The 57419-nt window shown below is 41.3% G+C and overlaps 6 protein-coding genes across 28 annotated transcripts; 3 read left to right on the forward strand and 3 right to left on the reverse strand.

Moving 5' to 3' along the window:
* Positions 1-7188: 7188 nt before the first annotated feature.
* Positions 7189-12386, reverse strand: unga (uracil DNA glycosylase a). Of its 14 annotated transcripts, XM_061768348.1 has the most exons (10): positions 12192-12386; positions 11651-11851; positions 11260-11355; positions 10976-11073; positions 10773-10861; positions 10522-10700; positions 10316-10447; positions 8607-8726; positions 7723-7861; positions 7189-7564 (listed from the first exon to the last, which is right to left on the reverse strand). In XM_061768348.1, the coding sequence occupies exons 1-10, from the start codon at positions 12282-12284 to the stop codon at positions 7479-7481; spliced, it is 1233 nt and encodes a 410-aa protein (XP_061624332.1). In that variant the 5' UTR covers positions 12285-12386; the 3' UTR covers positions 7189-7478. The 14 variants fall into 14 exon arrangements, with proteins under 14 accessions (XP_061624332.1, XP_061624331.1, XP_061624333.1 ...); XM_061768347.1 differs by lacking the exon at positions 12192-12386 and having other exon boundaries at positions 11651-12014; XM_061768349.1 differs by lacking the exon at positions 12192-12386 and having other exon boundaries at positions 7189-7532; positions 11651-12009.
* LOC133475471 (DNA oxidative demethylase ALKBH2-like) lies at positions 7756-13997 on the forward strand. Of its 3 annotated transcripts, XM_061768366.1 has the most exons (5): positions 7756-7879; positions 7974-8055; positions 13059-13332; positions 13411-13609; positions 13670-13997. In XM_061768366.1, exons 3-5 carry the CDS (start codon positions 13083-13085, stop codon positions 13977-13979), a joined length of 759 nt encoding a protein of 252 aa, XP_061624350.1. In that variant the 5' UTR covers positions 7756-7879; positions 7974-8055; positions 13059-13082; the 3' UTR covers positions 13980-13997. The 3 variants fall into 3 exon arrangements, with proteins under 3 accessions (XP_061624350.1, XP_061624348.1, XP_061624349.1); XM_061768364.1 differs by lacking the exons at positions 7756-7879; positions 7974-8055 and adding an exon at positions 11749-11889; XM_061768365.1 differs by lacking the exons at positions 7756-7879; positions 7974-8055 and adding an exon at positions 12458-12595.
* Positions 13998-14612: 615 nt separating this feature from the next.
* usp30 (ubiquitin specific peptidase 30) lies at positions 14613-23242 on the reverse strand. Of its 3 annotated transcripts, none has more exons than XM_061768344.1 (13): positions 23126-23242; positions 20980-21089; positions 20735-20908; positions 20528-20631; positions 20339-20437; positions 19479-19524; positions 19303-19397; positions 18871-18930; positions 18708-18794; positions 18559-18639; positions 18232-18454; positions 18051-18159; positions 14613-15776 (listed from the first exon to the last, which is right to left on the reverse strand). In XM_061768344.1, exons 1-13 carry the CDS (start codon positions 23197-23199, stop codon positions 15524-15526), a joined length of 1515 nt encoding a protein of 504 aa, XP_061624328.1. In that variant the 5' UTR covers positions 23200-23242; the 3' UTR covers positions 14613-15523. The 3 variants fall into 3 exon arrangements, with proteins under 3 accessions (XP_061624328.1, XP_061624329.1, XP_061624330.1); XM_061768345.1 differs by lacking the exon at positions 23126-23242 and adding an exon at positions 22384-22591; XM_061768346.1 differs by lacking the exon at positions 23126-23242 and having other exon boundaries at positions 20735-20849; positions 20928-21009.
* On the forward strand, positions 22790-31221 carry svopa (SV2 related protein a). 3 transcript variants are annotated; one of them, XM_061768338.1, is made up of 16 exons: positions 22790-22968; positions 24562-24725; positions 24847-24932; positions 25059-25157; positions 25964-26035; positions 26637-26761; positions 26845-26908; positions 27027-27152; positions 27417-27545; positions 27651-27724; positions 27839-27915; positions 28939-29043; positions 29216-29327; positions 29422-29503; positions 29630-29719; positions 29792-31221. In XM_061768338.1, the coding sequence occupies exons 1-16, from the start codon at positions 22934-22936 to the stop codon at positions 30008-30010; spliced, it is 1659 nt and encodes a 552-aa protein (XP_061624322.1). In that variant the 5' UTR covers positions 22790-22933; the 3' UTR covers positions 30011-31221. The 3 variants fall into 3 exon arrangements, with proteins under 3 accessions (XP_061624322.1, XP_061624323.1, XP_061624324.1); XM_061768339.1 differs by having other exon boundaries at positions 22878-22968; positions 23071-24725; XM_061768340.1 differs by lacking the exons at positions 22790-22968; positions 24562-24725 and having other exon boundaries at positions 25035-25157.
* LOC133475470 (D-amino-acid oxidase-like) lies at positions 29871-37380 on the reverse strand. Of its 2 annotated transcripts, XM_061768363.1 has the most exons (12): positions 37246-37380; positions 36569-36764; positions 36377-36491; positions 35972-36048; positions 35701-35766; positions 35014-35068; positions 33780-33884; positions 33626-33705; positions 32996-33113; positions 31603-31701; positions 31444-31522; positions 29871-30006 (listed from the first exon to the last, which is right to left on the reverse strand). In XM_061768363.1, exons 2-12 carry the CDS (start codon positions 36760-36762, stop codon positions 29969-29971), a joined length of 1026 nt encoding a protein of 341 aa, XP_061624347.1. In that variant the 5' UTR covers positions 36763-36764; positions 37246-37380; the 3' UTR covers positions 29871-29968. The 2 variants fall into 2 exon arrangements, with proteins under 2 accessions (XP_061624347.1, XP_061624346.1); XM_061768362.1 differs by lacking the exon at positions 29871-30006 and having other exon boundaries at positions 30810-31522.
* A 553-nt stretch (positions 37381-37933) lies between these two features.
* On the forward strand, positions 37934-55825 carry ssh1a (slingshot protein phosphatase 1a). Of its 3 annotated transcripts, none has more exons than XM_061768336.1 (15): positions 37934-38154; positions 39927-39964; positions 45847-45947; positions 47946-48010; positions 49240-49361; positions 49565-49633; positions 49734-49799; positions 50062-50256; positions 50399-50492; positions 50934-51062; positions 51162-51208; positions 51316-51462; positions 52352-52552; positions 52633-53338; positions 53422-55825. In XM_061768336.1, exons 1-15 carry the CDS (start codon positions 38074-38076, stop codon positions 54496-54498), a joined length of 3138 nt encoding a protein of 1045 aa, XP_061624320.1. In that variant the 5' UTR covers positions 37934-38073; the 3' UTR covers positions 54499-55825. The 3 variants fall into 3 exon arrangements, with proteins under 3 accessions (XP_061624320.1, XP_061624319.1, XP_061624321.1); XM_061768335.1 differs by lacking the exons at positions 37934-38154; positions 39927-39964 and adding exons at positions 42073-42425; positions 42543-42886; XM_061768337.1 differs by lacking the exons at positions 37934-38154; positions 39927-39964 and adding exons at positions 42075-42679; positions 42756-42886.
* The last annotated feature ends 1594 nt before the right edge of the window (positions 55826-57419 follow it).

Raw genomic sequence — 57419 nt, forward strand, 5'->3', positions numbered from 1 at the left:
GAGGGAATGAGACACGAGGTTAAATACAATAGGTAATTAGGGTGAACGAGGCACAGGCGGTGAAGATGCTCACAGGAGCAGGTGTGTGTGAAACAGGGAGGGGGCGACAAAACCCGGAACACACACACACATGACACAAGGACTCTCCGGGAAAAAGGAGAAAGATTGGTTACACCACGGGACAATTCAGACAAACATGAAACAAGTATAGTATTTACACATCAAACTGAAGAATAAAGTAGTAGGACTATATTTTAGTTCACCTCCTTTCCCGTGGATAATTGAGACCTCAAACTGTAGCCCCGTATTTGCACCGTATTTATGTATGGCAAGACTATGATTGAGTTACTGTTTCAGATTCTCAATTCATCCACTGGGGGGAGTCATAGCACTGTCAACATTCTTACCGTACTTACCCTCGGCGGGGTAGTCTATGACCCCCATCCTCTCCTTCACTTCCGCCAGCGGTCGTGAAAATCAACAACATTACTCAACACACAAGTACCAACACACAGAGGCCATTCTCACTTCCCGCAACAAATAACCTGCCTCCATGATCATTATCAACCCACTTCGTCCTTATTCTCGGCCTGAAGTTTATACTCCACGGCGAGGTGAGTCAGCGCCCCCGCCCGCACACCCCCGCTCGAACGCACGCTAACGCTGAGCAATGACCCCCTCGAGCCACTGTTTTCCCCATGGCCGGGCGGACACCATAATGCATCGAAAGTTGGCCCCCCTTAGATGCACAACTGTCTCCTGCCCGTTTCTCCCTATTGGGTAACAGTTACGGCCACCTCAAGGGGTCAACTGCCCGCCTGCAAACCGCGCGCCTGCGGCTGGGGTGGGCAACGGTCAAACTAGACTCAGCCTCCCCCCGCCTGACACAGCTTACAGCCAGCTTCCCCGGTCCGTAATGCCGTGGCATCACCGGGCACCACGGGAGCACACAAACGGAACACGTCAATCTCTCCTGCGCATTTTTCACTCCTCACATAAGCCGCCTTCACATGACTACCCAAGCATCACCCACCATTTCACTCACTCGCTGCCGTCTTCAGCTCCTGGTATCACGTTAGGGTCCGACGACACATTTCACCTCATGTTTATCCCGTACCATCCAAACCAGCACTTTGTCCGCCATTCATTCAAGCTTTTGGCGGCCTCTCATGGCCCGCCGACGTCACTTCTCTCAGACTACGCTTGCACACTCATTCTGCTAAATAGTAACCTGGCCAGGTTGTATTCAATCGGTACTTAACGACTATGGGCTATGGTACTCATCTGGTGATGTGCCTTGCTAACTTAACGGCCTGACTGACATCATGCCACCATGCGAGCTCAGACATCCGCATGAACACGTCCGTTGTGAAGCTAAGCGCACGTCCCAAATAGAGCATTCTACTGTTAACACTTTAAAACTTCTTTTGACATCACTGCGTGTCTAAATCACTCATTCTAGAAGGGCCTTCCCCTTCATGGGTCCAAATACCAGTAAAAACAACAAAGATTTCGACGAAACTTCAAAACACCCCCGCCGACACGGAAGCACAGGGACGTGCCCACTTGTCGATTTCAATACAGCACAAAAGCCACTCGCGTCAGCGGCGCACGGCCGTCAGATTCAAACAGTGAGAAAAGACTCACCTTTTTAATCATGAAATCTGAAGCGGCCCAGCGTCGCTGACTCTTGGCCGCGCCGCAAAGGATCCTGTTCGTGACGCCACTATGTGGTTAAATTCGTTCGCCTGTGCTTCCGAGTCGGAGATCTCCCGGGAAAACTCCGACTTCCGTCTGGCATGGGATGCATGAAGACTTCGAGACACTTGGCGTTTGGGCTAATTCGATTTATTGAACAAGCCTTAGTGTCATAGCAGCTGCTTACATTTCCCGAACGACGAAAAAGCCCCCAAAAACCCCGGGATCTCAGTTTATCAAGGTTCTAATTCTCTGGGCGTGGAATTAGCCCCCTCCCTGGTTGCATCCGGAAGGATGCTGCTCCTCATGAACATATTTGGAATCTCACTCGCCAGCTGGTGTCTCTCCGTCTGGTCCATCTGTCTCCCCTGGGCCCTTTTTTTGCGATAATGAAAAACAGTTCTCTTTGAAGATCTGGCCCGGTTGTAACCCCCCGACAGGTCTCTGTCAGGGGGGGGGGGCAGGACAACCCCAATATACATATAACTGGCTAAAGGATGTCCTTTGATGTAGAAGTACAAAGAAAAGATAGTTGGTGTGAATACAGGTCTCCAACCATTTGTCCTTCCCAAAGGAACTCTGATTGTGTTACTATTAAAATATACTACACTTGTCGCCAGTGGCCTCGTGAAAGCGCACACAGTTGCCTTCCAATCAAACATTAGATAAAACAGAGTCTTCACCACTCCTTTTACAGCTGCTACTGTATTTGTTGCTGTATAGTTGGTATGACGACATTCACAAGACTGTATACTGTAGAGTAGGGGTCAAAACACCTGCTGTGCAATACTGAAAAAGCACATACTGTATGTACAATCACAACATTTTGGTGTTTTGCCTCTGTCGTTAACTTAAATTTTTTTTTTAAAAATCACCATGACATAATGTCACAGGAAAAATGTTATTCCTTAATAGACAAGAGACAGATAACAGAAGATAACAGATAGTTATCTTCTGCCTGGACGCAACTGGCACCACCAAACATATCATGTTTTGTCATCACATAGACCAAGATGGAGACAGGACCAAGATGACCTTTTCTTTTTCTTTTCACTAGAGCAGCGTTATAATTAACGGAATAGAAAACATACAAAGAAATATGTCTGGCATATAATATTTATTATATGTTACACAAAAACTGGTATGACTGACATTAGATAGAAACTGGCACACCCTGGACTGGTCACCACATATAGAAACACAACCATTCACAATCACATTCACTCCTATGGGCAATTTAGAGTCTTCAAAGAAGCTAAGAAACGTGTTCTAGGGACATGGAAGCATCTCCCATGCTAATCTGCAGCATGTAGAATTGAATGTTGTGCGCTTTCATTACAGTGGTAGGACATCATTGGTGCTCTAACTGGTCATTATCAGCAGGTGGTTGGAGAAAATTGTGCAAGTTTTCCACAGATGGAAAGTGCAGTTTGTGGTGTTTTTAGCCTGCAGAGCTCTCTAATACACCTTCTTTGGGTATTATGCATTTGTTCACAGTCTTATACTGTATTTTCTTTCTTTTTGTTTTGTTTTGTCAGTGAACTCTTGATTATTGTGTTCAGATGGCAGACGCAATGGAGATGATGATTCTTAGCATCTTAGCACCACAGCTTCACTGCGAATGGAGACTACCAAGTCTAGAGGTGGCACTTCTTACATCGGTAATTATGCTGTCATATTAGGAATATGCTTATCTGTTAGCTACTGCATCTAGCTCGCCGTTATGCATGTACATCTTGATATTTATCAATTACAAAATGAATTAGAATATCATAAGTTCCTTTATTTCAGTTAGAGATGGAAATATGTTGACTGGTGCCAGCAGTGTGCTTGCTAGATGGAAAGAATACTTCGAGGAGTTGAATGAATGAGGAAAATGGAGAAGGGAGAGTAGAAGAGGCAACTGTGGTGGACCAGGAAGTGGCAATGATTAGTAAGGGGGAAGTTAGAAAGGCATTAAAGAGAATGAAAAATGAAAATGATGACGTTCCTGTGGAGGTATGGAAGCATCTAGGAGAGGTGGCTGTGGAGTTTTTGACCAGCTTGTTCAATAGAATTCTAGTGCGTGAGAAGATGCCTGAGGAATGGAGGAAAAGTGTACTGGTGCCCATTTTTAAGAACAAAGGTGATGTGCAGAGCTGTGGCAACTATAGAGGAATAAAGTTGATGAGCCACACAATGAAGTTATGGGAAAGAGTAGTGGAGGCTAGACTCAGGACAGAAGTGAGTATTTGCGAGCAACAGTATGGTTTCATGCCTTGAAAGAGTACCACAGATGCATTATTTGCTTTGAGGATGTTGATGGAAAAGTACAGAGAAGGTCAGAAGGAGCTACATTGTGTCTTTGTAGATCTAGAGAAAGCCTATGACAGAGTACCCAGAGAGGAACTGTGGTACTGCATGCGGAAGTCTGGAGTGGCAGAGAAGTATGTTAAAATAATACAGGACATGTACGAGGGCAGCAGAACAGCGGTGAGGTGTGCTGTAGGTGTGACAGACAAATTTAAAGTGGACGTGGGACTGCATCAGGGATCAGCCCTGAGCCCCTTCCTTTTTGCAATGGTGATGGATAGGCTGACAGGTGAGGTTAGACTGGAATCCCCCGTGGACCATGATGTTTGCAGATGACATTGTGATCTGCAGTGAAAGCAGGGAGCAGCTGGAGGAACAGTTAGAAAGATGGAGGCATGCACTGGAAAGAAGAGGAATGAAGATTAGCCGTGGGTTTGACCCCTTATTCATCAGCTTACCAAGACATTTTGGACAATTCTATGCTTCCAACTTTAGGGCTGTGACTATCATGACTGTCCCACAAAGCAAAGCAAGGTCCATGGAGGCATGCTTGGAGAAGTTCCTCAACTCGAAATACAACAGATATTGTGAGCAAAGTCCTCTCTATGGTTTGTCAGTGACCTCTGATGGTCACCAATATATGTCAGCAGTTGCTTCCGGAAGTTCATGTTGTATCATGTTCCAGCCGGAGGACAACTTCTGTCCACAGTTCATCATGGTCCCATCGGGGAACCGTATCGTCAGTCCATCCGGGCTACAAAGGATGGTAACCCTGGTTTTGATAAGCAGATCTCTGCCCATCAGGTTCACTGGAGCCCCTCTTTTCATGAGGACAAACTGATGTTCATGTGTCTGTCCAGCAATTTCAGTCTTTAATGGTGTCGTAATCGGCAGACTCATGGGCACCCCTGCACAGCTCATTCAGGTGGTTGTCTTCCCTTAGCGGGGTTCAGAGGCTCTGTCTTTCCTCCGTCCCCTGGCTCCGGGCTCATTGGGCATTCAGACCAGTCCTCATCGCAGTAGTACTGGCGAGATGGCTCGTTGCTGTGGAGCCTGCTGCGGATGCTGTTGCCGGGCCGCGCCCAACTCTCCCTCGTGAAGCTTTGTAGTCTCCTCTTTGAGGTGTGGCCTCTCCGGGTTCCACTGGAGGTCGCTGTTGAGTCATTGGGTAAACAGTACATTGGCGATCGTCAGTGTCCATACTGACCACCATTGAAGCACGCTTGGTCCGTTGGAGGTCGGCAAGGGCTTCCCCTGCCTCCGTTGGTGTACTCTGTCACGACTCCCGCCTCGTCTCCTCGTCGACCCTTGCACCATCCACATCTGTTTTTCTGCTTCCATTTTTTTTTTTTTTTTTTTTTTTTTTTTTAATGGCCACTTTATTGGCCTGGGCAAATTGTAGCTTCAAAAGTTGTTCCTGCATGTCCTTTACCTCATCTGATGATTTGTGTTTTCTGTCGACAAAAAGTTTCAAATGGTGTGACACATGACAATTAAAGAAGCTATCTCCCCCTTTCATGAGGTCAGGGTCTTTAAAAGTTCAGTCCTAACTTCAACCGGCAAGGTGTCAAGTAAAGCTATTCTATAAATAACATTTGCCTCCCTTAAATGTCTTATCTGTCCAAATACTTATGCAATTTTCGAAGTGAGAACTGGGATCCATGAGAGGTTTGAAGTCCGGAAGCTTCGGCACCGTTGGGGAAGAGGACGGGAACATGCCACACAGCAAACACTATAGGAGCAAAAAGGGGCAAATAAAATTTCAGGTTCGACATTATTCAGACCCGACCGTGTCGAAATATCATCCGATTGGTGTCTCACTATGTCACCACACGCCAGGCTCATGTTGTCCGTCAACTTTTTCAGCCCCTGGATCCAAATTACACCAACAGCAGCCAGTCCGGGGCAGCCGTTTCTGTAAAAACTAAAAAAATTTTAAAGACAATTTTTGTATATTTACCCACCTTTTTGAATGCGGGCTCGTGCGGAATTGATAGGAGTTTTAATTCCCCTCTACAATTGGTCTGCCATTTGAGCCGCTCCCTTGACCGGCCGGCAATGCCGGTTATAGTGACGTCACTGGGGCCGTTTTCGGAAAGGTCCGTAAATTGTATTTAGCGGGGCAATTTGTCGCTCTTTTTTTTCTTCGCTGAACAGCTGCCATGGCAGGGCACACCAGACAAATATCATAAATTTTTCTCCTCAATTTTTCATTCTCTTCTATTTTCTTATTCAAATCTCTTTTCTCTCTCCACCCTGCAGAATCCAACTTTCCTTCCTCTTTTTTTCCCTTTCAGAATAACCTCTCTGCCCACACACTTCTTAATCCTGTTTGCTTCTTTTTCTGCCTTTCTATTTCAATCCACAAATCCGACACATATCACATTCATTACCTCGACACACAGATTTGCAGTCCAACTGAATTCCTGTCCGCTCCTCTGTCTTTTTATCTAATGTTCTTCCAGGATCACGTCGGGCTCACCATTTGAAGGAACCTGTGTTTAAAATCTCCTATAACTCCCGTGGTTCCAAGCGTGCTCGTTTTCGTGAACGAACTTCGTTCACAACAATGTATAAAAACCAACCAATTTATTCCTGACAGAGGAGTCTATACATTTGCAGAGCTCTGGGTTCGTAACTACCCTATCTTATCCTTAGCAGATAAAGTAGTCGAACTAAAACTATCTGATTCTACACCAGACTTATACAATGTTTCAAAACGGGCCAGTATGGAATCGCTGTCGTCTGATTGGTCCGTAATCTGACGTCATCGTTGTTCGGTAGAATGATGACTATCTGATCTGGCTCCAGACGCCGCCTCCAGGTGTCGCCTGCATTCAATGTTTATAGTGGCTCCCCGCAGTTCCTTTCTTCCTTGACGTGTCTCCAAATACCCCCCGATGGGGGGGGCCTTCCTGCAATATACTCCTATCCCCTATCTCTACTCAATACACATCCTTGCTTACCTTCCAAACTAGTTATCCCATGAAACTCTATATTACATATAGAATTACATATTAGAATATAAAGTATTCTATATTCCCTTCAGTGCCAAAAAAATTATTTAAAAAAAAAAAAAAAAGAGCTGTCACCTGTGTGATGAGAGTGGACAACACTAGAAATGAATCATCCACTCATAAAATCACTGTCAGATCTAGGTTTGTTCATTTTAGTATAATAAAACACAAGACACTAAAATGAGCTGATCCAATAGATTTGTTGTTCTTTATTTCCCTCTAGTGTCCAAAGGAAGAAGAATCATCTTTTATTGTCATGAACATGCACACAAAATTTGTTCTCTGCATTTAAACCATCACAGTGAACACATACACATGTTAGTGGAACACACTGGAGCAGGGGGGCAGCTGAAGCGCCCGGGGTATCAGTGTCTTGCTCAAGGACACCACAGCCGTGAGTCCGGGGGATGTTGGCGGATGATCCAGTCGGGGTTTTTGAACCTAGGTCCCCCACGGTGGCAGGCGATGATCTTAACCATTGGGCCACGGCTGCCCAAAGGTAATAAGATGGACCTCAGATGCAGCCTGGAGTGTAAATATTTGGTGACTACAAAGACCTGTTGTGGACAACTTTATCAGAATTCCCAGGTAAAAAAATAAAATGAATAGAATATTTAAAATATTCATTTTTCGAGATTATTCTTTTACCAGATCACAGTTTGAAATATAATGGTATTAAAAGTTGACTATATTTTCTATAGTTATTGTAACTTGCCTATGTTGCATAAACTTATGGAGGTTATGGGTTCATGTTCCACAGGACTGTTGGTGACTTTGTGGGCGATCGATCGCTTAGGAAGGAGGAAGACCATGGCCTTGTGTTTCCTTGTCTTCTCTCTGTGCATCATTCCGCTCTATGGTTGTGTGGGGAGGTAAAAGGAGAAACCTGCCATGTCTGCAATATCTAGTTTAAATCAGATTGTGTTATTGTCATACAGGCAAGCACGGCTTCCCATTTTGTTACAGAGCGCCCATGACAGTGCTGATATTCATTGCCAGAGCTTTCATCGCTGGGGGATTCCAGGCTGCCTATGTGTATACTCCAGAGGTTAGTTAAAGTGTTCACATTGACTATGCAATGAATAGGATTCATCCAATTTGAACCACATCAATACTACAGTCCGTGGTAGAGAGAAGTGGCATGACCTTCACAGCATTTTCTGATACTCTCCAGGTTTATTTTTGTTTTAAATGTATTTTTGACAAATACATTATGATCCACAGTAGTCATACATCTCACGCTTTCATTCCCATTTGGCAGATCTCTGTTACATTTTAAACCTGTGCAAAACCAGTCAAGTATCCAAAATTAAATCACAGTGTTAAAAGTGTGAAGTATTTTTCCACATCAGTCCACCGCTGGACAGCTGGCAGTAGAACTCAACGTTTGCTGGCACTCGCAATCATATCAATTTACTCCAGATTATTTTCCTCGCTTGAAATCTTGGGACGTTTCATTTTCTCACCGTTGCAAGGTAAGCATACCAAAATAAGGCGATCATGTTGGCAAATAGCACTCGGAACTGAAAAACACATCAAAGATTTGGCACAAAGCGGAGAGGGTGTGACTGTTGGCAAAATGCTAGTTGAATTACGTACCTCAACAGGCACAAAGTTGACGTTTACGAACTGGAAAGGTGTCCAAACTTTCCAGTTGATCTTCAAAGCAGTCCAGTAGCTTCCTCTAATCTTCTTGATAAAGTCATCCAACCCGTTTGCCTGAAAAACAGATTCAAAAGACTATCCGTATCTGTAGAATTAAATGTTGCACTGGTTGTTGCTATACCAACTTATACCCCAAACTAATAAACAATAACCTAATTTTAGAGACCGTAACTACTCATTAAAAGGCCTTTGTGAAGTTTCAAGTTTAGAATTTCTGGATTTGATTTCATGGCCTCCATCACCTGCCTCACCGTAGGACCATGCGAGCCAAGGTTAGCATGTTAGAATTATATTTTTTTTCCCAAGCTGCTGTGCCTCCTTCAAAGTCTTCTGGTGGCCCGCAGTGGACACGAACTCTAAAGTAAGAATAAAAGAGTGTGTAAAAAGTCCTTGTTACAGATTTAGTCAGAATTGGATATTTCTTCAGAAGAAATAGATACTGAGAAAGTAAACGATATTGAATCGACGCATCCCGAAGCGGCACACTTTGCACGGGCATTGTCCCGTCTTCTGTCACGCGAATTTTAAGTTAATTAAACAATAGATACGGCGCGAACTTCGCTGGGGTGGAACTTCTGCAAACTCTTCCGGTCGACGTCGTGCGTCACCAGTGGCGTCCTTACGTCATCATATGCGACCAGAAGAGTTCACCCACGGCGCGTTGGTTTTCGTTTTTCATGTAGAAATTATTTAGAACAATTTGTAATTACGACTTTTTTTCCTTTTTTTTCCTCGGACCTGTATTACATAAAGCAATACTTTAATCGACCGGTTGGGAAACAAATAAAAACAAATTACTACATACAACTCGTAGCTGTGGGAGCCCTGGTTTGTTTCTCCTCAACACGCTGGTCCCATTTTGGGGTAATGGGAGACTGTGACACCCGAAATATTAATCCGTAATTTTATTTTGGCCGCCATCATTACTCAAAACCTGCTTCACAAAGATAGAATGTTAGAAATTGAAGCAAGATATTCAGTACTTTTATTGGCCATCTTGAGGGCCTCATTAGCAAGCGTGTGACCGCATATTCGAGTGGGTTTCGTGCGAGACGATCACTTCTAGCGATAAATCTGGATTTTAAGTAGGACTGCGATGTTGTCTTTGAAATTGTAGGCTCTTCTGCCTCATTTGGCCTTTTCCGTTTCCATAGAGGCTCTAAAGAAAAACCTGTAGATTCAGTAGTACAACGTTCATCCTTACACGACCTGTGTGCACCTCAAATGTTTTAACATCATTGGCTGTTCGTTTGCCCGAAACATATGCCTCAGTGACAAACCACACGTGCTTGTCATGAGTCTTTATTCCATAAAAAAAAAAAAAAATATCTTCAACTTTTTAGTATAACGATTGAGCCAGACAGGTGAATAAATGTGAGAGGTAGTAACATTTTTGTATTATAAAAAAAAAAAAAGGCCACATTGTACAAACATGCAACACTAAAACTCCAAGTACAACAGAAATGTATAAAAAAAAAAGAAAGGCGATACATGAACTTCCCACAAACGTTGAGAGAGTTCCTAGTGTAAAGATGTTATCGAAAGATAACTTTGAAACTGTAGACATGCTTATAGGAGTCTGTGTGTGTAGTTACTCAACATGGTGCGAAAAAAAAGCAGACAAGTGTAACAATTTAAAGTGCCTTCCAGTCAACAGGTGACTTCCCGGTTTTCTTCAGAAGCTCGTTGGCCTTTGAGAAATGTTTGCAGCCAAAGAATCCACGGTGAGCCGACAGGGGAGACGGATGCACCGCCTGCAGGACGTGGTGTCGTTTCTAGCAATCCCAGGAATATCATTAGAATTTCTTTCCCGAGCGGTGGAGTATTCACAGCAGCGGTGTGCACTCACCCTGTTAATGGTGGCCCCCTTCTTCTGAGCGTACGCCCCCCACAGAACGAACACCAGGCCCTCCAGATTGTCGCTGAGCCACTGCACAACGGCGTCGGTGAACGTTTCCCAGCCCTTGTCTTTGTGCGAGTTGGCCTGGTGCGCACGCACCGTCAACACGGCATTGAGCAACAACACACCTGTGGGTAGTAGCTAACACGTCAGTTATGTCGTGAGACACGTTCAGCCCAACTACAATTCGACAAGCAAACCTTGTTTGGCCCAGCCGCTTAGATCTCCATGCCTAGGGTGCTGGAAGCCTTCAATGTCAGTCGCCAGCTCTTTGTACATGTTCTCCAAACTGGAAATGGATGGAAAACTCGTGTCTCATAGTGGTGCCAGGTTTAATACACACGCGCGCACACGAAAAACAACGGACAAAAAGGTTCACAGAATACTTTCAAATTGAGATGACCTGGGAGGGGGAGGCACAGGACTTTTGACGCTGAAACACAATCCGTGGGCTTGGTTTGGACCATGATACGGGTCCTGACCGAGGATCACCACTTTAACCTGGAGGTAGAGAACAGAGGAAAGTTTACAGTGACATCATGATGAGATCTGAACAAAACAAAACAAAAAAGTGTTTGCAATGGTTAACTTCGTGGCAAATGTGAATGTCGTCATTATTATTATCGTGATCATGACCATGTGTGATTAGCAGAAGAGGTACTGGGCAGGTGGCTCAATAGGACGCACATGGCGGACTTCACACATCTGCGTCCAGGTGAAGACATGGTCGGCGGGCGGGTACACAGTGTGATGTTTCCGCTCTTTGTTGACAAACTGCATCAACTGGGGAGGGTGAAAGGGCTTTGCGTCGTTAAACTGCGAGAGTGATGCATTAACTACTTTTAAGATTTTTGTGTCCGGAGAGATTTTTTTCCCAAGCACCCCCTCAAAATTCGAAAATGTCAAAACAATTAGACTTTGAAATATTACACATACCTACATGTGTATGTATGCACATTTTTTATGATTATTATTTAGTGCACCCACCCACCCAAAGAAGAAAAAAAATCAGCTCGTGGACCCCAATTTGACAACCACTGTTCCAGAAAGCGTGCTCAGTGGTGTATGGCCTACTCACCTGTTTGAAATAAGGTTTCCCAAACTCAGCAGCCAGTGCCTTTTGCCAGCTCTCCCCAAAACCGGTAGGAGTCCGACCGGAAGAGAGCCTCTCCAACGCCGCCTTCTTGTTGCGGGCGATCAGGTCCAGCTGCTCCTGAGACAGAGGAGCCGAGCGGGAGCCGGAGGGCTCCGCCTCAACCTCCGAGGACTTGCGCTTCCTCTGCATGGTTGGAGAGAATTGTGCAAAACGCAAAGCAGGTGAGGGGTGAACTGCGAAGGAAAGTACCGCCCAAAGCTGCCCGCGGCGCACCGCCAGTAACATGTTGTTGACGTTGTGTCATGAACATTCTGTGCTGCTTTTGAATGCAGCTCTATTGTCGCTGCTGTGCAGGAAACGGTCAGCAAATTCAAACGCGTGCTATTTGGCTGCAAATAACTCAGTAAAAAAAAAATAATAATAATTTTAAAAAATGGTCACCGGGAATGGCTAACAGCGTGCTCCAAACATTAGTTTGTAAAAAAAAATATATATATATATATATATATATATATACGCTCACCGAGTCCTTAGCATCCTGCTCGTTGAAGTCTTTGCAAGACCTCTTTTTGGAAAGCGGTAAGAAAAATGAATGAATAGTCTTCTGCCCGATCATGTTGTTGCCCGAACGTGAATTCTTAAAAGCAGCAATGTGGAAAGCGCGTGAAAACTCCGAACAGCTTTCACGATCTCGCGCCAACACTGACGTCACGAAACAATATGATAATGAGCTGCGAGGCGTTCAAGAGCCACTGGGGTTTTCGCAACACTTAGGTTGGGAAACGTTACGTTGTCTTGTGGCTGTTAGTGTTGTTGGGGGCTTTTTTTTTTTTTTTTTAGCCGTCTTGAACTTGTTTTCATCGCGGGCCACTTCATATGGTTGTCCTCGGGAGGACGGTTATAACGGCAAAACCACATCACTTTTCGGTACGTAGCATGGTTTGCTTAACGTTACACACACAGTATGGGAACAAAATGTAAAAGTATGGGAGCAACATTTTAAAAAATAAATAACTGAAAACAAGCTGTTAATCTTTTATGTGAACGGGAACAGACTGAATGACATCTAAAATGAAACATGAACAGCCTCAATATTTGATTTTCAGATAAGCACAACACCAGTACTTCGTCTTCTTTTTAGGAAATGAGCAATGCAGAAAAGTGCCAAAGTAATAGTTTCAACAGTATTATGATGCCATAAAACTAATGATATTTTTTAAATTACTTTGCCCTTATCCAAAGAGCCCGGGAGCCCGCTTGCATTTGTACAACAACAACAACAACATGGCCATGATGTCTGATAGTTAGAAGCTGAGCTGCACTGTGTTTGTATAGCCAAACCAAGAACAATCTTGTTTTTTTTAATGTCACATCTTGTTTGTGTCTACAGATGTAAATCTTTTTCAAATGTTCAATGGAGAAGTTTGTGCATGAATGCCCGTGCACTGATGACCCCGAAATAAGTCGATCGAAGAAGTTGAAAAGGGGGGAAGGTAAAGGGGACGAACAGTTGGTGGATGCTGAGGACGAGGAATTTTCTGATCCTGTTCCCTGGCAGAAAATAGAGTCAGAAAGTCTTGACTGTGACTATGCTTTGCTCTTCACCAAGGAGGAAGCTGACCACCTTTTCCAAAAGCTGGAGGAGGAGGTGATCTACTCAACAGGTGCCAGTCATGTTTATTATTTTAAAGGTCTGACAGGAGGTAGACGAGTGGTGGAGTGAGACTAGCTTTATATTCCAGGGGAAGAAGCAAAGGTGCAGGTGTTTGGAAAGGTGTATGACATACCCAGGAAACAGGCAACATATGGAGATACAGGATTAACATACACTTATTCTGGAGTGACACGTTTAGCCTGCCCATGGACACCCACCCTGGAATATATTCGGGATTCTGTCGCCAAAATAACAGGACACACGTTCAATTTTGTCCTGATCAACAGGTAGGAAATATAACACGAACACGATGGATTTGATAAGATTCTGACTGCAATCTTGTCTAGGTACAAAGATGGCCAGGATCACATGGGCGAGCATCGCGATGACGAGAGGGAGCTAGACCCTCTGTCCCCCATAGCCTCGGTCTCGCTCGGCGCCGCACGAGATTTCATTTTCCGCCACGGGGACGCCCGAGGGAAACGGAGCGGTCGGCGCGTGGAGCCCGTCAAGCTGGTGCTGGCCCACGGAAGCCTGCTCCTCGTGAACTCGCCCACCAACTCTTTCTGGTATCACAGCCTTCCCGTTCGAAAGAAAGTCCTCCTGCCTCGCATTAACCTCACATTCAGACGCATCCTGTCCACCAGCAAAAAATAAACACCATCACATCCTTGCCATCGATTTACTCATTTCGGTTGTGGATTATGTACACAGAAAGAATTGCTTGGTATCCTTCCATTAAAGGAACACCCACGGTTGAGACGGAACATTCTGACAGCGGGCAGCACTTTTCACTTCAAAATAGCTTGATAGGGCGGCACGGCGGATGACTGGTTAGCACTTCTGCCTCACAGTTCTGAGGACCGGGGTTCAAATCCCGGCCCCGCCTGTGTGGAGTTTGCATGTTCTCCCCGTGCCTGCGTGGGTTTCCTCCCACATCCCAAAAACATGCATTACTTGAAGACTACATCGCCCGTAGGTGTGAATGTGAGTGCGAATGGTTGTTTGTTTTCTACGTGCCCTGTGATTGGCTGGCGACCAGTTCAGGGTGCACCCCGCCTTTCGGGATAGGCTCCAGCACGCCCGCGACCCTAGTGAGGATAAGCGGAACGGAAGATGAATGAATGAGTTGTTCATTTTGTCAATTTTGTTTTCAGATTCAAATGATTTGTAACCATTGTGGTTCATTTCTTAAATGGAAGCGGACCGACAATTTTGTCCACATATGTACATTCAATCTCAGTCATTATCCGGAGTCTTATTGCTTGGAAACAAAGAGAGCCACGTATCTGCAAATAAAACTATAACATTTATTTTGTTCACCTTTTAGAGATTGCACACAAACATTTCACATGAACACTGTACAATAGTGCAAATTGCAAACATAAACAACAGGCCTCTGGTCCTCATCCTTACTTCTCAGTTGGTTTGGAAGGAGGAAAATGGCAGTAATGCAGGGTTAAAAATGTTGCTAACTTTCCGAGAAGACACTGTCTGGATATCTGTTACATCTCCTTTCATGACAAAGCGAAATCTGGACACTAAAATATCCTTCAAATTTTTCATGTCAGAGTAAAACAACTGCCACGCACATATGGCTTCATATTAAAAATCTCAAGAGACAACATGGCACTTTTAACTTCAAATGTGCAGCTACAGTAAGTATGAAAATAGTAATGCTGTATTACAATAACAGACGCAATTAACTGTGTATGCATGATTTCCAGAAAATGTCTACAAACATTGCTGAATCATCGTGAATGATTACCCTCAGTGTCATCCGTACGTAATCATTAAATTCGGACCAATGTTCTGAGCATTGAAAAAATAAACCAACTTGCATTCAAATAGTTTTTAAGTGTAAATGCATGACACATGAACCTATTGAGATTTGAACCAAGCATGTACTTTTTTTTATCACATTTCTCAGTTTTTCCGCACAAGCCAGATAGATACATAAGAGTAAGACATCATGTCCATATTCTTTGGAATTGGAGTCTCCTGCTTGGGATTACAGCAGCAACATCACAGCATGACACGTCATTGCGATGATCCGTTCACGCAAGAAATACCTTATAGTCAAATGATGCATACGTGCCAGTTCGCCATCAACCATGGCGAACTGGCACGTAATGGGCAGATCCATTTTAAACGGTACGACTGGAAAGGCAGCAGCATGAATTCAGCCTGTGGGCTTTCACTTACTCCTGCGAATGTGACAGAGCGCTCTGCTTCTGGACTCTCTCGTAGAAGAGCATGTAAGCGTTAGAGGACAGCACCTCGTGCAGGCTGGCTCTGCGGACCGAGTCGTCCGACACCCACAGCCACTGGGAGATGTATGGCAAGGAACTGCAAGGCGGGGAGGGGCTGCGCCGGTACGTTACAAAATGTCCTGAGTGCATGTCACCATGGTGAACCAGCACAGCCGTGACTTGGAAAAGGTACTCCGTGGAGCTGGCGGGAAGGAGAAAAGGATTGTGTTTACATTGGCTGATCGATCTGAGATTGATACGTTTGATCCATCTTCTAGATGGATTGAGAAATACTAAAGTCCAGACCTTCAAATTTTATTTCTGTATTCACTGAACACAACTGAGGCTGGAATGTAGACTCCCAAGATTAATATTACAATATCTAGCATTTTGATTTAAGATAAGAATGTGCACAAAAACATTTAACTTAGTATTTTCAAAATTAAAAGAACCTCTTTTTAGCCTCTGCAGTTGAACACCTTTGTGGTCTTACAATTCTACCAAAATTCTCAGGCATATTCATTCCCCTCAAAGTTTGAAACTCCACAAGTGTGATGTCGTGCAAGTTGTCAGCATCTTGCACGACATTGCATGAGCTCTGTCTCAAACAATTCAGGTTTGTTTTATTTCTTTTTAAGACCTTTTTTTTTACCCCAACAAATATTCCAAAAAAGAATCAGCTCCAACAAGTGTTGTTGATAGAAGACCAGATGTTAAGTGACTCACATTTAAAGCAGTAAGACTCCAGCATCATCACTTGCTATCAAAGTGAAGGTAGTGTTCTGTTGTTTTGTTTTACACTTGTACGAATGTTAATGTTACTTAAATGTTTCTTTATTGAGATTTAATAAATATTTAATGATGACAATAGTTTGACTGTGGAATGGGTTGCAGCAGAACATCTCTAAGGTGGTACAGGTTACCGTAATTTCTTGTGTATGATGCGCATCCCCCCCCTCCCAATAAAAAAATGTCAAAAGTCAATAGTGCGCATTATACATAGGTCTAGGGGAAAATGGAAAAAAAACTTTCCCATTGAATAAATGTATGCCGCCATCTACTGGTTATGAAAAAGCTGTACACTTTCATTCCAAAATAACACCGCCACCTAGAGGTTATGAGAAATGTGTACACTTTCATTCTAATATGCCAGCTCCACCTAGATCCTATGAAAAGGGTGTAGCCTACACTTTCATTCCAATATTATTATTATTAATCAGTTTATTGACGAGTACGTATGCAATTGTGCTCATAAGTTTACATACCCTGGCAGAATTAGTGAAATATTGTTTTTTTAAATAATGACTGATGACTGAACAACAACCATCATTCATTTATTTATGGTTATGTTTTGTTAAATGATAATGCTTTTCTGAAATGCTTGACCGTTTAATTTGAATCCCGTTAAAATTAAATTAAATGTGTTTCACATGGCCCTTCATGTTTTCTTGGAAGAATTGTACACATCTTACAAATTCTGCCTGGGTAATCAAACATGAGCACAACTGTGTGTTTTCTCATTTACTAAATAAAAGTAGGGCTGTGAATTTCAAAATAATAAAATAAGAAAGTATTACGTGTTCAAATAAAGTGCTTCACTTCAGAATAATTTTGAAAAAAACAAACCTAACAAAATACAGATAACACTTAATGTTTTGATCATCAGGGTAGAATCAAAATCATGCATTGTAAAAAAGCATTATACATAGGTAAATGGGTTTTCCAGAATTTTGAGGTCAACTTTGGGAGTGTGTATTATACACGAGAAATTACGGTACATTTCAAGCAAAATCTTCATATATGTCAAACAAAACTTTGAGTTCAAACCATCATGTGTGACATTACTTGAGAGTTTTTTTTTTTGTGAGGCAACCAAATATCAAGACTTATTGCAACATAGGAAAACATGAATGCTCAGTAAAATCTAAGCAATACATGAAACACCAATTACATACAAAAAAAATAGCTTTTGTCCGAAAGCATAATGCCAGTAGTAGTGGGTGATATGATCTCTTAAATCACTATTTAAAGGAATTTTGGAATTACATCCTCTTTGCAAATTCGTCTAAGTTACCCAAAGAACATTTTTGAGGATCGATCATTTTTAAAGATAATTAAGCCCTGAATTTAAGAGTTGTTAAGGTTCCGCAGACACCCTGACAACAATTATTAAATCCTCTCCATTATGTGTCTTGTCAGATGCTGTGATAAAATGTACCGGTAACTTAAAAGAAAAGCCACAAGAGTTTGATGACAATGACAGTTGGAAACTGCAATGAATCCACTTTATAGGATATGATATGGAAAAATGGTTTGAAATTAGATGCGTCAACAGACAGGATTATGTCCAATTTTGGACGTTCGACTGTATTTTTAAACCCAACAAATGGATTGAGATTCCACTGTGTATTACAGATTTGTTATTGTTCTGAGTTGTTCTTGTTATTCATGTGTTAGGGAAATCAAGGCAGCTTACTGGTAGTCATATGTGAGGCCCAGCTGAGTGGTCCCACAAGTAGACTGGAAACAGACAGATGAAGAGTTTCCATTCGCAAAGGCTTTGTTGTTGTTATGATGCTCCGCACCTGAAAAACAAATGACAACAAACTTAAGAATGCATGTGAAAACAGAAACAGGCAGGAGGATGTTGAGCATACCTGTGCCATTTGTAGCAGGCTTTTCTGTAGCCTTGCCTAAATGGTCTGCCTTTTGGTGCTTCCCAGCACGTTTGGTGCGCTGACTCGTCTGTATGGAAGTGTTGTGTTTGTAACGGTCCATTGATAGAAACTCCGTAAATTGCACATGCTCTTGTCTTTTAATTGAGGTTCCTTCACTGGACCATGTGAGTCTTTGCAGATGGATGCAGAGGCACTGGGGCAGCTGACGGAGGAAGGAACACATTGGATGGAATAATAATTACATGAGCACACAATTGTTGGAAAATGTTATCAAGCAATTCGAAGACGTGCAAAAAGGTCAATTACCTTTCCTAATTTCAGCTGTTTTACGAATGTTGTCCGCTGACTTTCCACAAGCTGTCCGTTGACTCTTGTCCCTCGCTGAAGCTAAAAAAAGAAAAAACATGATCTCTGTCTTTCTCTGCATTATGCAAAGAAATTCATATGGGAAATACCTTGGTGCAATTTTCACACTCTACTTCCTTGATCGTTTCTGAGGAGATGAAATGCTGTAGACACTGATCCAGCGAGACCGGTCGACCCTAAACACAAACACTCATCACATTAAAGCCAAATTTGGATTTAGGTAGGTTTTAATTTAATGATGATTGTGCTTACCCACTGAGGTAAAGGGATAGACAACGAAAGACTCTCAAAGGAATCATATCGCACAGGACTCTGAAAAATAAAACATTCTGCTTGAGGATGACGCAAGACAATAGGACTGTACTGTGTTTGATTCTGGGGCTCTGGAGTCAGCCATTGTGAATTAAACTGCGAGAATAGGGGGTGGAAAAAAAATCATCTAACAAAAGGTGAGAAAAATGTGGGGATCTGTATTTCTGTATTTTGTTTGTATGTTAATTAGACACTTCTTTCTGGTTCATAGAGAATGACGCATTTCATAAACATTTTTATCCCAAAAATGTATTGAATTCCAGTTTTTGTGGAAATAGGCTAGGTCGTTTATGTGTAATCATATTAACTAACCCTCAAACATAGCTCCCAGCTTTGTGATTTTGTGTAAATAAAAAAACAAAAACTACTCACTTGTTGCTCACACCGTTTGCACAACATATTACTCGTTAAACGGCCATGAAAAGGATGCTGAAACTTCCAAGGGCTTGGAATCGGGTGAAGAGGAGCTGCAAAAAGGGGTGAGAAAATTCCTATTCATCACGAACTTGTTGCTGATCAAAGTTTACGAGTCCAATTTCCTCTTTTACCTCGACTCTTGCAGGTCCGTGTTCTCTCATCTTGATTGGGAAGGCTCTGGTGTAAGCACACAGACATAATTTGAAATGTATACAAAGGTACTTTGACTTGATAAACTGTTCTCATAAAGTGTGACTGAGCCGAAAATAACACGCACTGTAGTATTTGTGTGTATGACGTGTGAGTTGCGTGGCCTGGTCTGAAAGACGACAGCAGCGCTGGCTCCATCTACAGTTGGCCATTTAACAGGCGGTTGGTTCAGTGTGAGCGTCTGAACCGCGCTCATTGTGAGTGTTTTGATTTTGTTTGTGTCTGACTGACTACGCCGTTCCATAAATGCCTGAAAGTGCATCAGCAACCGTCGCTCTCCTTCCCCCCCCCCCCCCCCCCACACACTTTACTCGAGCATTCAGCATATCTGAATCTCGCTCGTAATTAAAATTTTGCTTGCAACACAAAGCGAAGAATAAATAAAAACTGACCAAGCAACGGCTCGTAACTCCAAAAACTTCAAAGTTGGGCACTCATAAGTTAAGGTACCACTCTAGTGTATATAAGTAATATAATTTAAAGTGTGTCTTCTACATTTCCTGAAAAGATTTGTCTCGAGCAAAATTTCATATCAACCTGTCTCATTTCAGTGTGAGTTTTCCCGCTAATTATCTCTGTCAAAAGTCACATTAAATGAACTCAAGTAGCTCTTGAGTGACAAATAGCCTTTAAATCCTGTTTTCAAGTAGAAACCAGCAAAAGTGTTTGTAACGCTTAATATTTTTGTTTTTTTAATCTGTCCACAAATGGTAGGCATCATCATTTTTTTATTTTTTTTTTAAACTCTTCCCACAGTTAAAGCTGGAAAAGGATCGCTGACCTCTAGAGACTGCATGTCAAAGAAGTGGGCGACTTTCGGCTGGCGGTCCCTCTCCTCCTCGAGAGATGACGTTAGGACATGAAAGAGTTCGTGGGCATCCTTAAAAGAGGGATAACGACAGTGAAACAGAACAGGCAAATAAAAAAAACTGAGAAAATCAATCCCCACTGATAAGCACAAAAGACTAACCTGCTCTTCAAATGAGCTGATGTGCCACCGGTAAAGTCTGAGAACATCCAGCAAGCATCCAGCATCCAGCACATCTTCATCCCCAGGCTCAATACTGGATAGAGCTTTCAGCATAGAAACAACCATTAGGTTATGAAATGAAATTATGAACGTTCACGGAGTGTTAACAAGGTTTTACCTTTACGCCGCCCACATTGGTTCCCATACCTTTGAGAAGCTGGAGAAGGGTTGTGGACAACTTGTTTTCTTTACACGACTGGATTGCGGGTGAGCTTGAAAACCTCTCCAGCCACCGGATGAAGGACGGGCACGCTGCCAGGCCCTGAAGCAAGGAGTTCAGGAAGCAAGTGTTACCCAAGTTCAGCAGACCAGGAACCATACCTGTAGGAAAACAGCTCACTGTTAAAAAGGACATCTTCAGTGCTGGCATCGTGCATCACGTGACTTCTCACCTCTCTTCTGCTTCTTTCGCTCGGTGATTGGGCCCCACAAAACGTACACACCAGCTGCAATGGCAGCAGCTACACCACCAATGACACCCCAGTTTTTTAGCATCTTGTTTCTAATGAAGACACAACATCATGAATACGGTTAAATTATGGTAAATTATCTCTCACAGCATGGCAGTAACTGGCAATACAGCAACATGTATTTCCTAACTGGTTAGGATTTTACAGATTCACTCAGTCTTGTAACAGATACACTTAAGAGAGGTGCAACTCGTTACTTTATATCCACTACAAAAAAAAATGTTAGGGATATTCGGCTCTCGGGTGAACTTTTTGGATGAACTTAAAATGCACTATAATCTAACTTAATTTGACCTGATCGAAAACTTTTGGATTCACGTCTCAATGTTTCAGTACTTTTTGCACAACTTGCTGTTCTCTCACAAGGGGCTGAATGGCAAAACTCACAACAGGTGTTTTTGTGTCATGAATTGACCAATGATTGGCAAGGATGTCCACTTCCTTGCCTGTTGCAACCCGCTGATGACGCTCTGCGATACTCTGCGCTCAGTGGCTACTTCCTTCGACCACATCCTGTTTGAAGCCTCACAATGGCGAGGTACTGTTGCTCAATTGCTAGGCGTCGCCTTGGTTTAATAATGTAAAAATCCGAACAGCATGACAAAGAGGACTGTTTCAATACCAATCCTACTTGAACCAGGAAACCTATTGGTTGGATCGTACATATTTGTTAAGAGTTTTGCTGTCCAGCTCTTTGTTGGAGAAATGTTGAACAGTTGGACATCTGCATTTAAAGGTTTAGAAGAGGTCAAATAAGTTCAACTATAAAAGGATAAAATGCATTTTAGGGTCATCCTGAAATTCCCCAATGTATCCTTAACTTTTGGGTGAACAGTAACATATTTTGGGCTGGATGGTTACGATTTCGCAGATACACTAAAGTGCACATATGGTATGCGTTACTTTATACAGTATGTATAAAGAAAAAACTGCAGGAAGAAAAACGTAAATGTTCCAACACCAAATGTAAATGTTCCAAACCAAGCATGCATTTACACGCCCACCTCCCCAAAAAAACAACAACAACCATTTATGTTCGTAATGATGCTAGTATTAGCAAGATGCTACTTGCCAGCAACACCGAGTTTTATCTTCCCGTGGTGTGCTATGCGGAATCCAGAGAGCTACACGAAGAACAATATGAAGACACATCTGATATATTGCATTGCTCCATTTTCCTTCGCTACGGATTTAACCGGTCGCTTGTTTGCTTGTTTGCCAGCTGAGCGCCACGCACGGCACCGTCGTGACCCGCTTCTATTTTGACTAGGTCAACCATTAACGATAAGGAGCTTAATGTGGTGTTTGCCAAGGAGAATACTTTACCTGACGCTCGGTCCGGTGCCAAGGTACTCTCTGACAAGCTTATCCGAGTTCTCTGGTCGGTACCACAACATCCTGTTATTGCAGAACCATCGTCTTCAGCAGCATTGTTTGAGGGGAGCCACAAAGGGAGCGTACCGCTGTGTTCGCTCTAAAATGTTCCCACCGAATAAATGATGTCACGTTTGACTGCCTGTATTTTTTTTCCAAATCGCTTTCTCAATTAAATATTATTTTGTAATTTAGTATATGCGATTGTTTTTGCTAGCTGCATTTGTCTCCCATTCTTATTTACACCGATTAGCGAGAAAGTGTTATTAATGAACAATCTAACTGAAGTGTAAAAATATATAAATAGATTTATATATACTTGAGGGTTTGCATGAATCTATTTTGTTATCCTTTAAACGAGTGCACTGTCTGTCGCGTGCATGAATTGTGTGTCCTCATTGGCCGTCAGCGGGTCGCTCTCCTCAGTGCTGAAATCGCAGCTGGTCGTGATCATGGAAAAAGGCGATGAGGCCACACGGAGCGTCGGGAAATAAACAGCAAAATGGACGATGATCTGTTCCAGCTGAGACAGTTGCCGTGAGTTCAAACGCCTCGTGCAATTTCTCCTTCTCTTTGCATTGAATCGCTCAGTCCGTGTGCCACATTGCTCTTTTGTTTGTATGCCGAGCTCGTGACCAGAACACAACAAACTCACATTGTATCAAAGCGGCAGCGTCATGTGATGCAAACCCACATTAAGACGACCTGAAGACATCGCTGGATGGAATCGTCAAAATCATCGGGCGGTCTGAAGCCGTGTCGTGGCATTTGCGTGTGGTTTGTCTGCTGGAAGGAGGCTGCTTTGCTCTGATTTAGACGATGAGTTCTCAACTGCCATGACTCAGTTGAGCACTTAATCTCGCAGCCTTGTCGCCAGTGGCCTCGTGAAAGCGCACACAGTCGCCTTGCAATCAAACATTAGATAAAACAGAGTCTTCACCACTCCTTTTACAGCTGCTACTGTATTTGTTGCTGTATAGTTGGTATGACGACATTCACAAGACTGTATACTGTAGAGTAGGGGTCAAAACACCTGCTGTGCAATACTGAAAAAGCACATACTGTATGTACAATCACAACATTTTGGTGTTTTGCCTCTGTCGTTAACTTAAAAAAAAAAAAAAAAAAAAAAATCACCATGACATAATCTCACAGGAAAAATGTTATTCCTTAATAGACAAGAGACAGGACAAGCACTTTGAGAGAAATGAGAGACAATTTAATGAAAACTTGCATGCAAGGTGATAATTTGAATACAGCCACGTTGGCGGCTGCAAGGAAGTGCCCGAGTATTCTTCTACGACTTAATCAAACATGAACAGATAGTTATCTTCTGCCTGGATGCAACTGGCACCACCAAACATATCATGTTTGGTCATCACATAGCCAAGATGGAGACAGGACCAAGATGACCTTTTCTTTTTCTTTTCACTAGAGCAGCGTTATAATTAACGGAATAGAAAACATACAAAGAAATATGTCTGGCATATGATATTTATTATATGTTACACAAAAACTGTTGCGTGAAACTGGTATGACTGACATTAGATAGAGGCACACCCTGGACTGGTCACCACATCTAGAAACACAACCATTCACAATCACATTCACTCCTATGGGCAATTTAGAGTCTTCAAAGAAGATAAGAAACGTGTTCTAGGGACGTGGAAGGAAGCCAGAGAAAACCCACGCATCTCCCATGCTAATCTGCAGCATGTAGAATTGAATGTTGTGCGCTGTGGTGGGAGAAAATTGCACTTTCCATCTGTGGAAAACTTGCACAGTTTGTGGTGTTTTTAGGCTGCAGAGCTGTCACGTCAAAGAGGACAATGTTATTGAATCTTTCGTACATTTCATTAATAGACTCATATTTATTGGTGGAAAAACATGTTACCCAAGGAGCGGCCCTTGATATTTGTTCTCAGCCTTGCCTTCCCTTGTTGTGTAATTGTATCCTCTAGCACATGTGCAGTTGAATCAGGTCAGATCCAAACTTCAGCGTGAAAATACCGAACCTCAACGCAGCTTCCGATGCCTCAAACAGAGCAACTTTCCAATAAAACTGACCGAGAATTGATTGTCATTTCATGCGCGGATGGATTCCTCCAGGATTTGACATTTCATTTCTAGTGTCGTCCGCTTCCGTCACACCGGTGAGAGCACGCGCTCGGAGGATGACGCCGAAAGTCGAGAGCCCTATGCAGCGGTGCGGGTGGCGGAGCAGAAAGAGATGGAGTCCGTGGCCCTTGCAGATGGAGCTCCTGTCCCTCGGGAGTTTGCCAACCCAACTGATGGTACGGAGTATGATGGAGTGTTATCGCTTTTTCTGTTTCTGCAAACAAGCTCACCCCTTGTAGTGTCCCCCCCCCCCCCCCCCTTACATTCACAAGCTATTTTCACTGATTTTTCTTTTAGACACGTTCATGGTCGAGGATGCTGTGGAGGCCATCGGCTTTGGGACCTTCCAGTGGAAGCTCTCCATCCTCACTGGTTTGTCCTGGGTGAGAGCATCTCTAATACACCTTCTTTGGGTATTATGTATTTGTTCACAGTCTTATACTGTATTTTCTTTCTTTTTGTTTTGTTTTGTTTTGTTTTGTCAGTGAACTCTTGATTATTGTGTCCAGATGGCAGACGCAATGGAGATGATGATTCTAAGCATCTTAGCTCCACAGCTTCACTGCGAATGGAGACTACCAAGTCTGGAGGTGGCACTTCTTACATCGGTAATTATGCTGTCATATTAGTAATATGCTTATCTGTTAGCTACTGCATGTAGCTCGCCCTTATGCATGTACATCTTGATATTTATCAATTACAAAATGAATTAGAATATCATAAGTTCCTTTATTTCAGTAGTTTAACTCAAAAAGTGAAACTTAAACACATGGCAAAGCCTAGTTTTACCCTCTTCCTAGTTTCTATGTGAACAATTATTTTTCTTGTTTTTTTTTAATGTAATATCATCATTTTTTGAAATGGTAAATTTGGGGGTCAAAATGTGTCTTTGTGTTGTGAATCTATATAATATATGAGTTGTTGTTTATGAATTTTGAACTAGTGAAAACGTTTTCCTCAACATTCTAATTGATGCTGATACACCTTTATATGATTATAGACAACCAAGTGAAAAAATACATTTGTCTATTAATGCCATGAGAAGCACTATTAGCAACACAATCATTCCAAATAAGAATCTGTTCTCAATATCCTTACCTGAAAAAATTAAGTAATCAGATACCCGGTTATTACACCCAAGTGAAAATAGATGGAAATACATAATTGATCCTCCCCCTATGCAACATTAATATCTACGACTCATCCGCACCTTCTACAATATGTTGGCGTGAGTCCATGGAAATTGTTGTCCATTCTTCGGGAAGAACATTTGTGTTGTCAAAGGTTACTAATGTGTGCACTTGAGATAGAGTAACACTTAACACTGCAGATGTTTTTCTTTTTGTTGAAAAAAAAAAAAAAGTATTCCAGTAATGTTCCAGCATTCTCTGACATATTTTGTCAATTGACACAGGCGGTGTTTATTGGAATGATGATCAGCTCCACCCTTTGGGGAAACATATCTGACAAGTACGGAAGAAAGACGGTAAGTACGTCTTCTGCACTGAGCATGAGTGAAAATGGGAGTGGCAGTCCCGCTGCAAATAAAACATTTTTGCAACTTGTTGCTGGAGGGACGCTAACCTGGTTCATGTACATTAAAAAAAAAAGGGGGATTATGTAGGATATTATGTTCATGCAAGTTTGGACTTTCAAGTGAAGGAGAAATGGATCATTTCAGATGTTGTATTATAATTGTCCTGCACCGATGCATCAGCTCACGGCGATTCTTGTAAAGCAATGGGACCGCAGAATTTGGCCTCAGTCCTCCACAGATCTTGTAATGGTTTCTTTTCACCATTCTGTGTCAAAGAAAGAACACTATTCATTTTTAATGATGCCTGAAGCATTTGATGGTAGCTGAGGTCAAAGTTTCCTGTCACTGCTCTGCCGTGTTCAAGTCTTCTTATCACTTTCAGGAATTATTGTTGTACATTTTAAAAAAAATGGCATTAACACCAAATGGTCTGGGTCGCTGACAAATATAGATAGTACTATAAAATGCAAATGTCATGTCTTCTGTTTTGCGGAGATTTTCTCCAAGCGGTTTCTGTTTAGCGTAATCTTATTTTTGTTTGGACACACAGGGTCTGACAATGAGCGTGTTGTGGACGATGTTCTATGGTCTGATGAGTGCCTTTGCTCCCATCTATGGTTGGATCCTCTTCCTCCGTGCTCTGGTGGGCTTTGGCATCGGCGGAGCCCCGCAATCGTGCGTATCCCTCATCCATCCATCGTGCACAACCAGCCAGAGGAAAACTTCAAATGAACAGTTTTGGGTTTGTCTTTTGTAAGGGTCACACTCTATGCTGAGTTTCTTCCCATGAAGTCCAGAGCAACTTGTATATTGCTAATTGAGGTTTGTACTGTTTATCTCATTTGGGTGGATGGTTGTCAGCTGTCAAGTTAACTGAATGAAAATATGTAAAGAACATCTGCAGCGCTTTCATCCTGTGTTGACTACTGTGACCTTACAGATATTCTGGGCACTGGGCACAGTGTTTGAGGTCCTTCTTGCTATTCTAGTGATGCCTTCTCTGGGCTGGCGTTGGCTTCTGGGCCTCTCGACCATCCCCCTTTTCATCTTTGCCATCCTATGTTTTGTGAGTATGAAGTCACGAGTAATTCAAGGTTCTTGAAAGGGGAAACATTATGAAAAACATACCTATTTTTTAAATGTTATACACATTTTTGGGCCTGCGTGTGTAAATCTTTTGTGAGCTGCCTACAGTGTGTCAGAAAACATGTCTGTGAAAAGCTGTTCAGATTTTGGCCAGAATGTGTTACAGTCTAATTTAACAGATTTTCTCCGTCCATGTCTATGAAGAAACACTGTCAACTAACGAGTCTCTTCACTTGGGCGGCAGTGGCTACCTGAGAGTGCCCGATATGATGTGTTGACGGGGAATCAAGAAAAAGCTCTGGCTACTTTGAAGCGCATTGCCATAGAGAATGGCGTGCCCATGCCACTGGGAAAACTCATTGCTGCCAAACAAGTAAATCCGTTTCTGCAGAGCGCAATGCTTCAAATGTAATTCGGCTATTGTTTGTATTATGACCTGTGATTCTAGTGGGTCTCTTGATTTCTGTTTTTTGATCAGGAGGATCGTGGGAAGATTCGAGACTTGTTCTCATCGCAATTCCGGTGGACAACAGTCCTTCTGTGGTTTATTTGGTAACTTGAGGAAACAATCATGCCACTTATTCCTTTCCTTGTCCAAAAAATGTTCCATTCCCACTTAACGGACACATTAAGCTTAACATTCAGATTGTTGTCTCTTGTCCTCAGGTTTGCAAACGCCTTCTCGTATTACGGCCTTGTGTTGCTCACCACGGAGCTCTTTCAGGAGGGAGGTACATGTGGAAGTGAGTTTTTTGCTGTTGTTTTTTTTTAAAAAGAAAATGTTGTTTATTTTGTACATTGACAAATCCTAAATAGATCAAACGCAGTCTACAATTCTAAAATGTGCAGCTTTATACATTTGGCTTCATTATTTTAATGAGAGATTGGGTTAGACTTTTGTTCTCATGGGCCATATTTGATTTTTAAAACAGACAGATGGGCCAGGTCATTTGTGGATGATGTTAAAAAAGTATGGAAATATGTAAAAGACTATTTTTAATAATATATTTCCTTCTCACTTTTTAAAACCTCATAATGAAATACGTCATTAGCAAGTTATTTAATATAGGGTACAAATGTTAAATGCACATGTTAAATAGATTGGATTTGATTTAACCAGTTATCAAATGAGAAATGATGAACAAAATGACTAAAAACTGAAAACCTACATTTTAATTAATCCATTTGAGGTGGAAAAAAACAAACAAATAAATGCAACAAATGTTACAGAAGTCTTGCTAATGTAGATGCTCGGGGTGCCGTATGCGGACAATTCTATGCTTCCAACTTTAGGGCTGTGACTATCATGACTGTCCCACAAAGCAAAGCAAGGTCCATGGAGGCATGCTCGGAGAAGTTCCTCAACTCGAAATACAACAGATATTGTGAGCAAAGTCCTCCCTATGGTTTGTCAGTGACCTCTGATGGTCACCCAGATGTTCTTCTGAATGAATGAACTCCAACTTGCCCCAGTCGAAGTGAAGCTGCTATGGTGCAAATAAGCCAGCATAATTTCTTTACTTAGAAACATCATATGTTTTATGTCCATAGTGCGTGCCAATAAAATTTATTTCAAAAAATAATAATAAAAAAAAAAAGAGCTGTCACCTGTGTGACGAGAGTGGACAACACTAGAAATGAATCATTGCAAATCCTAAAGGAATCCATCCACTCATAAAATCACTGTCAAATCTAGGTTTGTTCATTTTAGTATAATAAAATAATGAGCTGATCCAATAGATTTGTTGTTCTTTATTTCCCTCTAGTGTCCAAAGGTAATAAGATGGAGCTCAGATGCAGCCTGGAGTGTAAATATTTGAACAGTGATGACTACAAAGACCTGTTGTGGACAACTTTATCAGAATTCCCAGGTAAAAAAATAAAATGAATAGAATATTTAAAATATTCATTTTTCAAGATTATTCTTTTACCAGATCACAGTTTGAAATATAATGGTATTAAAAGTTGACTATATTTTCTATAGTTATTGTAACTTGCCTATGTTGCATAAACTTATGGAGGTTATGGGTTCGTGTTCCACAGGACTGTTGGTGACTTTGTGGGCGATCGATCGCTTAGGAAGGAGGAAGACCATGGCCTTGTGTTTCCTTGTCTTCTCTCTGTGCATCATTCCGCTCTATGGTTGTGTGGGGAGGTAAAAGGAGAAACCTGCCATGTCTGCAATATCTAGTTTAAATCAGATTGTGTTATTGTCATACAGGCAAGCACGGCTTCCCATTTTGTTACAGAGCGTCCATGACAGTGCTGATATTCATTGCCAGAGCTTTCATCGCTGGGGGATTCCAGGCTGCCTATGTGTATACTCCAGAGGTTAGTTAAAGTGTTCACATTGACTATGCAATGAATAGGATTAATCCAATTTGAACCACATCAATACTACAGTCCGTGGTAGAGAGAAGTGGCATGACCTTCACAGCATTTTCTGATACTCTCCAGGTTTATCCAACTGCAAACAGGGCTTTAGGTTTGGGAACAAGCAGTGGCATGGCGAGAGTTGGTGCCCTCATCACACCTTTTGTCGCACAGGTATCACCTGCAAAGTTTGGCACTTTTATATAAGTGGTGTATACAAAGAGACACGTCTGCTTTCTCTTGCAGGTGTTGTTGGAGTCGTCCGTGTATTTGGCTCTCTCGGTGTACTGCTGCTGCTGTCTGCTCGCCGCCATCGCCTCTTGCGCGCTGCCGATTGAGACAACGGGACGAGGCCTGCAGGAGTCCGACCACCGTCAGTGGGGCCAGGAGATGACGGGCCGGGCCTCCTCCTCCTCACAAACCTCAGGGCCAATCCCTCATTCCAGTTCCGGCTCCCAGGGCTGAGCAATGTTTGAGATTATTAGAGTGAAGAGTGAAAGACAAAAAGCTAGAGCAGCTTTTCGCATGCATCTCAAGTCTCATAAACAGTTTAGCCACTAAAATGACTTCAGAGAGGCAGACAGCACAAAATGTCATGTCACTGCACTTAAGAGTCTTCAACCACCATTGCCATCCATTTTGCCACTGTATACCTTCAACAGAATGGCTGGAATGCATGGCATTCAGACCTGACAGAAGAATGGGTGAGGACAAATGAGATCTGAGAAATTCAGAAAAAGCGATACGGAAGCTGTAGAGTCCATGAGAAAAAAAAAAAAAAAAAAAAGTTCTCATCTTGCTGTGCGATGCAAATGAAAAGGTTAAACAAGCTATGGTCGAAGAATTATAAAAATAATAAACTTCAAAAACAACAATTAAAAAAGCCTTACAACTATTAATCTACCTAGAAAATATCTACTTCAGCACAATCTCAATACATTTTTTTCATTCATTGAACTGCAGAATGAAGCAAATAGCCAAATAATAAATTGTTCTGTTTACATCATAATGATGGTTCCCAAGTGTAAACGTGAACACCAATTTGTAAAAAAAAAAAAAAATAATAATAATAATTAGTAAAGACAATTTAAGTAGCAATATTCATTTATGCCATGACCATTTTTTGACAATGACAATATTAAAATGTGTTGACCCTTTCATCACAGTATGTAGTATGTACTGTGTGTGTTGTCTGCGATATTTCTGAAATTAGAACTCCATAGAACTCGCATTGCACTGGAAAATACATGAATGGAGATTCAAGTATGGGAGAACTGTTTTTTTATTTACTTTCATCACATGATACAATGCTTAATCAGCCTGATTAAAAAGAACATACTGTAATTACAATACTTGTAATGTGACACTACGTGCTGATGGGATCTCAGTGGGTTCTTAACATCAAACTGCATCTACAGTATTTGTTTACTTTAGATGAAACTCACAGTCGTTTAACCAAATTTATACCTCTGTAAATAATTCATCAAATGTCATTGTTTCGTTGGAAAGAGGTGATATGGAGAGTTATGGATTTTCTCACTTATTGTATCAACTGTTTGGAAAAATAAGCTGCTGGTTATTACAGTATTTAATCAGTATTAAGATGTACTGAATCTTGTCAACACACTTAATGTAAATGTACCACATCATGCCAGTAAAATCTTTGTAAAAGATGATTTGATGTTATTCATTACAGGTTTTTGTAAGTTCTATATTATTTACATTCAATGAGGTTTTTTAAAAGACTCTCAGTTTTTATTTATTAGTGAATAACAATTGCTCCCGTAATGATAAAGATTTTATGAAATGATGAATTTGATCCTAATTGAATCACAAATGCTAAATACAAATTCACAGGTGAGCTTTCGGTGCTTTTCCCTTTTGTTTCAAGATCTCACCAAAAAGCCTGGCTGCTTCCTGGGCGCAGCCTTTGTAAATGGTCATTCCAAAACCTCCATGGCCATAGTTGTGAATCACCTACAGGTGACAACCACACTAACTCAGACACTGAGGACTAATGTTCATATCTGGAGTTATAATCAGATGTTTAGAATCACCTCGACCGCAGTGGTACCACACAATAGGGTCTCTCGCTCCAATCTGATTTTGCTTCGGGCTGGCCTGAGGCCGGTCCAGTCGTCCACTATCGTGGCATTCTGTGATCAGAAAACAAAAAACTCAGACGTAATGAAAAATCCAACTGCATGCTTACACAGTATTAAGGAAGTACTTTTACAACCCCAATTCCAATGAAGTTGGGACACTGTGTTAAACATAAATAAAAACAGAATACAACGATTTGCAAATCATGTTCAACCTATATTTAATTTAATACACTACAAAGACAAGATATTTAATGGTCAAACTGATAAACTTTATTGTTTTCAGCAAATAATAATTAACTTAGAATTTTATGGCTGCAACATATTCCAAAAAAGCTGGGAAGGGTCATGTTTACCACTGTGTTACATCACCTTTTCTTTTAACAACATTCAATAAACGTTTGGGAACTGAGGACACTAATTCAAACAGTCCGGGGTCTCCGTTGTCGTATTTTACGCTTCGTAATGCGCCACACATTTTCAATGGGAGACGGGTCTGGACTGCAGGCAGGCCAGTCTAGTACCCGCACTCTTTAACTACGAAGCCACGCTGTTGTAACACGTGCAGAATGTGGTTTGGCATTGTCTTGCTGTAATAAGCAGGGGTGTCCATGAAAAAGACGTTGCTTGGATGGCAGCATATGTTTCTCCAAAACCTGTATGTACCTTTCAACATTAATGGTGCCTTCACAGATGTGTATGTTACCCATGCCATTGGCACTAACACAGCCCCATACCATCACAGATGCTGGCTTTTGAACTTTGCATTCATAACAGTCCTGATGGTTCTTTTCCTCTTTGGCCCAGAGGACACGACGTCCACTATTTCCAAAAACAATTTAAAATGTGGACTCATCGGACCACTGAACACTTTTCCACTTTGCACCAGTCCATCTTAGATGAGATGATATGATCTACATATTATTTGCATAATATATGTTATATACAGGCAGCTCAGAAAATGGATGGATGGATGGATGTTATATACACACACACACATACTGTATATATATTAAATACCTTTTGGGCAGTTGTATGTTTTCAAGTTTGGGCAAAGTCCTCTTCTGTTCCAGAACGACTGTGCCTCAGTGCATGTTTAGTGTGGAAAAACTTAAACTCGTACCAAACACTTTTGGGGTATACTCAAACTGCAATTGTAAGCTCTGAAATTCCCAGACACACTCAACTATCTTGTAAAAGTCTTCCCAAGGGGGTGGGAGCCACTATAGCTGTTAAGGGACACATTTTTCCCAGTTTAAGTTCTTGTAGGTGTAACAACCAGGTGTCACAATACCTTAGTACATATTGTAGACATTAACGGGCGTCACAAGAATTGTAATTACATTACCCTGAGGCTAGGCTCGAGCTGGCAAGCCTTTTCCCAAATGGCCTTATGATCGGCGGAATCGTTGTGTTCATTCCAGTTCCCCAACTGGAATACCCCGCCGACTGACACGAGACGACTCCTGCAGATAAAAACAGAGGAAAAGAAAGCAACACCATGATAACACATGGACCGCACATCAGTACCTTTGTAAGCACGACTAAGGTGTGTGTGATGGTATGAAATAGTTCTCTGCATATATATATTTTGAGGGCTAGGGACTTGCAATACATGTATCATTTGAGAGATACAATGCATCTAAAATAAAAGTGTTAATTGAAGTAACTAAAAACATTCTTTCACACTGGGATTTTCGCAGCTTTTTCCCAGCTTGCCGTCTTATGTAAGGGACCATCAGGGCGACTGGCCACATCCCTTTGTGTTATAAATTAATTATAGCTGTCTCACTGCTGCCGTCTCGTGTCCAATCATCCGAAAGCGGCAGTCTGTCTCGTGCAAGCACACCCCATTTCTAGTAAAAAGCCACTTTGGTGGGTCCTGTCTTAAAGGGACAGACGAATAAATTGCAGCTCTGCTGTTACTGGGAATGCAGTGTGAAAGTGGAATTTGTCAGGGTCAAGTCACTTGCGCTACCCTGGAATGATATATGGTGAGTTGTAAACCCCTTTAGGAGTGTAGGTCATAACCCAGTGCTTCAACCATGGCGCTTCCACCTAGAAAACAGGAATATAAAAAGTAATAACTTCTTCCAGTCTACCCAAATGAAAAATACAGTGAGTCTCCTAACCTTTATTATCTGCCCCCGGGCAGGTTTCAGCTCAGGGTCAGGCTGGAGGTCTCCAGATCTCATCCCAGTACAGTTTATTATCACATCTGCACCATTTCTAGACAGCTAAAACAGCCAAGGGAAAAAATGTAAAAAAAGGAAAGAAAACAAACTAAACAAAAACAAATGTTTGCTTGTAGAGCATTTTTGGATGGTCATGGTATAGTGAACAAAATGTTGAAATATACAGTTTGGCCAAAAATTGTTCAGACCCTGGCCAAATTGAGAGCTGGAGGTTATTTTTTATTTGTTGAAGAGGTACCTTCTCACTGGAAATTACACAAGTGCCAAAAGACTAGGAAATTGTGTTAAGAGATATTGAATACAAATGTTTAACTTTTTCATTTTGAGAAGTATTCCTATCTTGCATAAAGTTACCTGTAGGAGTGTGACCTGGACTGATTTATTATATCCATCCGTCCATTTTCCGTACCGCTTCTCCTCACTAGGGTTGCGCACCTGCGGGAGCCTATCCCAGCTATCTTCGGGTGAGAGGCGGGGTACACCCCGAACTGGTCGCCAGCCAATCGCAGGGCACATATAAACAAAAAAACCAACCGCACTCACATTCACACCTACGGCCAATTTAGAGTATTCAATCAACCTACCATAGCGTTTCTGGCTGTTGTCGAGTTTCAAGTTGCACTTAACGGACGTAGCGCCGAACTGTTCCTGAGCCCATGTGGTGATATCCTTTCCACATTGATGTCGTTTTTTGATGCAGTGCCGCCTGAGGGATCGAAGGTCACGGGCATTCAATGTTGGTTTTCGGCCTTGCCGCTTACATGCGGTGATTTCTCCAGATTCTCTGAACCTTTTGATGCTAAATTCCTTGAACATGATTTGCAAATCTTTGTATTCTGTTTTTATTTATGTTTAACACGTCCCAACTTCATTGGAATTGGGGTTGTATATTTAAAATTTGACACCGTGAGTGTCATAATGGTTTAATAGTGCAAAATAAACAGTGCTTAATGTTTTAGGCATGTTTTTGTGGATATTGTCAAACATTTTTGTTCAGCCACTCTCATTCGCAGTACATTTCTTCACACATCTTACAGTCGTGTGCCACTTTCCAGCCAAAAGATGAACAGTCATTCATCAAATGTCAATTCACTTTTACTCAAAATTTGACCAGAGTATGAAGAATTTGGGGCTTTAACTGTGTGTGCAACTAGACAATTAAAAAGATAACCTCTGTAAAAGATCCAATTTTCCTGTGATAAAATTTCACACCCCGTTTCGCCAACCTAAGGAGGATACCAAATGTAATATTAATACCAGAACACATGCTAATTATGATGCTTTCATTTCTGCTATGCAAGCTGTTTGTAGCGGATATACCGCAATGTATGGTGCATGGGCTGCTGTTTGGACTATGTAAAGCACTTTTACAGTGTTTACTACTAGACAGCTTGCTAGGCTAAATCAATAAGAAAAAAAAAAAAACAACTATTTTCTATCCTCAGCTTGCATCAGTGATGGTTGTATGTAAAGCAGTCAATCATTGACAATTGACTTATTTGGGTACCTTATCTAAAACTGCTAAGACTTTGTTATGATGATTCAGATCTAGTGGCCTATATAAGCGACATATCGAATCAAAGTTAAAAAGAATATGGCGTGTTCTCCGGTCATGGTTTAATGGCTGACCAAGTAATAATTTGCTACATGGTAGTCTTAAAATGACCTTTGTCTGGTTCAACTCAGGTTACAACAAACAGGTGAAGTTTTATTTTAAAAAAAAACAATTATTTAAAAAACGTGTCGACAAAATTTGCTTACAGATTAGGAAAATAAGACAATGACAGCAAGTGAAACTTAATGAAATATTGAGTTCTTATTTGTGTTTATATAGAGTTGTGCAAAAAAAAAAACTCACCAGTTCATCAGCCAAGGCAAGTATGTTTTACCTTCCAATATGAGAGCAGTGTTGAACCACCCATAACTATAAAAAAGGTATACAGCATTTTTGAACAGACAGGTTTGTTAGAAACTAACTGAATCATCCTGTCAAAAATGACTGCAATGCTAAGGTTTTGCAATCTCTTTGGGACGAGCCAAATGTTCTGAAACAAATGAACTATGAATGGCCGTGATTTTATGATCATTCCATGTTTCGTAGTAACGTAACCGCTTCAATCCCCCACTACCTGTAGCCAGGAAACATCTTCAGTTCTCGCTCTGTGAGACATCTGAAGCCCAGGACTGTGTCTTTAAACGTTGGGTCCTGCACACAAAAAAAACAAGAGACGGGTGAGGTGAGGGCGGACTTTGTGGCCTGATTGTCTTCTATTACACCGTCCTTCGAGGTCACTGAATCACAATTGATCTACAGCTTGTAAGCGTAAAACAGCCTCATAAATGTTATTGTTTTATAAATTGCTGACATTCATTCGTCAAAGTCACATAATCAGACAAGCCTGTGGTAGATATTCCATTCGTATACTACACTTAAAAGTATATTAAACTTTCTATTTCAAACTAAAATAACCGCCAAGTTTTGGTTTCTGAGTTTTTAGCGACGACATCAAATCTAAACGCAAAGCTTTACTCACGGGGGTCGGTTCTGTGCAGAGGTTGTAGCCAGATTGGAGGAAAATACCCATTTTTACACACTCTGGTGAACGGAGGCAGCTCAGCAAGTAGTCAAAGGTCTGTTTATACCACTTCCTGAAGGTAAGGAGAATGCATTATTGAAACAGGAACATTTTCAAGAAGAAGAAGAGTAAAAAAAAGAATACAAATACATCTCCTGGACATCTCCCTTGTCATTGATATAGGGCTGCCAGAGACCTGCCGCTCCATCGCTGGTGGTCAGCGGGGTGAAGCAGTCTGCGTACACCTCGATGATCAGTGGAGTGACAATGGCGTGGTACTGCTCATATATGCTCTGAGCTGTGGACAGACCAAAGACTCCAGCACCAATTACAGCCACACGCATGTCTGGAGGAACAGAAGAGGGGATGCGGAATGCATGTTTTTACATTTCTGTTAGGCAGACGTGAAAGACACTTCTCATTTAAGTTATTATTATTATTGATGTCAAAGGACACAAAATGGAATTTTTGTATGAATGAAATATCATTGTACAGTACTGTACTAATGAATTAAAAAAAATCGTAATTTGATTAATCACAAGAAAAGTAGATCAGCAAGACAAGAAATCAATCAATATTACGTGCAATACTTTCTATATACTGTAACTAGCAACTAAAGTTGAATTAAAGTAGTTTATCTAGTTGATCAAATTCGCAACTAGAACAAACAAGCGACGTGCAGTGTGGTCCAAGGGCGGAAATGATTAGCATATACTTGGCATTTCTGCGAGTGTCGCGCTTCAGTTGTGGCGACTTTGGGCTTATGGCATAAAGTATATGAAACACAGACGCCAAAACGGACAGTGTGTCGAAACAAGTTACTGTACCGTCAAGAGGAGAAGAAGGCGATCGACGTCCGCAACGTGGAGGAGAACAACAAGTGGGTCTGATGTGCACGAGCGAGGGGCGGAGTCTATATCGAGCTCTGACTGAGGGGTCAAATTCTATATATTTTTTTTTAAATTATTATTATTATTATTTTTTTCATAGCGGGGCCACACTGCAGTTACGGTTTCCCTTATGACCGTGCGACCATATAAATGTTTAATATGATTATTATAGTATTACATACACTGTACACAACAATGTGATGGATGACTACTTTTGATATCGGAAGTCAAGGATGAAAATTTGTACAGCTATTGTTCACGTTGGTAACAAAATAATGCTTGCAATATATCAACGTTATTATTGATGACACAATTAGAAATTTCAGTAAAAATTTTTTTAGCAAGAATCATGGAAGTTGACACATAAAGTGTGTGTGCCAGATCTGGCTCCTTGGACTTTAGTTTGACACATGATAGATTTCTGTCTTTTAATTATGGGCAGCTCGACAATATTGATAAGTACATTTTAATTTGAGCTAGACATGTACACACATTGTGATATCTTCATTTTGGTGCAATTTTGCCTTCGTGACTTCTGAATTTAGTGCCGATTATAGATTTTGATTAAGTGCGCAAACTATGACTACTGGACTGTACCAATCAATGGAAAGTGTCATGACGCGAGGTCCGTGATGTCTACTGTCTAGCGCCCTCCGTCCATCTGTTCATTCAGCAGGCGCCAGGCGGATCGCTAGCCGGCCAGCTAGCACTAGCAGGCAGCTCAGCAGGCCACAACGGCCGCCGGTGCGTCTTCAGCTTCCAGCCATGGCGTTAGTTACTCTGCAGCGGTCCCCGACCCCCAGCGCCGCGTCCACCGCCAGCACCGCGACCACCACTGCGGGCGAGGTCTGTTGAACAAAAACGAACGCTCCGGTGTGTTGTGGCGTTTTTGCCAGAGAAAGGCCCCTTTTGCTTGAAACGACAGCTAGCTACCGTTCGTTGTGTTTTTGCGAACCAGTGCTTCTCTATATTGTCCCGACATTGCATCAACCGTATACGCTCGTTGAACTGACGTTGAATGAATGAATTTTTAATTGACACGGGGGGGGAAAAAATTACAAAAGAAAGAATACACTTTACATTTGGTTACCCGGTTAGGCGTAAAATTAGATAAAGTTGAGCTTGCGCTAGACTTAGAAGCATTGGAGCTAACGTTAGCTAGTTCATGACGTGACTGGCTAGCAGTTATTATGACGCTTTAATTTAATTTAAATCGATTAAATAGTCTGCCCGGCACAACATTATTAAGACAGAGGAAAACAATGCATCCCCCCCTCCAAGCTGCCCTTTATCCACTGTTATGACATTTGATATTAGAGCTCGTGAGACGTTCGTGTTTTCTTGGATGGCTTGTCGTATTCCTGTTTGGATTCTAGAAAGCCATCGTTAGAGGAGTAACCAGACACTTGTCGAGTAAAAGACTTATTATTGCCCGACATAGTGGCTTTATTGTATCATTTTTGAGAGGTTGACCTGGCATTTATGTTCGGCTCTGAATGACAGCAACTTCCCATTTCAATTTTGAACACAGTCGTTAGCCTCGTCTTCACTCTCGGATGGGGGCGCTAGCTATCAAGTTTAACAATCACCCATGTTAAAAGTGTACAACTGCACTGTCTCGTACTGAAGTGTCTGTTTTGCTGACCTTATTTAGCGTCACAAAAGGCAACATCTCTGAATATTATGCACCTCTGTAAACTACAACCAAAATGATAAATATTGTTAAAGTGATACCTGTCTGAGATCTCTGTATTGCATCGTATTCAGTTGTCATTCTTAGTGTAAACTAGATCTCTAGTAATAATATCTGCTTTTGTATTTTAAATGACATGCATGTTTTGGCCATAGCTATCTTAAATCAACTCAAAGGGGTATTGAAATAACCTTGTACCAATACCATGGTGTTAAGCATACAAGGACACTGTGATTACACGGTAATTGTTTTCATTTGTGCAGCAGTCCCTGCTATTATATTTTTTCATGCTGCTAATTTAATAATGCATCTGTAGTGGCTGGCACAGCCCGCAGATGTCCGGTGACATGGAACCGTTAAAGCTGCTGCAGCTATGATGTCATCGACTCGACGAGGAGTGGGTGCAGTGATGGAGTACTACTACTGCAAGAAAACAGAGCATACACAGAAATGATGATAATGTTGAGTAGCTTGTATTTTAAGTTTGATTCACCCTTTTTACAGTACAAGAGCGTAGGATGGGAAATGAAATATCATGCGTAATAATTGATCATAAATGAACATACTCCTCATCTGCATATCCCCTCACCAACCACTCCATTAGGTACACTTGTTCAGTATAACATTAATGTAAATTGAGTCAACTCTTATATCATTAGTACTACTAGTATATTTTTCTGTGCTCCACATTTGTAACGCAAGTATTGGTAATGCTTATTTCATTGGCTTAGAATGATCATTACAATATTATGTGCTGCTTTCCCAGAGCACATCAAAGTGCACTTCTTTGGTCTGTTTTCTTTGTCTAATCTTTTGTAAAATTTTTGTTTGCCTGTATTCTAGTATTAAAAATGCGTTATATTTTAGTTTGCCTGTATTCTACTATTAAAAATGCATAGTGTAATCATGACAATCTCTATTCCAGGATTTTGGGAGCGAAGATGAACGGCGGATGAATCAAAGGTAAGATGCGTCTTAAGCCTCCATACATACACAACCGCAAAATAGACGCATCACAGCTAGCAAACTATATAGCACTTAATCTGGCTGTGCGGTGGTAAAAGTTGCAATGCATGATGAGATTTGTTGGCAATATAAAAAGTGTGTAAGTGAGTGCAAGTTTCGTGTTGCGCTTCTGTCACATGATACACGATGGCTGTTAATGACTGGTGAAATTGGTCTGTGAGGCATTTAGTGAGCTCTGCAATGGCAGCTGAAGAGTTGGTGTCAGCAAAGGAGAAATTAGAGTCAGTTTGAAGACATTTCTGAATGTTTCTTTCTCACGAGAATTTTGGATGTAAAGTAGTTAAAACGGATCACCCTGGCTTTGCTTAAAATGAGCAGGAGGAAGAGATGTGATACAAGTGAAGTATGTGTGGCTATGCTATATTTTATTTTAAGGCAACATTTTTCATGTTAAAAATCCTAAAATCACATGTTTTTACCACTTTTAACCAACCTGGTACATTCAAAGTTGTGGAGCTCTTTGTCCATCACTATGCTTTCTTTACCACATCACGGTACGACATTTGTCTTGTGTGCCAGAGCTCAAGACACTGGGACAGTTGCCGCATTAATAGCTTTTTACTTTCCATGCTGTTTCCAAAGTACAGCTGTGCCAAAATCTCTTCCTTTTGTTACTCTGAAAACCATTCCGCCATAATTTCTTGTATTGGATGCACCGAGATGTCATCGCAATGCGCTGCTGCCCGGAGTGGACATTTTTTAAATTCGGATGCACCAGCCACGACAGCAGGCGTGCACCACATGCTGCCGCCAGCCGTAGCGACATGGGGCTGTGCCGTTTCGTCGCGGCAGCACACAGATGGCTCTTTGTTAAGTGCAGCGTAAAAAAGGGCCTTAACCTTTCACAAATGAAAGTAATAATTGATATAACGTAAAAATATTCCTTGACCTTAAACCCTTTAAAATCAGGCCAAAATACAACATGAAGTGTAGCATTTTCAGCAAAAAATTTCCATTCTTTTTGTTTTTTAAAACAAATTTTTTTTAGGAGTTTGGCGTACTGTTGTGAAAACGTTGCACTTTTCTCCCCTAAATATTTTCAACAGATGAGTCTATTTTTTCGAATCAATAAACGGGTTTGTAAAATTTTAGTAGTTCTTGACTTTCTCGGCATCTGGGCTTTTTGTATTTTCAAGACTGAAATTTAAATGGTTTTCATTGTATGATAAGCAGGAGTTTGAATTTGCAGATTAATGCTGCGTGTAATATTCTTCTATTGGTATAAAAGATTTGTCCTTAGTGATCGTTGGATTTAAAAAGAAAAATCCGGGGAAAAAAATTGGAATCCTGCATATATGGTAAGTGAGCTTACTGTAGCACAGAGGTTGTGTTTTGGAAATATTTGCAGTTCATGCCAATTTAAAATAAGAAACAAATATAGATTTGGTCATACTATGAAAAATGTAATATAGTTCATTAAAAAAAAATTGTTAAGCTTGTGTCATGTCTTTATATAATGGAGAATTGTTTTGGAAAATCACTCAGGGCCTCAATATGTTTTGCAACAGCCTCTGCACTGACCCATAGACGTGCAAGCAGTCATCTGTGCATGAGGCAAGTCACGTCTCGCCTCAAGATTGCACACATTTCTCACGTACTGTTGCGCTCCCACATGCAATGAAATCACAAGTAAATTTGTGCTTCATAGGATGACTTTATATCAGACTGACTTGTATATTACAGTTGTAATTTACAGTCCTAACTTCACGCACAAGGTTTGTTGTGACCAAGCTCATAAACTCAATTGTCTCGTTCATCACATGAATTTTCCGTATTTAAAATGAATTGAATCGGCCAGTTACTTCAGTGTTAGGGTCTGCTGCTTGCAAGGGAATAGGGTACCGGTTCTCTTCACTAGGGTCGTGGGCGTACTGGAGCCTATCCCAGCTGACTCTGGGCGAGAGGCGGGGTACACCCTGAACTGGTCGACAGCCAATCGCAGGGCACATATAAACAAACAACCAGTCACACGCACATTCACACCTACGGGCAATTTAGAGTCTTCAACTACTATGCATGTTTTTGGAATGTGGGAGGAAACCGGAATACCCGGAGAAGACGCACGTAGGAGAACATGCAACAACTCTACACAGGCGAGGCCGGATTTGAACCCGGGTCCTCAGAACTGTGAGGCAGATGTGCTAACCAGTCGATCACCGTGCTGCCCTCAGCGAATGTCGATTAATTAAATTTGTTAGCAAATTGATTATTATTTAAGTGTACTTTTTGTGACATTTTGTTTTGGTGGTTTTTCGTTGTATCTATGTGCCTTGGCTTAATCAAGGTTGGGAAACTATGGACTGAAAGACAAGATCCTGTAGGTGGACATTTTCTCTGCGCTGGCAAGACAATGTGCCAATTCTAATGGAGGACCAGACCACATATTTTCAGCTCAAGGGTGGGAAAGACACATCTCGTAACACCGGGAGTGCTGTCTGCAGCAAAAGAAAGCTTAAGAAATGCTTTTGACACTGTGAAGCCGCATAGACCGATTAGACAAGCACGGTTGTGTTAGTTTCAGGTGGCAGGTGGAGACTGCAGCATGTCCATCCAGTCTGAGAGGCACCCACAGACGCTGAGAGGAGGGAGGTGGCACCAGAAGGAGTGGAATCTTAAACGGCACCAAGTGGAGTGGATGAGTCCACGCTGTCTGTCAGTCTGTCACTCAGTAGACCGATCGGGTCGAGACTCGAAACCGGTGCTGTTTCATGTCTCGTGTTTTCTCAAGGCTGGTGAAGAGAAAGTGGCTTGCGGATTCAACAGGATGCATCTGTTTGTAGAAGCCATTCAGGAGGCTGTGAGGACGCTACCTTATTTTGTGGAGAATGCTATGTTGACCCATAGTGAGATGCAGCGCATGTGAGTGAAGTTAACGCTCTTTAGCCTGGGAACTAACATCACTGACTAATTTCTGGAAACAGCTAATATACTACGAAAACTCTGGTTATGTTCACTTTCATTTCCTGCTTGCAAATTTTCAATTAGTAGTCAATATTGTTAAAACTGGGCAGTCCTCACCAGGCCTGAAAACTGAATAATTAATCAATGAACTAACATGACACAAATGTCACAGATCTACTTCAGAAAGCCAGAAGGATTTATTTTCAGTCTTTTGGCACCTAGATAATATGTTAAAATTAAAAAAAAAAAAAAAAGCATGGCGTCACATGCACAACCAGGATATTTATGATGGTGCATTTGTATAAACAAATAGGTGGCATTATTATTATTATTATTACAGCAAATGGTTCAGGAGACAAAGCTACAAAGGGATGACTCAAGAGGGACTGTTGTTGTGGAATCCCAGTGAAGCTTTTCACACAGTCTGATGTTTGCTTTGATACTTTTTGTATTTTTATTTATTTTTTTTAAATATAAATGTTTGTTGATGAGCTGAAGTTATCCCGGTCTAAGTCCTTTGACCTTTGAGTTGAGTTCGTTGTTGAAATGAGCAGCTGGAATTTGTCCTCCATACTGAGCAGCAAGCAAGAATCTGTTTGTTTCCTTTTCTGCTCTGTCTGTTGCTGCTTCAGCCTCATATTTATCCATTATTGCCTGAGCCCTTCTGACCCTAGTAAATCTCACAAATCCGACAAACTAAAACTAAATCCACTACAGTGAGAAAAAAACCCTCATTCGAAAAGTGTCCACCCACATGCTTTGTTTCTGTGGAACTTTTATTTTTTTCCTATGGTGCCGAGGGCGGAGGGAATGTAGTGTGAGGCTTACAGAAGGGAAATCCATTGTTCTTGTAAAATGTTCTGTTCGGTGCTGGCCTGCTCTTATGGATGTTTAGACACTATACTAGTATGCAGAACTGTATTGTGTAAAATGTTCATATCGTATTGAAATCAAAATGCTTTCTTTTTAGCTGACATTTGGTGTAATGAAGCAGCATATTTTTTGTCAGTTGAGCGATTTGAAAATGTTATTACTTTCTTACTGCTTACTACTGCAGACTATTTGCTTGGAATGCCTCTTGTGCTAATTTACACTCCTGATCATGATGGATACTGAATCTCATCACTTTCGATAAACATACAAGACCAAAAACAATACAGTACGGATAAAGTAACACAATAGTGAGTTACAGTAATCAATCAGTAAATCAGTGGTTTGACAAGGCCTGTATTTTTTCTTTGCCATTTTTAGTTTCTGTAGTAATGGCCCGTTGTTGCAGTACTTTTGTTGGATAATATTGCATTATACTGTATTACATTGAAGATACTGGAGGTACAGTAATTGCATCGCCCTGTATTGCTCATTTCTGTCTTTCGTGTGATGAGTTTAATTGACAGACTTTCCAAAGACTTTCTGACACGAATGACTGCACTTTTCAACAGTGTTTAGGGAAAAGGTTATGTTATTCTTAGTCTTTCGTAATTACCTGAATTACAGTGTGTAGCTTTCGTTCAACAGTTTTGAATTTTCCTTATGATGTCATGGTTTGCCTGCAGAGGAGGCAGGCACCATCCTCCTGCCAAGTCCAAGGATGAATGTGCTCACATTGATTTTCAAATACATGGAATAACCGAAGTCAACCTGGAGGAATCACTTGACTATTTTATTATTCACCGATGTCATCTTGTTGACAACTGCTGAGCCAAAGCTGAAAATACATGAATTTTATAGGCAGGTGTGAATAGTTAGTCATACTTACTCAGTTATGGTGGGTCTTGGAACTTGATGTCACTCAGTATTGTACTGCATCCAGCCAAAGCTAAGAGAGAACAAGTAAACAAGACTAGTAGTCTTCAGGCTTCTTCACTCAGCTGAGTGTAATACTATTTTTGATTTTATTTTTTACATTGTCATTAACTGAACTGAACCCTTCATTTAAATATGGAATTTGTCAAGTGACTCATGCCCTACTCCTGAGTCTCAGTAGCCCATTTCTTGAAAAAGCTAGAATTTGTTTTATTTTTTTTCATCTTTGGAATGTACTTGGATTTCTGATAAAATGCTTGAATTTGTTAACATTCACAATGTTCTAAGAACTCAGCCAGGCAAAAAAGCTCAACTTACAGATGTGACACAATTTTGAAACATAATACCAGATGCATGCGTATCTTCGAATGTCACTTAATTTCTTTGTTCTATAGTAAGGTTTCCAAAACCTTTTTGGGCTCAAGAGCCAAAGTAGAAATTTACAAAGATACAAAAAAAAAAATAATGTATGGTCATTAAATAGTTATATACGATGCTAAAAAAAATTTATTTGGTCACAACCCAATCTAAGGTTTATGAATTATCAGAACTGATAATTACCGATATCATTTATGTTTCTGTGATAGTTATTACACCAGTATATAGGTCTTTAACTAGATTATTTTTAATTCTAAAATATAATTATTCTTATCTGTAAAGTTTTGAATGTATTGTTATACAAAAAAAGTTAGCAAAAAAATAGTAAGACACATCATTAGTTCTTCATTAATTTGTCAAATTGTGTTAGTGTTGAAGGTAACAAAGAAAAACGAAAAAATGTTCATTGTTGATCGTTTAGCTTGACTAATTTCTCAGAGAAGCTCAGTGAGCCAGCTCAACTGTTGGTATAGAAAGGTGAATTCAGCTTTAAATTCCTCACTCCTGTTCCAAATGGTAAATCATTGGGAACTCGCTGAAAATGAGAGAGTCCACATTAAAGCGCTTATGAATTTAATAAAACAAACATCCATCAAAAAAGACCTTGAGTGTGGAAAAGGCTGGTCAAAGGCATAATATCCTAAAAGTCTGGCTATGGGAAAGGTGTATTATGAATGCTGCATGCTGATCTGGAGCATCTTCTGATGTAAACTGAAGTCTCTTGTCTTTTCCAGCCTGAGTGAGAGCTTCTTTATGGTGAAGGGTGCTGCGCTCTTCCTACAGCAAGGGAGCTCCCAGCAGGGCCAAAAAGTGCATCCTCACCACAAACATGCAGGTGAGAACCACAACAAATATCCAACGGTCGCTTTTTCTTACTGTGTGGAGGTGTGGAGTAACATCTACAGGGGCACTGTACAACCAATATGCACTATGCAAAGTAGAACCGTCAGATTAGTGAACAATTTAGGTTATTATGAACACAGCAACGATTTTCTTGTGGCTTTTAAAAGTGCACAAATAGTATACGAATCAAGACATAATGTATTACCATTTAACGTCCACAAAAGATATAATGACAGAGATGGGGGTTATGATTTAAGGGGGACAAGGAATTTACAACAGTCATATGCATCACACTGAAAAGCATGTGCATGGCTGTCCCTGGGGTGAAGTTATGGAATTAAAAGTGGAACAGCTGCACACTATAAAAGAAATGTAAAACTTCATATACTAGAGAAATACAAACAAAGTGGTTAGTTGATGTAAATATAGTGAAGTGGATAATTTGATAGATGCATGTTGAGCTATTGTGGTTTTGTGAACTATTATGGCTGATTTTTTTTTTCCAGTTGTCGATTAGGATTGTTAATTTTTTACTTGGTTACGTGTCTGTTGTTATTTTTTTGCTGAAAAGGCTCAACGGAGACCTTTTTTTTTTTTTTTTTTTTGAAATTAAGATTGTGATCTGGGTCAGAGCATTTATAAGCTTTTAGCTTCAGCCCTAAACCTTTCGGCCAGCTGTTTGGAAATATTTTTTTTGTATCTTTTGAAATGTGTGTTTGATTATAACAGTCTGAAATAAAATTCTGTTCAATAACTGGTCCAAATGTACTCATTGTGGAAGGCAAGTGATGTAACCATTTACCCCTGAGTTGCTAAGACTGCATTATTTGGGGTGTGGTTATTTAATCAGTCCTATGTAGTCACTTTGACTTGTCAGTTAGGTGTAGGTGTAGCCTTAGCTGGTAAAGTTTTAGGAGGAAATAGCCTGTACAAGAACAGACTGGTGCATGCCCGTTCGTACAGGAGTGAGTGTACCTTTGGATTTGACCTGATTATTTTGATTCATTCTGGTTATTACGTATTTCGGATGTCATGCAATGCAATTATCATGATTAGCTAAATTGCATTGTCAATCGGTCATGGTCAGAGGTGACAGGTTTTTCCACCTTGCTTGACGCCTCGCACTCATTCAGCTTGTCTGAACCTTTCCTATAAACAAAGCGGAAACGTAATAAGTAATTCTTAGAATTCAATTCTTATGTTTTGGATTCTGACTGGTTGACACTTATTGAATAGGTGCCATGCCAACTTGGCTGCCTTAGAGCCATATAAACTCAGGCCATGAATATACTTGAACGCATAACTGTTGGATCCACTCGAGTTTATCCAAAACACACTTGAAGAATGTAAACCAGATTACATTCATCAAAAACATATTGTCATAAAGTGTTTTATCTTTGTCATGCTTCATGAGTGAATGGATAATATTTCATGGTTTATAATGTAACTTCAGCGCGATGAGAAATGAAGAGTAACACTTTTACACATCAGATTTAACCGTCTATCCATTTTCTATACAGTTTGTATGCTACAATATTCTGTTGCTACTGCTCTCATTCGGCACCTTAACACCCTGATGCATAATTCATATTCTTATTAGGATTTTGATTTTAAGACTTGAGGCTAGAAATGACGTTATGTTGCAATGTACGTTACCAAACACTGTACTTTCCGTTTTATGGCAAAGGTTGTAATTAACAATGTTGGCCTCCCATCAACAGCTGTCTGTCATCGCAGTTGATCTTGCACACCATGTTTCACAATCCAGTTTAACTGATGAATCTTAAGGAGGGATGTAACAATGAGAATCATTTATTGTTTGTTTTGTTGTTCATGTTAAAATAGGAAAACCAAGTTAAAAAAAATAAATCAAATGTCTCTGGATATTTGAAAGTAGAGGACTGTTAGCACTCCTTAGAATTATTTAACCTTGAAATTTAATCACTGACACTTGTTTTAATTTAATTAATTAAATTGTTTTTTTTAACAGGGGACTTACCGCAACACCTACAGGTGATGATAAATATTCTTCGCTCAGAGGACCGGATCAAACTGGTGAGAAACAACATATTGTGCATCCGTAAAGTATTCAAAGCACTTTCCAGCATACAGTATGGTTATGTTACGGCCTTATTCCAAATTGTAATACATTATTTTTTCCTCAAAATTCTACACACCGGCACCCTTTAATTACAACATTAAACAAATGCTAATTTATTTCAAATAAAAGACGACGAAATTACACATACATAAGTAATCACAGCTTCTGCTCAATACTTTGGTGATAGTCATTTGCTAGCAATTACAGCCTCATCTTTTTGAAAATGATGCCAGAAGCTTGGCATCCCTATCTTTGGCCAGTTTTGCCCATTCCTCTTTGCAGCACCTTTCAAACTCGAATCAAGTTGGATGGAGAGCGTCGGTGCACAGCCATATTCAGAACTCTTGTCTGTCTCTGTGCTCATTGGTACCTTCAAAGCAGGAGATTTTTTTTTCTACCCTTCCCAAGATTTTTGCCTCTACCGACAATTCCTTTGACTTCATGCTTGGTTTGTGCTCTGACATGCACTGTCAACTTTTGGACCTTATATAGGCAGATGTGTGCCTTTCCAAGTCATGTCTAGTCAACTGAATTTACCAGAGTGAATTTACTCCAATTCAGCTGTAGAATTATCTCAAGGATGATCAGTGGAAACAGGATGCACAGGAGATGTGATTTCTTATTGTTAATACATTTGCAAAAATCTCCCCCCAAAAATGTTTGAATTTTTTCACATTGTCATATGCGTGTTGCAGTGAAAAAATAATCTTATGGAAAGGATGTAACATAACAAAATGTTAAAAAGGTGAAGCGCTGTGAATAGTTACCACATGCACTATAAGCGTACCAACGCTAATAAACAAAAACCTACACACACATCCAGTACATGCCAGTGGCTTACCTGGCACAATTAACCCTGTAGAATGCTTTTTATTGTGTGCTAAAGATACTCTACTTGTTCTTTGTAATTATCAGTTGTGAGAGCAGGTTTTAAGAGCATGACCAAATGTTTCCTTTGTGTGCGTCGGTTAGTTAGAAGCCTGAAACTATGAAACAGACGTGCTGGTTAGATTGCCTGTTACCAACATACAAATAATAAGAAAATTTTCTTTACAGAGATTGCATGTAACGTGGTGTGGCAGCTGTACAAATAGTTGTAGTAGTAAAAAGCTTTCTCACCATGAGCACGAATACAGCTGTAACATGACTTTGAAATGAATGTACATTGTGTGTCCATGAGTAGGCCGTGCGGCTGGAGAGTGCATGGTTAGATCGTGTGCGATACATGGTAGTCGTGTACACCAGTGGACGGCAGGACACAGAGGAGAACATCCTACTGGGAATCGACTTTACTAACAAAGACTGGTGAGAACACCGCTCTAATACTGTGTTTATATGAATAACACCCACATTGCCGTGTGCGTGTGTAGGTAAGATTTTGTTGTTGTTGTTGTTGTTGTTGTGATTTCTGTTTTGTGCTCAGTCACACGCATCTTTTGCTCTTCTGATAGTGTAATGTAATGTATTTGCTAATTCAACACCAGATAATGTTTTCATATTCCTTCCAGCAAAAGCTGTTCGATCGGCATGGTGCTGCCTCTGTGGAGTGACAGTAAAATCCATCTGGATGGAGATGGGTGAGTGCCACAGTAATATTTCCCTGCATATCGACACTGCAAACAACAGTGTATGCCATGTCACTCTGCGAGCTGGAAATCTGTTTTGTTTTCACCTCAGGGGCTTTACTGTGAACACTGCAGGGCGTACACATGTCTTCAAACCTGTGTCAGTGCAGGCTATGTGGTGAGTATTCCTCTGCAGCCATACTAGTGGTGATGTGCAGCAGTCTTGTTTCAAGACACAGCACAACAAATCTCCTTTGCAGCCAATCTGCATGAAAAATGTTTTTTTGCTTACCGTATGCAGCAGTATGCCACCTGGTGGAAATGAGAGTTTTGCACATGCATTGAGTTTGAATAAAAAAATAGCACATTTATGGGTTAACTTGTATGTCTGCAACAATTTAACAGTCTAACTGCCCTCCACAATCTTTACCTCAAACTAGGTCAGCTCTTCAGGTGCTCCACAAAGCTTGCGAGGTGTCCCGCAGATACAACTATTTCCCCGGGGGTATGGCTCTCACTTGGATGGGTTACTATGAAAGCTGCATTGCTTCAGAGCAAAGTTGCATCAATGAATGGAACACAATGAAGGACTTGGAATCCACACGTCCAGACTCGCCCACTATGTTTGTCGACAAGTCAGTCATCATAAATTACATAAAAATCTGAAAGTTATGTCAGCTAATTCTGTTCAAAACTTGGTGTTGAAAGTGTGTCATTTATAATTTGCAATCGTGTTACCTCCTGAGTGTCAAGACGTAAAATAAAACTCTCTGACAGGCCTTCGGAGAGAGAGAGGACCGAGTGCCTTATCAGAGCCAAACTCCGAAGCATCATGACATGCCAGGATCTTGAGAATGTCACATGCAAACAGGTTAATACAACTCACTCGATTCCATTGCGTGTTTTTCATTTACTTACGTCGTTACGCTTACTTATTACTAGGCTCATGGACATTTTTATTCTTTATTGTTTTGATACTGCTTGTGTTCTGACTTTGCTATTTGCTGCTGTAGCAGTGTAGTAACCTTTTCGCCTGTTGGGCAAATATTAGTTTTTTTTTTTTTTGTTTTTTTTTGGTCAAAATATTTGCAATATGCTCAGCAAGAGTTAATTTCACTTCAGCTGACTCAATTCAGTTTGAACACAAGAGAAAACATTGTTCTCAACCAAAGCAGCTATAAACACATCTACACAAATGTTTGTATAGTTTGTTTAAAATTTAAAAGTCAAGTTGTAATAAAAATATTTTGTGATCATGGAGAAGATGCACACTGTCTTGTTCATGAGTTGTTTGCTATTACATTTTTGTTAGATCCGCACTGAGTTGGAGCAGCACATGAGCTGCAACCTGAAGGAATTCAAAGAGTTCATCGACAATGAGATGCTGTTGATTTTGGGCCAGATGGACAAAGCTACACTCATCTTTGACCATGTCTACCTGGTAGCACAGCTTATACTGGATCACCAAGTCGTCTGAAAGGATAATAATAATAATAATAATATACTTCATCTCACCAATATATTTATTCTTTCTTTGCAGGGCTCTGAGTGGAATGCATCAAATTTGGAAGAACTGCAAGAGACGGGGTGATTTATTTACCGTTGTGGAGGGACTGTGATAGTCAACACGCATGCAAAGTATATTGACATAGGAATCTAAGCAGGAAAGAATGACCTCTATCTCTCTTTTTCAGGGTGGGATATATCCTCAATGTTACCAGAGAGATAGACAACTTTTTTCCAGGCACATTCAGTTATCACAACATACGTGTGTACGACGAAGAGGCCACTGACCTGCTGGCTCACTGGAACGATACGTACAACTTCATTGTTAAAGCGAAGTGAGTCCTGCAGGAATAGAAAAACATCTTGCCCATCTGTGTAATCAGTTATTCATACATGAATTGTCTACATGCATTGGGGTGCTACTATGTGATTGTCTGGTTAGGTATTAACATTGACAAGCGGTTTAAGTGGCCAGTCAATGTATACTACTTACAAAGAGTTAGGGATATTCGGCTTTCGGGTGAAATATCAAGATGGAGATAAAATGCACTATAACGTTTAAGAAGGTTCCCTAAACATTTGAATGCATATGCCCAACTATGTTTCAGTACTTGTTACACAACTGTCTGTTCTCCAACAAGGACCTCAATGGCAAAATTCACAACAAATGTTTGATCCACGAATGGACCAATACATTTCTAAGAGTGTTCGCTTTTACGCCTTTCGGTTACTCTTCCAGTCTTTCTGTATCTCTGTCGCAACCTGGTGACGACACTGGGTGACATTGTAAACTCAGTGGCCAACTCCCTCCGAAAGCATTCAATTTGAAGCCTCGCAATGACAAGGTACTATTGATCAGTTGTTAGGCGTCATGTTGCGCTCGTGATTCAGTGTGATGAAGACTACTCTTTCAATACCAATTCTAATAGAACCAGGAAATGTATTAGTTGATTCATGGCTCAAGCACACCAGTTGTGAATTTTGACATTCAATTCCTTGTTGGAGAACAGCAAGTTGTGCAAAAAGTAGTGAAACATTGAACAGTTGGACATGTGCATTCAACAGTTTCGGGAAGGTCAATTTAAGTTCACCTGTAAAGGTTATATTGCATTTTCGGTTCATCCTCAAATGTCACCCAGAATCTGAATATCGCTAACGTTTCCATTAGTGTGGAACGTACATTCATAAAATGTTAGCTAATGACTTTAACCTTCTCCCCTACAGAAAGAACTACTCCAAGTGTCTTGTTCATTGCAAGATGGGTGTCAGCCGATCTGCCTCCACAGTCATTGCGTACGCCATGAAAGAGTACGGGTGGTCGCTAGAGAAGGCGTACAACTTTGTCAAGGAAAAGAGGAGCATCACACGACCGAACCCAAGTTTCATGAGACAGCTGGCAGAGTACGAGGGCATCCTTGATGCGAGGTACAGTGCATCGCTTGAAATCTTTTCTTAACTTGTTCATATATGTCAGACTCTGACTTGGCCTTTGCTTCTACATTCAGCAAACAGCGTCACAACAAGCTGTGGCATCCAGACGCAGACTGTGAGATGGCCGAGGGCCAGCAGGTGCCGGCCCAGTGCTGTGGTGAGGAAGAGGGAGACCACCTGACGCCAGAGCCAACCATGTCTCCCTGCTGTGAAGATATGCTGCCCGATAAAGGTGCAGCGTGCCCCTCCCCTTGCCGAAAAGTGGCACTGGAGATCGACCCCGCCTACAACAACTATTATTTCCGGAGGCTGTCTGACTCTGCGCTGGACAGCGAGCCCTCAACACCTGTACGTGGCCCACCTCTTCTTGGCATGGAGAAAGTCTTCATTGAAATCGAGGATGTGGAGCGAGACGCTCTGCTGGACGATGAGCCATTCGATGGGCGAGAGGGTCTGGGGCTTCCCCATTTTGGGTCTACAGCGAAGGGCACCGCAGCCCAGACCTGCAATCGCGGCCCAGAGCCCCTGGAGGAGCTGCGTCTGCGACTGGAGTTTAGCACAGTGGAGGAAGAGGACGAAGATGATGTGCAAAAGGAGGAAGCAGACATGGAGGTACTGATGCAGCCAGATGACGGAGGGGGTGGCGATAGAGGTGGAGGCGCAGAGGAAACGCAGGATGTGGAGGTCGAAGGCGATGTGGACGCCAATGGCATGGACCTGGCAACCCTGAATGAAAATTCCAACAACAACAACTGTTTTACCTCTCACCAGAACTTTAATGTGAGCTTGTATTTGGAAACATTAAATTGAGACTTTTTATTTGTTATATGTCATACTAACATTTTCACTTTTTTTCTATTTAGGGAAAAGCTGCCCCTCTTGCAGCTGATGTGTCTTTATGTTCACAGAGGGATTCTAATTCCAAGCAGAAGGACATTTCGCCAACCTCTGTTTCAGATCCTTGCCTTAAGCTCAGTCCTCCTGAAGTCCTAAGTGCTCCATTTCTGCTACCCCAGACCTCTTCTGAAGACCTCCAGTGTTCAATGTTGTCCCTGTCCGACTGTGCCAACAGTGCTTCCCTTGGTTCTTCAGCTCTCCCTGATTTACCGCAGCCGCCAGCGGACTCCCTTCATGTTTTAGGGGTGCAGGACTGTGGTGATATGTTGCATGTAAACATAGAGTGTGAAAATAGGCTGTCTGTAACCTCTTCAGAGGCTCTCCCCGAGCTGCTGGCAATGGAGTTTCACAGAGATACACCTGCCATGGCTTGCTACCTAAACCAGCAGGACACCTTTGTGGAGCTGCAGCGGTCAGGTGTGGTGCGCCGCCACGCAGAGAGATTGGAGAGACTTTCGGGTTTGACCCATGAGAGCCTGCATTCCTTGAAGCCTTTGCACGAATGTCAAATGTCCAAGAAGAACTTTCAAAACGAAGAGGATGAGTTCCCTGGCTTTCCTAGAGACTTGATGAAATCCTCTACACCGTGCCAAGTAAGGTTAGAGCCCCTGGTTGTTCCACTCACCAATGAAGCCTTGTTGGGGGTGGTGGGGTCAGGGATGCTCACCCCCACCTCCTCGCCTCACGGCACCACCCTGACACGCAGCTCCAGCAGTGACAGTCTACGCAGCGTGAGAGGAAAGCCCGGCCTCGTACGTCAGAGGGCGCAGGAGATTGAGACACGCATGCGTCTGGCGGGCCTCACGGTGTCATCCAGGCTCAAACGGTCCAACTCGCTGGCCAAGTTGGACAGCCTCAATCTCTCCTCTGAGGACCTGTGCTCTGCCTGTTCTTCAGATGCAGGAACACTACTGCTTCTCTCGCTGTCCCCGGAGCCAGCTCACAGCATGGAATGGGAGTCCCCTGCCACCGCTTCTCAATTCCGACCCTGCAAGGACCTGCACACTCCAGAGAAAGCTCGAGCAGGGGAGCCCATAAGCTGACACGCACGGTGGTACTCCAGGTCCCCCTCATCACCACCATGTAGCGCTGTAGAGGGTTGTACAGATTGTGGAAACAAACAAACAAAAAAGAATATATACAAAGCATTCACTTATTTGCCATATTGTTTGTCAATCTGCTTTGACAGTGAAAGTCATATTGCTGTATCTGACAAGGAAAGCCATCAGTTCACCTCTGACTTGGTTGGGATAAACAAGTGCCTTACGTTTGAGACCAGAGAGGCACAACGTTTTAGGCAGAAGGATAAGAGGCTAAGAACAACCTTTAATTCACAGCCCACAGTTCCTGGTATGTACTGAAAAACGGTACTGGGCCCGTCTGCATTTCTTTTTTTCTTTTTTTTTTTTTTTTTTTTTTTTAAAAACCAGTCCGGTACAAAGTAGTAGTATTGTTAATTGACAAACCTTTTTCCAGTCAGAAAGCGTTGTTGTGAAAGTGTTCATAATTGTAGAGTTGTTTACTACACTGTTCTTTGTTTTAGATGCCATAGGCCTTCATGTCGAATTCATGGAGAGCCGTTTCTCGTTGAAGTTGAGGTCAAGTTATGGAATTGATGAGTGACGATGCATGAGTGAATGAAAGGAAAAGTGGAGTGAGTTAGGCTTTTTAGTCTTCAACACACATCAGAATAATTTCTGAGTATGTTGTTCCTTTGCACTTCTTTTTTTAAATTATGTATACTGGTACACAACAAGCTATCTTCCAAAATAACATTAGAGTAATGTTATCCACCTCATCATTCCCTTCAGTGAACTTTGTGAAAACAGTGAGCAGTCATGTTGTGTGGACTTGAAATCTGTCAAATATAATAACGCAGATCAAGAAATGCATATCAGAAATGGTCTTTTCTGTTCTAGTTCTGTGAACATTTTTGACAAGCTATCAATGAGAAAAAGTCATCCTTGAGGATTGCCAACATCACAGTCATTGTTTTTTAAATGTGAAAAACCAAAGCTCTATGGCTGTTTCATCAAATTGAAGCCGTACAATAGAGTCATCATGTCAATCAAGTATTTAAATGCTCTCACTGCTGTTCATCATTTTGCACATCTGGGAGAAATGGAAAAAAACTTGAGGGAGTCGTTGGGCTTATTGCTGTCAGGCTGTTACGCTCATATCCACTTTTTAAAACTACGATCACGATAGGTTCCGTCATTTTTGATAACCATGATGATTTATTTTTTTTTAATATATACTTATGCAGTAACTTTTGTACTGTACATCGCTGTAGTTAAAATGCATATTGCACTTTTTATGTTAATGTACTGTATGTGTTGATTATGAAAATAAACGTTTTTTTATTGTAAAGGTAGATGTGTGTATTATTATTATCAACGCTTAATATTGATGCTGGGTTATTTTAGATGATCTAAAATGAGGATAAACGTCAGCCTTCCGAGAAGTCAAACTGGGAAGAGAGCACGCAAGAGTGCAGGATTATTTTACAAGCTCGCGCACACGCGTCATGCAGCTGTGGTCTTGCGGGATTTCTAAACGGGGGGGGGGGGGGGGGGGGGAGACTGCCGTAGACCTCACCAAATGTCTTGCCAATGACTTTGATGGTGCTCGTGTGCGTTACATCAGTACGTCATGACGCTGTCGTCATCTGGTGCTTTGCTACGTTATTCCGAACAGCCAGTTTATATAACATTCGTTTGCGTGACATCAATGAATGACTTTAAATGAACACGCTCTTGGTGCTCTGCTGCGCTGTACGACCGTGCGTGCCTTTCAACTGAATAATAGGTCTGTGTACAACATGGCATGTGATGCTGCGCTGGAATGTGGTGGCGTCTGGGCGCGACAGTCGCATAAATGTATATTTCCACGTCTCAGCATTGTAATGCATAGTAGATTGTTCCCAGAATGTTTGAATATTTTGCAGGGTAGACTTGCCTAGATGTTTGTAAGTGCGGAATTTGTTATTTCAACTTTTAAAATCAAATGCTACTCGAATTAAATGTATTTTGACCAAGAATGAATATAATAATAATGATGAGGGTATCGGTTAATGTGAATTGTATTGACCAGTTTCTTTTAAAACAAAGATGAACAGAATAGAAAATACATAAAAGTTCAACAGAATATGCTAGTGTTATACAAAATGTGTTTTTGAACCATGGTTTATTTGAAATAACCAAAGGCCAAGATTCCAGCTGACACCATTTAACTGCAGTTTTATGTACTGTTATTATATTTTTGTAAAAACTAGCTTGTTGATGTCTATAAATTGATCAGTGATTAATTCATTTTTAACCACCAAACCTGTGTAATGTGGTGATTTGAAACTGATGCCGCTGTATGTGAGGCAGGGAGGCCTGCAACACATTTCGCAACACGCACACACACGGTAAAAAAAAAAATATATATTATTACAATTTTTAAAAAATGCATGTTTTCCAAGACAGTAGCTTTCGGTCTACAGTCACTAGGTGTGGGTAGGCCCCTCATCCTGTAATTCCCGCTCTCCAGACCACCACTTTTGTTTTATTATTCAAGTATGTCTCCTGTTTAGATGTTACTATAGTTACTATAGTTATAGAGAAACAAATAAAAAGGGTTACTGCAGCCATGAAGCACATAACTTCCCAAGCACACCTGCAGTGAACCTACCAGGTTCACTCCTATTACAGCATGGCATCTTTGTTTTCACAGTGTATTATTTACTCATGTTGATTGCCTGATTTAAAAAAAAAAAAATAAGTTGAATGGATTTTTTTTCTCAGAAAAATGCAAGAATCGGAGTGTTAGCCATTGTGCAAAAGCAGGAGTAAAGCTGAGCCTAACGAATGTCAATGGTGAGGTTTCTCAACATAGAGAAAAGTAAGTTCACAAGTTTCACCTCGGCGTATTAGCCAAATGAGCTGTGACATCACATGGCAATAATATAAGACACCCATTG

Source organism: Phyllopteryx taeniolatus, chromosome 3 (genome assembly GCF_024500385.1).
Source record: "Phyllopteryx taeniolatus isolate TA_2022b chromosome 3, UOR_Ptae_1.2, whole genome shotgun sequence".
In the NCBI taxonomy this organism is placed as follows: Eukaryota; Metazoa; Chordata; class Actinopteri; order Syngnathiformes; family Syngnathidae; genus Phyllopteryx; species Phyllopteryx taeniolatus.

Excerpts from the sequence above, each read along its gene's own strand:
- unga (XM_061768347.1), bottom strand. The coding sequence starts at position 11,953 with ATGTTACTGGCGGTGCGCCGCGGGCAGCTTTGGGCGGTACTTTCCTTC. Across the intron at positions 10,448-10,521 it reads AGGGGGCCACCATTAACAGG|AAACGACACCACGTCCTGCA; the intron begins GTGAGTGCACAC and ends TGGGATTGCTAG. Across the intron at positions 7,862-8,606 it reads TCAACTTTGTGCCTGTTGAG|AGCGGAATGATGCACAGAGA; the intron begins GTACGTAATTCA and ends ACACAACCATAG.
- LOC133475471 (XM_061768366.1), top strand. The coding sequence starts at position 13,083 with ATGGAGAAGTTTGTGCATGAATGCCCGTGCACTGATGACCCCGAAATA. Across the intron at positions 13,333-13,410 it reads GGAGGTGATCTACTCAACAG|GGGAAGAAGCAAAGGTGCAG; the intron begins GTGCCAGTCATG and ends TTTATATTCCAG. Across the intron at positions 13,610-13,669 it reads AATTTTGTCCTGATCAACAG|GTACAAAGATGGCCAGGATC; the intron begins GTAGGAAATATA and ends AATCTTGTCTAG.
- svopa (XM_061768338.1), top strand. The coding sequence starts at position 22,934 with ATGGACGATGATCTGTTCCAGCTGAGACAGTTGCC. Across the intron at positions 22,969-24,561 it reads TTCCAGCTGAGACAGTTGCC|TGTCGTCCGCTTCCGTCACA; the intron begins GTGAGTTCAAAC and ends TTTCATTTCTAG. Across the intron at positions 27,725-27,838 it reads GTCCTTCTGTGGTTTATTTG|GTTTGCAAACGCCTTCTCGT; the intron begins GTAACTTGAGGA and ends TCTTGTCCTCAG.
- usp30 (XM_061768344.1), bottom strand. The coding sequence starts at position 23,199 with ATGCCACGACACGGCTTCAGACCGCCCGATGATTTTGACGATTCCATC. Across the intron at positions 18,640-18,707 it reads AGTGTGAAAATTGCACCAAG|CTTCAGCGAGGGACAAGAGT; the intron begins GTATTTCCCATA and ends TTCTTTTTTTAG. Across the intron at positions 18,160-18,231 it reads GCCTGCTACAAATGGCACAG|GTGCGGAGCATCATAACAAC; the intron begins GTATGCTCAACA and ends TTTGTTTTTCAG.
- LOC133475470 (XM_061768362.1), bottom strand. The coding sequence starts at position 36,762 with ATGCGTGTGGCTGTAATTGGTGCTGGAGTCTTTGGTCTGTCCACAGCT. Across the intron at positions 36,492-36,568 it reads AAGGGAGATGTCCAGGAGAT|GAAGTGGTATAAACAGACCT; the intron begins GTATTTGTATTC and ends CCTTACCTTCAG. Across the intron at positions 33,114-33,625 it reads TCACCATATATCATTCCAGG|GAGTCGTCTCGTGTCAGTCG; the intron begins GTAGCGCAAGTG and ends TTTTATCTGCAG.
- ssh1a (XM_061768335.1), top strand. The coding sequence starts at position 42,570 with ATGTCCATCCAGTCTGAGAGGCACCCACAGACGCTGAGAGGAGGGAGG. Across the intron at positions 51,063-51,161 it reads TCTTTGACCATGTCTACCTG|GGCTCTGAGTGGAATGCATC; the intron begins GTAGCACAGCTT and ends CTTTCTTTGCAG. Across the intron at positions 53,339-53,421 it reads CCTCTCACCAGAACTTTAAT|GGAAAAGCTGCCCCTCTTGC; the intron begins GTGAGCTTGTAT and ends TTTTCTATTTAG.